Here is a 63,550-nt window from a genome sequence, read left to right on the forward strand (position 1 = left end):
ACAGTTCTGCAGTAAAATACATAATTTGCTAAACAAACATGACAAACGACACATAGTCTTTCTAATTGCGTAATTTTGTGTGAAGCTTTTACCACTGTAAAATATTACCATTATTACTTTCCCGTAAACTTTACGGTTATACCGTAAATTGAAATACTATTTCACTGAAAATAGGCATGTAAGTATGAGGGGCGGTCAATAAGTTCGTAGAACAAGGTACTTGAAAGAGTACTAGCCAATTTCTTTCAATCTCTCATTTGAGCATGGTCAATACATACCTTAATGTACCCGTCGCAATTTTTCTTGAAACCTTCTATGTCAACAAAATGGAAGTCTTCCGAAGTTGAGCCACTCTTAAGTGAAGGCTCACCAGCATTGATCACCAGCACACCTGGTATTATGAAGGTAGGACTTAAGATTCTAAAATAGGTTTCACTAACTGAAGGCCATACCTGAACCACAATATGGTTAGTTTAATTAACTGACCCCTCTGTCGTGAATGGCAGCTTGACAAACTAAGAATAGCGTACTGGACACAATCCGAGAACAGCCACATTCCTACCATCAACCTTCTTCACACGATGGCTTGCCTCAATTTTGCTATAAAAATTGTATGATATATGCCTATAATTGTACTTTCATTTGGCAAATGATCTGTCATCAAGACTATCCCTGGATCTCAGAAACAGCGATGAACACATTGCACTACGGTGACCGAGTGATGATCTTCTTAAGGGTGTGAGATCCAGGTGCTTCCACTAAATTCACCTATATTTCCAGTGATAATGTATGCCTTATCGCCTTTAGCCACATATAGATTAAACTTGCCATGGTCCTCATTCTAAGTGTATAGAAGGTGTGGACCTGAATATGTCAACTGGTATCAATTTTGTACATGAAGATTCTGGGACCCCATCTAGAATACACCCTGGGATACCCAAATGTTAATGGATTAATATTGAAAACACATTCATCAGAGTTGTCATATTTTGTGGCTATCTCATCTTTCTTATTTGGCTCTTTATTCATTATCAATGCCACTGTACCAGCGCGTATATCATTAGTGGTGACGTCAGCAAGTCTTTTGGACCTTGGATGATCTTCAAGGACGCTTATTCCATTCTTGAACTCTAAGAACCATTTCGTTGCTGTTGAATACCAAGGACTTCATTACCATTTACAACAACTGTACATTGTTAAAGTTTATTTGAGATTTCACCACCGTCGGGAGAAATTTCCATGATGACCCTGTAATGTATTCACTTCTGGTAGTAGGCTACCTGTGAATTCATGGAGGTAGGCTTCCTATGAAGAGTGTCCTACCCATATACAGTGATGCAAAAATATAATATCTTTGTAGTCATGTTTTGAAGGAACAAGCTTTCAAATGAGACCAAATTCAATACCGTGCGACAAAGTAACTTACCGAGTTCTACGAACTTTTTGACCGGCCCTCGTACCGTTAGACTGCATTTGTTTATGTATAAAGTGTTGCATCTTCCAATTTTTTTAAATAGTAAATAGTCTATTGTCCTGACAGATCGTGTTAAGGTTGGTCTTAATTCTGGAATTACGGAAACTTTAAGTCCTCATAGCCTAACTGCCAAATTGTTGGTCTAAAGTATATAAAAGTATACATTATTAAGAAGGCAAAGACTTGATAAATTCATCTGTGAGGTCAAATTTGGGCAAAAATGCCCAAATTCTGGAGAAAATCGAAGAATAAAACAGGTTTTTGGCCCAATTTTTTTTTCGCACCACGTAACAATACAATTCTTGAGTCAAAACTAGATGAAAATATCTAGGACCTGTTTTTTTTTATGATTTCTTTGAATTTTGACCAACTTTAAGAAATTTGCACCAAAAATGGTTAAAAAACGCCCAACTTTGCCCAAAAATCATAACAAAATCCTGATATTCGCCCAAATTTCAAATATTTTCGGTGAAGTTGATCACAAAAAAACAAACCGCTTTTTTAAAATTTGTAATCAAACAATGCAGACGATACACTTATAAAATGCGATAATGTCTGGTGTTTATATTTTGAGTTAGGCCTACTTATAAACTTCATAATTTTTCAAATGCATCATTTTTTTCCCAACATTTTTAATACAGCAGGCCTACATAGCAGCTGCTGTGTTTTCGTTTGGCTGCTTTTACCAGTCAAGAATTTACAAATGTATGCATATTAGGATGTTTTTCCCAGGTATTTTTCTAACAATGAACATCATATCATTTCTTCAGAAAAAAAACCGTATCTTTTCAGAAAATATAGCCTTATACTACAATATGAGACCAAAATCACATCCTTGACATGTTGACATGAGATTTAAATTTTGACAATTTGGGTGAGCTTGCTTGGAATTGCCAGTAGGGCATATCTGTTTTTATTGGAGCTTTATTGGGACACACTATACTAGATTTCATATCAAAACTAGGTGTTTGTGCTAGGTATTTATTTTGGGATACACTATAGCTTGTCAAAGTTCATGAGCTGTCATGAGTAAACATCGGCAAAAGTGGCACGATATCGCATTCATTGATCTGGAGGCGTGCTCCTGTTGTGCAATATCGGGTGCAATGTACTAAAACCTGAATGCAGACCAAAACCCCGGGGTTCAAACATACGGTTCTTCAGCCTTTCTGAGCTTTTTCTGCCCGCTGTAGGGCCTATTTCAGCAACTCTCACATCCGTGCTCTGATTGATTTCATCGTTTTGGAGGTCTCAATTTGCAGGCTCTAAAAATGGTAAGCATGAATTCATACACTTACAGCATAACGCGATCGAGCATCAGGCATTATAAATCCTTCGTATGTTTTCTTGAGATGTACATAGTTACATTGCAGAACTCGTGTTGCTCCCGTCCCATATTATATAGCATTACCGAGTCATCCGGATGCAGGTAAGACGGCACTAGTAGTACCGTATAATTATAATAATAGCTCAGCACATGTCTTAAGGAGGCCGGGATTGGAGCATGGTTAAGATTCTTGTTATACTAGACTGCACGGTGCTTGAGCAATGATATGTGGCATTTTAAAAAATGAAGGCTTTTGAACAGCGCGCAGGCAAATGATCAGAAATAATAGCATTGCATCATTGGCCTAGATACAAGAAAAAGAAGAAAAACAAAAAGACGTGAAGAATTTAACATTTGTTATGACATCAGGGGGCCTTTCTTTTTTTTTTTTTTTTTGAGTGGGTCTTTACATGTTCAGTGGCGTATCATGGTAATCTTGCTAATAAAGATCTGATAAGAAGGCAAACACTATATACACTGTAAAAGTCATAGAACACTTGACACTATACCGGTAGTGTTCTGTCTCTGTTTCCAAGATTAGTTATGAAAATATGTCTGCATATCCACACTAAAATTTGCCCTTAATACCTAGCACTATCACAAAAAGGAAACATTGTTACATTAATATTTGATTTTGAAAAATAAGACAACATTTTCAAAACTTAGAACACATATATGTAACACCTTTTGAACACTTGACACGTTATGTCTTTCTTTGTTTCATTTGAACACCGGTGTTCTTGTAGTTTGAACACCGATGTTCTGAAATATTTTAGAACACTTATTACACATGTGCCATGTGTTCAACTATATCTTATGAACAGGTGTTCACACTAATGTTCTCTAAATAAGTTGAACACGTGTCATGTGTTAAAAACCCGTTACATTAATGAACGCGTTCCATGTGTTCTGGCCAATTTACAGTGTATCATTTGGCCCCTGCCACCTTGATAATTGCGCGCGAAGCGAGAAAAAAATTCTCTGGGGGTTGGGGTTATTTTTAGGGGGTCACAGTGAAAATTTCTTGGGGGAGAGTTGGCAAACCAACTCATTTTGGGGTTCCACACTGTTTGTTATACGTTCATTGCATTAATAATTTTCTCTCATTTTTTGTTCAGGCGAGCAAGAAAAATCTACTTGAACGGTTAGAAAGCGGCTTAGTTATTGGAGATGGAAGCTTTGTATTCACTATGGAGAAACGAGGATATGTTGCAGCTGGCCCATTCACACCAGAAGCAGCAGTTTTATATCCAGACGCAGGTTATTTATTTATTTATTTATTTATTGTTAGTTGGTTGGTTGGTTGGTTGGTTGGTTGGTTGGTTGGTTGGTTGGTTGGTTGGTTGGTTGGTTGGTTAGTTAGTTTAATAGTTAGTGTTTCGTTCTTTCGTTCTTTCTTTCTTTCGTTCGTTCGTTCGTTCGTTCATTCTTTCTTTCTTTCTTCATTTCTTTCTTTCTTTCTTCATTTCTTTCTTTCTTTCTTCAATTCTTTCTTTCTTTCTTCATTTCCTTCTTTCGTTCGGTCGTTCGTTCGTTCGTTCGTTCGTTCTTCCTTCCTCTCTAACACGTTTTGCAAGAATATGATACATTTCAATCTTTAAATGTATGGATGTTGCAATATCTAATATGTGTTCCCCTGGGGAGAATTATATGGGGGCCGAAGAATGTCTTGCTCGTGCGTTGCGACATGATTAGGCCCTATAGAAAATTTCATGATTATTATAGACAATTTCTGGGGGTGAAATTTATTTCGGCACGTCGAAAGGTAGGGGGGAAAGCGATTTTTGGCAGACCATTTCCAAAATGCATCCCCCGTTTACACATAGGCCTATATATTGTACGTTACCATAGGCCTATTTATCAAGATTATCATGTTATCATTTTAGTTCGTCAGCTTCATCGTGAATATTTGCGAGCCGGATCAGACGTGATGCAAACATTTACATTCTATAGTTCTGATGATAAACTACAGTTCCAGGGTGTATCAGAAGATAAGCACAGGAGTCATGCCCTAACGGTAGGAAATATAAAAATACACCAACAACTTAATACTAAACCACTATATTATTAACGATTACATAATTGGCAATTTGGAGCTGGAAGTTGGCTCTTCCATTTAAAATACACACTCACCCTGTGGATAATTTAGACAAAGTATTCCATAATGTTAAAGGGTGAAAAACCAATCCCCAAAAGAGTGATGCACTTATAAAACCACTCAAAAAAGAGTGAAATGGTTTTTTAAAACTTTAACCACTCATGAAGAGTGCAAACCACTCGAAAAAGTGTGAATTTCAACTCGTTCAAGGACTTAAATGAAGGGCAACACGTTTTTAGAGTTGTCCTTCATTTAACTCCTTGAAAGAGTTAAAATTCAGTCGTTTAAAAACACATTTCACTCTTTTTTGAGTGGTTTTATAAGTGAATCACTCTGTTGGAGAGTGAGTTTTTCACTCTTTTACATTTAGATGGTAGAGGGAGTATGGATTTCAAATAGAAAAGGCAATTGCATAACTTCCATTGTAGAATTAAGATAAAGGCAAAGCCAAATACAGGTAGGCTATGTGTGTTTTAAAATTGATGAACCATATTGTTAATTCTATTTAAAAAGCATGCTCCCTCTGTGGAATATTTTATATATCTATAGATTTCAAATGAAACAGCCAAAGGGCAACAAGACTGTTAGTTTTGCCCATAATTATTAAAATTTGAACATTTTCAAATTGCTTTAATTAAAAACGGAGGTATCAGTTTTCGAAATAACATAAGAATTCCGGGCGTTCCGTTTTGTTACGGCATTAAAATACTAGCAGAAAAATGCTCCTATGGCAGGCATGACACAGCAACAAAATTTTACTTTAAACACAGCTATTGTTTAAACATGTTAAATGTCACGTTTAACAACATACAGTTCTTTCAGAAAACTGTGTTACGAGGGATCATCGGGGATCCATGTGCGCTGAATCTGATGTACAGTGTGTCCCAGAAAAGGTTACCAGGTGAATTTGGACATAAGTTGAGAAAATATATAGGCATTTGAATCAAAACAAATGTAAAAAGCAACGTGTAACCCATATTCTGGATCTTATACGCTAATCATGCTAATTTTACAAGCGAAGAAATTCACTTAATTCCAAGTAGCTCCAAGTTTGAAAGAAATAGCACTCAACGCAATGCACACTAGTGGGTAAACATGCCAAAAGGCTAATATTTTGTGTGGTGAAATTCTTTTTTCTCTTTTTTTTTTTCGTTCTTCTTAAACATCTTTTTATCGCAAAATATTTTATTATGTTTTTTTCAAGTGTGAAAATATTGCACGATATAAAAAACGAAAGCTTACATGATAATGCTCGGTCAGAGCATGATTTAAGCACTTCCCACCACGCCACTGTGTTGACTTGCGTTAAATGGCATGGTTAAATTTGAATTTGGACTGATATATTTACAATAAAAACGCATTCAAAATGCTAGTCGATTTCACATTTTATGTTACCTACAGAAGGTGTGAATTATCCTTTATGCATAGGCCTACATCACTTTTGTTCTGAAATCGACCAAGTAATAATGACACACGCACAATTCTTAAACAACAGAATTCAATGGGATTTGAAAAGTAAAGTGGCAGTTGAAACTCTAGTGATAACACGTTTGCAGTGCATGATGGGGCTTCTTTAAATCATCCTCTGATGCTCGGTATTTGAACTATCTTTTTTCTATAGGCCTATTGCACGCTATCAAAAATCATGCACATGATGAAAGCTGTAGCACTATGATCTGACATTGTCATTCTTGGCTAAAATAATTTTTGGCATGTTTGGAAAGATAAAATATAACATATGGCACAACATAAAGAATCAAAGTTTTCTCTGACAAAATGTTGCTTAAATATTGTCATTTGTCACGAATAATGAATGCAAACATTTTACCTTTAAACCAATTATTATTATTGCACAGTATCAAAAATTAGAAGCGAGCGATAAGCTAATAGGCCTAAGCCTATTATATCGAGCAAGTATTATTTTTCAATAGTATATTGATTTAGATAATGAAAATCGATTTTTGTTTGGCTGCTCGACCAACAACACCTCGTCTACCCTTAACAAAGAAAACGCCGTCAGATTATGAAATAGATAACAAGATGAGGAAGTGGTGCGCGATAAATGATGATAATGTAAAAGGACCTGTTGATCACACTTGGAAGAAACTGCATTGGCATGCGCATTGTGAAATCGCTCATTTCTTCGCAACCAGTCAATCGATTTTCTTTATCTAAATCAATATATTATTGTATAATGTTTTGCAAAAGTTCATTTTACAAATCATATACTTTGAAACCTGCTTGATTTATTCAAGTTGTTAATGAGTTATATGTATACGTTTTACAAAAGTGTTGTTGTTTCAGCCCACTTTATACAACATAACTCAAGAACCACAGGACCTACAAAAGAATATCTGTGATGTTTGAATTCTTCTACACGCTTGCTATGAAATGATCAATGCAATTTTTGCCAAAGCTCACTACCATTCGCAAGATGCCGTGAACTACCAAATCGCAACAGTGTAAAATAGCTGCTAACCTTAAAATTTACATATGATGCAAACTAAAATGATCTACGTGCTGCTTTTTACTTTTATGATTCCGATGCATATTTCTCTACTTATCTCCAAATTAATTCACACGGACATTTTTTTCTGGGACACACTGTACAGGCTTTCCAGGCTTTTTACGACGAGAATTCATAATAGGCCTACAGATTGAAGGTTTGAAGGGTTCGCCGTTTAAGCCAAGCTTTTGTTAGGATAAGGTTCAACTTCTTCAGTGTTCAACACACACACACAGGAAGGGATCTGGAATGAGCGTTTTGATCGTTTCGACAGTATTTTTGTGGGACATGAGAGCACATCAGACATATCGAATTGCATTTTATAAATCTAATGATATATTCTTAAAGTGTATGTAGCTGGGAGGAAAAGCCGACGACCAATTGAAAATTTTGACCTTCCATATTGAAGATATGGATTTTTTACCAAAAAGACCTAATTTGTTTTGGTGTTTTGGGAAAAAAATCCATATCTTCAATACGAAAGGTCAAAATGTTCAATTGATCGTCGGATTTTCATCCCACCTACATACACTTTTAGTATAAATTATCAGATTTATAAAGTTTACTTCGAGATCAAGTACTGTTAAATATCAAAAATATCAATTTTTAATCATTTGCCATAAAATGTGTATTACATTGCGAATTTCAAAAAATCAAAATTATTTGATATCAGAAGGACATTCTTCGTATTCAGAATGCAATTCGATATATGTCTGATGTGCTCTAATGTCCCACAATAAATACTGTCCAAACGTTCATACCCCACCCCTTAAACATCTTTTTATCGCAAAATATTTTATTATGTTTTTTTCAAGTGTGAAAATATTGCACGATATAAAAAAACGAAAGCTTACATGATGATGCTCGGTATTATTTTGAACTATCTTTTTTCTATATTGCGCGCTATCAAAAATCATGCACATGATGAATGCTGTAGCACTATGATTAACTATCATTGTCATTCTTGGCTAAAATAATTTTTGGCATGTTCATGATGTTTGGAAAGATAAAATATAACATATGGCACAACATAAAGAATCAAAGTTTTCTCTGACAAAATGTTGCTTAAATATTGTCACGAATAATGAATGCAAACATTTTAACTTTAAACCAAAAGTTAAAGCATTAAACATAAGCATTATTGCACAGTATCAAAAATTAGAAGCGAGCGATAAGCTAGTAGGCCTAAGCCTATTATATCGAGCAAGTATTATTTTTCAATAGTATATTGATTTAGATAATGAAGATTTTTTTGGCTGCTCGACCAACAACACCTCGTCTACCCTTAACAAAGAAAACGCCGTCAGATTATGAAATAGATAATAAGATGAGGAAGTGGTGCGCGATAAGGATGATAATGAAAAAGGACCTGTTGATCACACTTGGAAGGAACTGCATTTGATATTTTTCACATTTTAGATATATAACAGTCCACGAAGTAAATTTTATAAATCTAATGATATATTCTTAAAGTGTATGTAGCTGGGAGGAAAAGCCGACGACCAATTGAAAATTTTGACCTTCCATATTGAAGATATGGATTTTTTACCAAAAGACCTAATTTTTTTTGGTGTTTTGGGTAAAAATATATCTTCAATACGAAAGGTCAAAATGTTCAATTGATCGTCGGATTTTCATCCCACCTACATACACTTTTAGTATAAATTATCAGATTTATAAAGTTTACTTCGAGATCAAGTACTGTTAAATATCAAAAATATAAATTTTTAATCATTTGCCATAAAATGTGTATACATTGCGAATTTCATAAAACCAAAATCATTTGATATCGGAAGGACATTCTTCGTACATATATTCAGAATGCAATTCGATATGTCTGATGTGCTCTAATGTCCCACAATAAATACTGTTCAAACGTTCATACCCCATCCCTTAACGGAATCCATGGAATGGAATACCGTAAAACCTCGCCTACAAACATATAGAGTGCTTCTGATGAAAGCTCAATTAATCCAGGCGCCATTATGGAGTTTGGGCAAATAAATTACAGACCCAAGCATATACAAACAAGTATTATTGTAAGACCAATCTATTGCATTGGCATATTTACGCATGTATTGGTATTAATTAAAAAAAATTTAGCGTTCATCAAAAACTATATGCTTGCAGACGAGGTATGTGCTCTGCTACACAAAATAACCTAGAAATTCATTTACACAAAAAATTAATTATCTGTATGTTATTGTTTTTAAAACAATATTGCCAATAAAATTTTCTCATATAATTTCATTCTAATTGAAGAGTATAGAGATCAACGATGCTGCCTGCGATCTAGCGAGAGAAGTAGCCAATGAAGGAGATGCATTAGTAGCCGGTGGTCTATCACCTGTTCCTAGCTACCGAGAAGGAAAAGGAAAAGAATTCGTACAAGAGGAATTCCGCAAACAGTGTAAAGTCTTTCGTGAAAAAGATGTAGATTTTTTAATTGGAGAGGTAATTTTTAATTCTTTGTCTTACTTCTTCATCTATACTTCACCTCTTCTAATTCTCTCTCTTTTACGTCTCCTCACCAACTTCCTTCTTGTTTTCTACTTCTCCTCCTCCTTTTTCTCCTTCCCCTTGTTCTTACATGCTTATTTTATTTTTTCTTCTTCTCCGTTTTTTATCTATTTCTTCACCCTTTTCCTCTCCCTCCTCCTCGTCATTCTCCTCCTTCCGTATCAGTGATCATATACTAGCATGACTAGGGTTACTAATGTTGTCTTTCCATTATCCGGCTGCACACGAAAAGTAACTCACCCTCTTTTCTTTTTGATAAAACACTGCTACCAGAATCTATAGAATATCTTCTGAGCGTGTATACTGCAAAAAATTGATTGAAGATGTCTTTTATTAATTTGTTGTTCAAATAATATTCAACACATGTGGAATTATTTTTATGACCTCGATCAAAGCCCAGCGTTGGGAAAGGCATGATTGATGAAAAGTTGGGTGGAACGAAGGTAAATTCTACAACGTTGGGCGGTTTGGATTTGTCCAACATGCACGAAAAACTGCCCAACCATGTATCGCATGTGTTAGTCACAGTATTGCATAATACTCTTTTTCTTAGTGTAAGGTGTCAACACACCTGTGGGGCAGGACGAATCGGGTTTGAATTTTAAAATGATATTGGCTATGGTTTACAAGCACATATTTTTTCAGGTGGTGGCCGCATTGCATTCTCTAAATTCAGTAAATTTTCATCGTCAACCGTGTAATTGAATGGGATTATTTTGAAATTTTAAAACGCTTGAAATATCACAAACAAATAGGGCTATGTTGATAAATAACATGAAATAATATAAATACATGCTAAAACCGTTGGGGTTCGATAATGAACCCCACAAAACTAACCGACTAAATTGGAAAATGCCATACGGCCGGGCGGTTTCACAAGTTGCCGGCTCGATCATGTCATCCGCCGCCTGTATTTTTTTATGTCTCTGTAGTTCTTTGCAAGTGTTGAGGAAGCTGAGTGGGCAATTGAAGTAATGAAAGAATTGAAGAAACCTGTGGCATGTACGATGAGAATATGCACTCGTGGAGACTGGAAGGATGTCAAACCTGGAGATTGTGCAGTAAGGATGGCCAAAGCAGGTAAGCTTATAGATTATACCTGGCACCTGACGATGGCTACTACGTTTGCACATATCTCAGTTAGTCTGCTGTTCTGAACAATTGTTTCTTTTCACGATCCCTCTTTTTTCCCCTTCCACCTTTTCTTCGAGGATTGGAGCTGGAGTAGACTTCATATTGCAAGTGTTCGCCAAATTTTGTTCATTTTTGCCCAGAAGGTTATTTTCAACTGCTTGTCAATGACACCCATTTTTAGCGGTCCCCACACCATAGACCTATGACCCTTGGGAGCCCACACTGAATGACCCCCTTTTTTCGATATAGACCCCGACTCCAGAAAGGATAGGTATACCTCATTTTCATATTCGAATTCCCCCTCCCCGGGCCTTCGACACAGCGAACGTACCTTCTATATGTTTAGCGAGCTGTATTATTTGTATAACAGGTGCAGACGTTGTTGGTGTCAACTGTTGCTATGAACCAAACATGTGCCTTGAAACCATGGCATTAATGAAGGCAGGTTTGGATGGGGCTGGACTGAAGGCACACCTTATCGCACAACCTGTAGGTTTCCATACAGAAGAAATCGGAACGAACTTGAGTGGGTATGCAGCATTGCCTGACTACCCATTTGGTAAGTTTGACGTGTTTAAATATGATGAAATAACATGGTTAGAGCATCGTTCTAGAAGGTCGCCGGTTCGAATCCGGCCGGATGTACTGGTTTTTTCAACTTATGTGCATGGTACTGGCTACTCTGGGGAAGGATTAGAATTTGTTCATCCAATTAAACCCAGAGAACTAAGTAGGCCCTATAACAACTTTCATACTTATGTATATAGATTTATATATTCTGCTCTTCTCCAACGTGCCTCTTTAGCGCAGTTGGTTAGAGCATCGTTCTAGAATTACGAAGGTCGCCGGTTCGAATCCGGCCGGATGCACTGGCGGGTTTTTTTCAACGTTTATGTGCACTGGCTACTCTGGGGAAAGATTAAAATTTGTTCATCCTATTAATCAAGAGAACTAAGTATAATAACTTTCATAACATGGGCAACAGATGATGTAAAAAAAAGATTATGTTAACGGCAGTATGCTGAACAACAAGGTTTATAGATACCATATCGTAGCTAAACATGTTCAAGGCATAAAACAGGGCCCACTTTTGGCAACTTTTGCTCAATATTTTAACTCAATTGCGTCGGCACTTGTTGTAGACAAAATAATTTAGTTAAACCAATCGCCTTATCGTCTAAAACAAAATGAACAAAATTTTGACCGTTTAAAAAAAATCTCAATTATATCAGTATTTTGAAGTCATTTCAGGAATCATTCTCAACAATATTTATCCATATATAACCATAGTAAATATATTAAGGGATGAAATCAAAACTCGACCGGCGGTGGACCGGGGGTTACGTCCAGTTTATATTATTCTAAACAAAGGAAACCGGACGGAACCGAACCGGCGATCAACCTCCGGTCGAGTTTTGATTTCATCCTTAAGGGTGTACTACACCCCTGTGGTAAATTTGTGACTATTTTTGAATTTTTCTCAAAAAATAATATCACAATGGTAACAAAAGTTTATGTATATTATTGGGGCAAGGAATCCAATTACTACACTGGAATTTCAGTGACTCAAGACAAGCGGTTCAGTATTATGATAGGAAATGAGGTACATCCTAGCGGTACCTTATTTCTTATCATAAATAACGAACCGCTTGTCTTGGGTCACTGAGATTCCAGTGTAGTAATTGGATTCCTTGCCCATATAATATACCGGTACTAACTTTTGTTACTACTGTGTTATTAGTTTTTGAGAAAAATGCAAAAATAGACACAAATTTGTCGAGGGGTGTAGTACCCCCTTAATCGTGTTAATTGGCAATTGGTCATCGACCTTAGCCAAGAAAGTGTTGCCAGCGGTCGTTGATTTTGAGTCAAACTTTTAGGAATGTTTTTTTTTATGACAGAATCCAAATTATGAATAATCATAAATGGATGAATGACAACCTTCACAAACGTAACCATTGTAACACGTTCACACCTAACATGTCTATGAAATAAATAGCCCACGTTGACACTTTGTTTTTCCCCATTTGAATCCAGCAATGGAGACGAGGATGATCAATCGATTCGATGCGCAGAAATTTGCCAGGAAGGCCTACGAGCTTGGAGTCAGATACATCGGTGGTTGCTGCGGATTTGAGCCATATCATATACGTGCAATGGCAGAGGAGGTGTGTTAAACCTATTTCGAACGTAGGCTACTAATGAGGGGGCTGGCATTTTCTTCGGAAGGGGGTGGGTCCCAAATATACTGGGGGTCATACATTTTTGGAAAGAAAAATAGAGGGGGTCATAACATTTTTGATGACCAAATTGTAGGGAGTCACAAGATGACAACAGATAGTGGGTTTATTTTATTTAAAAAAAAAGACTAATTTCAATACAATTTCAGCCTGTTTAGGGGGTAAGGTGTATCGGTAGTGTGGTCATAATTTTTTGTTGCCGAAATAGGGGGGTCGCAATTTTATTGACGCCGACTTTTTGTAAATTTGGGACCCCCCTTCTGAAGAAAATGCCAGTTGATTGTTTTGTAGTTTTGCTTGTTGTATTACAGACATGAGTAGGCCTATGCCATTATATCCGCACTTACTAAGAAATTCTTGTATTATCCCAATATTAACCATAAGGTAACAAACCAAAGATTCGATGACATCCTAGGAAAGTCCATTTCGTTAGGAGGCTGACCCCTCCCTCCTGAAACATAAGTGTGGAATGTTGACAATTCCAACCCGAAAGATCAGCATTTGTGGCTGATATTTTATAGCTATTTCAAACGTACTCGAACTTTTTGATCCCTTCCCCCAACGAAATGTGATATGACGTCATCGAACTTTTGGTTTGTTACCTAATTTATATTATACTTTAAAAATAATAAAAAAACAAAGCTTTAATACTATAACCACTGGCTACGATCTTACTAAGATATTTTTCTGCTTGTTCTTTTCTCGCAATAAATTCAGACTATGACTTTTTTACAGTTTGTGCAACATCTTCCTGTGAGCCGAATATAATTTTGCTGTTGTCGGATGACGACCCAATTAAAAAAACCAAAAAAAACCCAACAACAACAACAACAACAAAACAAACAAACAAAAATTGTATCGTCATCCTAGTTCGTCACAAAAGCTACAAATGTTTTAATTATTATCAGGGTGCCATTAGACCTTATTGTATAAATGGTTCGAATTCTTGAATCGTATCTCGTTTTTCTTTCTTTCATTATTTCTCTACCTTTCACTCTTCCTCACTCGGGTTTCTTTCTTGCTATTTGCTTGCTTGCTTGCTTGCTTGCTTGCTTGCTTGCTTTGTATTTGTATCATATCATGATTTTGTATACAGTTAGCCAAAGAGAGAGGACAGAGACCTCCCGGTGCAGATATGAGTCTGGGTGTCGAAGGTCTAAATTTTGGTGTTACGGGTGTTGTACGACAAAGGTAATGACAAAAATATTGTTTCGTTATTTTATGCCTACAGTTGGCCCAAGAGAGAGGCAAGAATCCACCAGGGGCAGACATGAGCCCCGGTGTTGACGGTTTGAAAGTGTCTGTTATGGAATATGTTGCAGCAAGGTAATGTTTTCTATTAAATAGATCATTTCGGTTTTTCCCGAAAGCCTTTGCGGATTTAACCCATGTTATCGCTGGTGCGCAGTTCAATGCACACAGTATCAATGTGCGCATAGACTCGCGGGTTTTTTGCAAAAGATTTCTGAAATTACCGACAGTGTGCATGCGGTGAATTGTAGTTGGTACCGATATATGCCTGCACTGCAAAACTTGTATCTTAGCAATTCTGTCTTGCATAGGGGGCCAAAGCGGAGGTGACAGGACCGTGACACGCCTCTCTCAATTTTTGCCTAAAAATCATAATAGATGAAAAAATGAAGCAATAATTGCAATGTACATCGTTCTTTTTAGCACGAAAAGCACCGTGTTTTAGGCCCAAATAGGGTAAAATTGCACAATTGTGCGTGCTTCGTGCGCACTGGCCCACCAAATAGCAAAACACACCTTTATTTGGAGCTAAAAAGTCTCTATTTGGAAATCTAAGATTCATGCTCCTGCTACAACTTTTAATGTCCAACCACAGAAGATACAAAATAGAAAAAGTGTCTCAAAACGGGCTCCAATCGTGTGACTTCCATTTTGGAAGTGTGAGACACGATTCGAGGAATAGCACATGCTCTCGTGTCCGCTGACTTCAAAAGACCTGTCTTTGATGGGTGTAAGACACGTGTTTGTTTAAAACACAATTCTTTAATCACAAGGCACTATGGCTATTTACGATACAATTTTTGCACTGCGCGCCTAGAAGTCTTCATTAGAATCGTAGAATTCGATAGTGCATGCTTTGTCTTTTGGTGTGGACGCCACCTATCCTGTTTTGTTTAAGCGACAGAAAACCTCGACTGCCTATCCCGCACACTTTCTGTAGCAAAGAGGTTTATTAACATTGAAGAACTGTATTGTTATTAACATTGAAAAACTGTGTTGTTATTAACATCTAAAAACTGTATTGTAATTAACATTGGAGAACTATATTGTTATTGACATTTCATTGTACACTAGCTTTGAGATTCAGATGCTGAAAAAGGGGCATCGTTAATAATAGTATCGTTTTTCCATCACATCGATTTCAATTTATCAACAATGTTAATAACAACGCCGGGTTTCGATCACTATAAAATTACATTAATTTGCTGAAAATGGGAGGGGGCAGTATATTTACAAGAATTTAAAAACAGCTCATATAATTTGAAGTCATGCAATTTAAATATCAATGCCATGCCTTTTATTCATCAATTTCAGGGCCAACAAAGAATACTGGGCAAACCTCATACCTGCCGCTGGGAGAAAAGATGCCAAAAATCTGTCAGAGTTGCCCAGGGATTGAAAGAGATTGTGACGTCATTCAGCCGTGTAAGACCTAGGAGGCGATGATATTTTCTTCACGTTTGTGGCCAGAATTCGTCGAAGTGTCGCAAAACGTTTTTATACAGTTTCCAATAATACCAGCTAATCAATAGAAGTTGTGGACATTGTGCAAATCCGGCGTCAGTCGCCAAAACAAGAACCTCGACTTTGAATTTTGAACTTCAAGTGGTGCAAAAATATAATAGACACTTGCTGCAGCTGAATCCTGTTTTTGTTTGTTTGTTTATTTGTTTGTGCTTACAAAATATTGTTTAAAAATTATTTGCTAAATCAAAACAAATGTAATCTCATAGATTAGTTATTTAAAATATTTTTGATAACAATAATAAGTGGAGTAATTAATAATTGAAACAATCTTGATAGATCAGAGTTCACCGTACCAAAACTGTCCCACAGTGCATTGCGAATTGTAATGCTGATATCGCTTAATACTTTTTAACATACATGTTTTTAAGTATAACCCATCGAGCACCATTAATATTTGTTACGAGTCTTAGTGACTCAAGGCCAAAATCACCTTTTACCCAAATTCACACGAAGTGCAACAATACACTGTTTGATTAAGTTAACAAAATCTAAGTCTTTAATTGAATGTAAGATACGATTGGTAAGATTGGTACATGACAACAAATGCACATATAATAAATCACACAATCACAGTTTTAACTAATCAGTACTTAACAAGCAGTCTTCTTCTTGGTGATCATAGAGTTCTATTGCAATGTTCTGGACGGCTGATGTATATCTCCTTATTTACTTATCGTGCGAAAATCACTGTTTAGCGAAGTCCATTGTACACTTGCATTTATATATCCTCTTGCGTATAAATTCTTTGCGAATAGAAATGGTGTTGCTTCTCCTAATACTAAACTCCTTGCGTAGTTCTCCTAATACTAAACTCCTTGCGCAGTTCTCCAAACACTTAACTCCTTGCGCCGTGCTCCAAACACTTAACTCCTTGCGCAGTTCTCCAAACGCTTAAGGGGGCGCAACACTAAATCACTACGCATTTTATGTAAGAACGAAATTCGGCTAATATAGTCCATAGCATTGCATAGTGAGTATGAGATTGTAGCGACCATATCTACCGACATGTTCACTTTAAATCACTCAATATCAGCTCATATGAATTCGACAAGTGTCTTCAATGATAACATGCAGAAAAAACCGGACATTTTATCTCAAAAGCGATTCTCTGTGGCGGATGAAGACAACTTCCGATTTTGAAATGTGAGTGGTGAATTTAGTACATTTTTAGGCCATATTTTTGCACCCCGAAATAGCGAAAAAAGTCAACGGTCATCGATATATGCCGACAAACGTTTTGGAATCTACAGAAACAGAGCTTTAATTTGATACCAAATTAATTTTTCCAAGTATTGCAGGGACGCCAGGAATGGCGCTCGAAGTAGGCCAAAATCACACGTTATCCTATGGGACGCTTATTTAGTGTTGCGCCCCCTTGTAACGGCCGTCGTTTATGAACGCGTTCTTTTTACATTCTTCGCGTAAAATAAGAAATGCGCGTCATGAAATGTGTTCTATTTCAATCATGATGATAAACAAGGATTACGAAAAGTCACCCTGATGAATTATTATTGGGAAAAATGCTTTATTGACCGCTCTCTAAATTCCTAAGATTTAAAAATAAGTCTAAGTGACTTGTTATAATGACAAAACCTTTCAGAGACTTAAAATTCAAATCTTTATTAGAGTAAAATTTAAATCCATTAGATTTGAATTTTAAGTCTTTTCAAGGTTTTGTCCTTCTAATAAGTCCCTGGAATTTAGAGAGCGAGCAGGCGCCTGAAAAGTCTAGAAATTGTATCCAAAAATCTTCAAAAAGGCTCAAAAATGGGTTTTAAAGTTAATAGGCATTGTTAATCTGCATGAAGCCGTTTTGCTGCATATTCAGTAGGCCTATGCAAAAAGACCATAATTGTTACTGCTGAAACAGGGGGGGGTGTTTATACTTCACACTCATTAACAAGTGCTTTCCAAAACAAAATGGCAAGACAGATAATCTATAAATGAAATTAAACTTGGTTCAAAGACGTGCTTAAATTGTTGTCTGTCACTAGTTTAGTGAGTTTTGTGCAAACTCTCGCATATTGGAGGAAAAGTCGAAATATGCGATTTTCCGTGTTTCGGCACTGATCTTTAAAACAACATTTCTCTTGAACGAAATGTCGCAGAGACATGAAATTTTCGGTGTTGAGCTACAAATTTTCTCTAATTTAATTAATAAGTGACAAATGTGGATTTTGAAAACTTTTAAATCCTTATAAGGGGGCGCAACACTAAATCACTACGCATTTTATGTAAGAACGAAATTCGGCTAATATAGTCCATAGTGAGTATAAGATTGTAGCGACCATATCTACCGACATGTTCACTTTAAATCACTCAATATCAGCTCATATGAATTCGACAAGTGTCTTCAATGATAACATGCAGAAAAAACCGGACATTTTATCTCAAAAGCGATTCTCTGTGGCGGATGAAGACAACTTCCGATTTTGAAATGTGAGTGGTGAATTTAGTATATTTTTAGGCCATATTTTTTGCACCGCGAAATAGCGAAAAAAGTCAACGGTCATCGATATATGCCGACAAACGTTTTGGAATCTACAGAAACAGAGCTTTAATTTGATACCAAATTTATTTTTCCAAGTATTGCAGGGACGCCAGGAATGGCGCTCGAAGTAGGCCAAAATCACACGTTATCCTATGGGACGCTTATTTAGTGTTGCGCCCCTTGTAACGGCCGTCGTTTATGAACGCGTTCTTTTTACATTTTCGCGTAAAATAAGAAATGCGCGTCATGAAATGTGTTCTATTTCAATCATGATGATAAACAAGGATTACGAAAAGTCACCCTGATGAATTATTATTGGGAAAATGCTTTATTGACCGAGCAGGCGCCTGAAAAGTCTAGAAATTGTATCCAAAAATCTTCAAAAAGGCTCAAAAATGGGTTTTAAAGTTAATAGGCATTGTTAATCTGCATGAAGCCGTTTTGCTGTATATTCAGTAGGCCTATGCAAAAAGACCATAATTGTTACTGCTGAAACAGGGGGGGGTGTTTATACTTCACACTCATTAACAAGTGCTTTCCAAAACAAAATGGCAAGACAGATAATCTATAAATGAAATTAAACTTGGTTCAAAGACGTGCTTAAATTGTTGTCTGTCACTAGTTTAGTGAGTTTTGTGCAAACTCTCGCATATTGGAGGAAAAGTCGAAATATGCGATTTTCCGTGTTTCGGCACTGATCTTTAAAACAACATTTCTCTTGAACGAAATGTCGCAGAGACATGAAATTTTCGGTGTTGAGCTACAAATTTTCTCTAATTTAATTAATAAGTGACAAATGTGGATTTTGAAAACTTTTAAATCCTTATAAGGGGCGCAACACTAAATCACTACGCATTTTATGTAAGAACGAAATTCGGCTAATATAGTCCATAGTGAGTATGAGATTGTAGCGACCATATCTACCGACATGTTCACTTTAAATCACTCAATATCAGCTCATATGAATTCGACAAGTGTCTTCAATGATAACATGCAGAAAAAACCGGACATTTTATCTCAAAAGCGATTCTCTGTGGCGGATGAAGACAACTTCCGATTTTGAAATGTGAGTGGTGAATTTAGTATATTTTTAGGCCATATTTTTTGCACCGCGAAATAGCGAAAAAAGTCAACGGTCATCGATATATGCCGACAAACGTTTTGGAATCTACAGAAACAGAGCTTTAATTTGATACCAAATTTATTTTTCCAAGTATTGCAGGGACGCCAGGAATGGCGCTCGAAGTAGGCCAAAATCACACGTTATCCTATGGGACGCTTATTTAGTGTTGCGCCCCTTAACTCCTTGTGCCGTTGCGCAGTTCTCCAAACACTTAACTCCTTGCGCCGTTCTCCAAATTAACACTTAACTCCTTGGCCGTTCTCCAAACACTTAACTCCTTGCGCAGATGACAATCTACAAAAATGGTGTTTCTTTCACCAATCACTCTCTTTCTCCAGGAAACAGCAGTGGCGTAGATTTCTTTTTGACATTGGGGGGATGGGGTTGGAAAATTTTTGGAAATATAATGAATGCAGTACTTTTTGGCGACAGAATAAGTTCATGGTGCAAATGCGCGCGAAGCGAAAAATTGTGCTATTTTGAAGCTAAACTGATGAAATATGGTGCAAAAGCGGAATAAATGCTCGCGAAGCGCGCGAAAATTTGCACTTTTGGGGCTAAAATGGGCAAATATGAGGTTAATTTGATCAGAAACCCATATTCAGGCGTCAACATTGGGGGGGGGGGATTGTATGGAGCATCCCCCCCTGGGAAAATATTGGGGGGATAAATCCCCCCATCCCCCCGGGATCTACGCCTATGGGAAACAGGCTTCTTTCTGCACTGCTCCACTTTATTGACAGATGTGTTGTTTGTTTTATAAACCAGACTCCAGCAAGTCTTTCATACACTCAAAATCTCCTTCGTTGCTGTAAATAGCACATTATTGGCTATGCACACTGGTTTAAAAAATGTACCTCATTTTGAAGCACAATGACGACCAACACACATATGTAGAGAGTCCACAATCTCTCTTCATATTCTGCCAAACTCACTTGCTTCTCATTTTTGCACTCATCAAAAAACCCATGATCTGTTAATAGACCATTCTGTCACATTATGACACTTTTTCGCAACATGATGTCATTTTCACTTTACAATATCGGGGATTCCCCTAACAATCCAAAATTAGACATGATTCAATTTGTTTTGATCAAATTGATGAATGAGAAGGGATTTCCCAAATGTCTCATGGAATATCTCTTAATTTTGTAAACAGAGATAAATAATCAAATTAAATTACTCATGGCACATCACATAATACTTTAAACTTGTTTAGAGTTTTTGATGGCTATCGTTTATCAATTCAACTTGTGATGTCCAGAAATGTGACAGGTATGTGTATCCAGCAAACACAGACGTTTTACAGAAAACGTTTAAATGTTATATTAAGGGTATAAAACGTTTTAATAAAATTCAAAAAACATGTTTTGATAACTTAATGCGAAACATTCTAACATAATGCTATTAAAAGGGCATTTCGTGATCCACAGCCTCATCCCCCCACTTTTCTCAAAAAAAGTTGAGATTTTTATATCATTGGAAACCTTTGGATACATAATGTTTATGTACCAAATATTTCTTGCAGATTAATTCGTTTAGCAAAGACATCGTGAAATTTGAATTTCGTTCTGGTGCACCAGAACGAAATTACAACGCATTGTCTATGGAGCAGTGTAATACACATAATCATGCGTAACTCGCGAACGCAAAATCGGAATCAACTAAAATTTTGGGAATAGGTTTTTTCGTGGATATCTAATGAAAAATGACATAAATAGAGGATGCTAGTGAAGCGGGATTGAGTAAAATAGTATTTTCTGAAAATCACTAACTTGCTTGATTGTATAAATTTCGCGTTTTTAAAATTAGCGCTAATTGTGATTCATATATAGGCTGAGCGCATGTGCCGACCAATTAAAATTATGAAAATGATGACCAATCATCATTACGCGTTCAACTCAGAACCGGTTCTGGCTGGTTGACTTGTGGCGTGGTTTTCGCGCAAGCGATGCTTGGGCCATTCTGATTCAGGTGAGAGGTTTGACTGTATATCTTTGTGTTGACGGCAAGTATATTTAGTGATTTTCGCTGTTTTATTATGAATTATGTCATAAAAATGTTATAGATCAGAAAGTCGAATGTTAGGGAATCATTTTGGAACATTTTCGAAATGTCAGTATCGAAATTTAGGCTTTAAAATTGCATCTTTTGAAGTCATGTATCAGTGATCATTTTGATTGCTTATTGTGCGTAGGCGCTTGCATGTACTCATTTTCCAAATGTCATGTCAGGATTTTACATCAAATTTCATATTTTTGGCGATACAAAATTCTATTTATTATTTAATAATCATGTTCTATGTATTTTACCGATCATTTTGATAATATTACCGAAGGTATAGGAAGTAGGATTGGCAGAAGGAGGTCGTGGAAATATTTTTTGATCATTTTTGATTTTTATTTAGCTAAATTTTGAAGAATGAAAAGTCGCCATTTTTCGGAGGATTGAAATGTTGCGCATGCGCATAATTATGAAGTCGCACATCATAATTATTGTTGAAGTGAGGAGGAGCAAAACTAATTTTGAGCATGACAAACATGATTGAGAGGGACGGATGTATTGCTCTGTCGTGTTAATTAATTATTTTATGGCAATTTTGGGAGGACTTTAAAATAAATCATCTTCCTTCTGCTAATGTGATATTTTATTATTATAAAATACTCGCACGCCGTGCCGTCAACTTTAAACATGTTAAATAAAAACATATTGATATTTTTATGCATGTAGGCCCATATTTTTCATATTATATTAAGGATGTCAAATTCATCCCGGGGGAGGGGAGAATAATGTTGTGTATCATGAACTATGTAAATTATTTGTGTTATGAATATTTATGTGCAAACAAACATTCCGTACACACACCCCCAGAGATATCCATACCCTGGGGACAGGCCTAGATGTGTGTCACACATATGGGATATTGGCACTCGTGGGTGGTGCTTGCAGGCTTCATAGGAGAGGAGTGGTGACAGAAGGAGGGAGATGAAGCATTGGGTGTGATCGCATAAAGAGAGGCCAGGGGTTAGTGATATTCTGTGAGGTAAGTTGATCATGCATATACACACCCATACATATACAAACTGGTTACGGACGCCCCTACCCAGGAGTGTGGTGGATCCGACCCAGGGGGTCGTGTGTCGTCGTTACCTGAGTGAGAACTTGAAGGCGTGCATGAGGGTGCACGTGAAGATCATCATGACAGTTGGAGCGTGACCTTGTGTTGCTTGATGTGAGGGTACGGGGTGTAGGCGTACCAGAGGAAAGCACACATGGTTGACCCACGGGAGATATGACTGCAGGAGAAGGAGGCCGAGGATGATGACCTAGGGGTGTACTGTAAGCTCTGTAACCAGTTTTACACAAATACATTATATACACACATACTTTAAAGTGTAGGCCTATTATTAGGGCTTACGTTATTAAAACATTAATATAACCTGGGGTGGGGATATTTTGTTAAGTAAACAGTTAATGCAGTATTCTTTATTCTTCTTTTTCATTCTGATTCAGGGGGTGGTACATTTTGGTGCAGATTCAGGATCCGATTCAGACATTAATTTTTATTGTCTGAGGGAGGGAGCCAAATTGTGGTGAGGGTAGTAGGGAGTAGGTGCAGGTAGATTGTTGTTGATGTTGTTGTCGTGATCTCAAAGTTAATAAAACTAGTTGATTGAGACATAAATTTTATTGTGCTTCAGTGTGTCCTTACAAGGCAGTAGGTGGGGTTCTGTCCCCCACAACTTACCCACGGTTCACTCAAAAACTTACAGTGTCCCCCCAGGGGACTGGTGTCAACCCGGTTATCCTGACCTTCATAATCCATATATATTAGACAAACGGCCGTCCCGCTACACTAGGATCACGAAATACTCACTTTAAATGTTAACAAAATAATTTGCAAAACTTGTTGCCAAAAATATTTTGCAATAACATTTTGTAAACGTTTGTTAAATGCTGTTGTATAGTTTTTGTTTATAAAACGTTTTAAAAATGTTTTCATGACCTTTAAATAACACGACAATTTATATGGCTCAGAGATTTTACAAAATTATTCTCATTAAACTTTTTATGTGATCTTGATTTTGTAATGCTAGTCGGAAACTTAATAAAATGAGAGAAATGTTACAACTTACAAGACTGTGAACACCAGAGCTAATAGTATCTGACCAAGAGACAATAGGTTTAGCTTATTAACTGTAATACGAGCGAAAGCATTAATACGCTGGCTATAAAGCTGAAGACTGTTTTACAATAAAAGGTTTTGAAATAAGGTTAGGAGCACAATTTTGAAGCATAGAATTAATTTGATCAAGGAATACGATACACTGTACCTAGAATAATTGGGTTTGTGTCAGGGAGATTAATTTCAACCCAAAATGTTTCAGAATTATTAATAAGAGTCAGGCATAAGGCAAGGGTATAAAGTATTCCTCTCATTATAGGATTCAGAAAAAGTATAGTTTTACCCACTTGTGACGTTCTCAAAGTATAAGCAAAATTAGCAAACAGGTCACAAACTGAAAAGTGCTCCAATATTTAAAAAAAACTGATCTCAAATTATTTTTTTATTTTTCATTATTCTCAATAATGACGTTGCTGTGACGCCTTCGAAAAATTAGGAAATCCCGTGCAGGTATACACAAAGTAGGCATATGGACTAATCAAAGGAACATGAATGTTTAAAAACCAGCTACACGCATTACATTTACAGAATATTCACATAAACCAATATTATCATAGTATAGTAAAGTTTGTATTACTAAAAAACGAGCGCAAAGGAAGGTTGTACTTTTATGCCACAAGTGGTAAATGTTTGCAATTTAGTGCTCTGGATAGACAACCCGATGGAGGGGCGTGGTTGCACCAACCCCACCACTACCCTTCCCCTTCATAGGATGAGCGTTAAGGAATCACTTCGATGTAGCCATCCTCGTCGGATGTTTCTGTGATATCATCGTCCACATTCTCATTCCCCATATTCTCTAATGGAATTTCATCGTCGGATGCGTCGACATGTGGATAAGCCGATGAGTTGATCGGAGGAACATATGTGGAGTATGCTACAGGAAGATGTCCTGGAAGTTCTGGGCCAGATATGTCGATGGGTGGATGCTGCGATGAGTCGTCCGTTGGTGGAACATATGTGGAGTATGATACAGGGAGATGCCCTGGAAGTTCTGGACCAGATATGTTGATGGGTGGATGCTGCGATGAGTCGTCCGTTGGAGGAACATATGTGGCGTATGATACAGGGAGATGTCCTGGATATTCTGGACCAGATGTGTCGATGGGTGGATGCTGCGATGAGTCGTCCGTTGGAGGAACATATGTGGCGTGTGGTACAGGGAGATGTCCTGGATGTTCTGGACCAGATATGTCGATGGGTGGATGCTGCGATGAGATGTCCGTTGGGGGAACATATGTGGCGTATGGTACATGAAGATCTTCTGGACCAGATAGGACTATGTCGATGGGTGGACGCTGTGATGAGTTGTCCGGAGAAGGAACATTTGTGGATACAGGAAGATGTCCTGGTAGTTCTGGCCCAGATATGTCGGTAGGTGGACGCTGTGATGAATCGTCCGTCGGAGACCTATACATGGCGTATGGTTCACATTTAGGAGTTTCTCGTTCTGGGGTCTTCCGCCTGGAAATGGATGATAATTAAAACAAAGTATTTATATCGTTCGTAATGCGTACATCTACCCTGAATCAAGTTTGTAACGGGGAAGTGCGTATGGGATACTGACAACCGAATCGGTGTGTGGGGTGGGAGGTGGGGGTGTGTACGCGTTGGACATCTTGACACCTTCGGTTGCCCGTCAATGTCTTAAAAGCCAAGAAAGCGCCGCCACGCCACGTCCAAATTGCAATACCGATATCTCACCTCTTGCAATATATCACAACGCCAATCACGATTATGATTACAAATATTCCAACTTCTACAGTAGCTGCTCCGATAATAATTGTTGATGTTAGAGCAGCATCTGGTAATTAAGAGAACAAATGGAATAGAACATTATTACTTTCAATATTCTAGCTTATTCTGTCATAGATCATCTAAATGATTCTGTCAATCACGGTAATATATATATACCAGCAAATTCGGCGTAACGTGTTCATCAAAATGTCACCCAGTCTTTGAATTGTAATTCCTGATCTTTGCAAAAATTCCAGATAGGCCTGTCTGGATTTTTTTATTACCACTAGTGAGAATGGATATCAATCAGCCAGGCCGTCGTAAGGTGCTGCACGTTTTCTTGTCGCCCTAGAGAGGATCTTTTGGTCAAAATGTGCTTTTCACCAACATAACCAAAGTTTACTTTCTAAGGCATATTGCACCGAAACTACGAGTAATTCATGTTTACACCAATCATGTTTACACCCTTGTATTTTTGAAGACAATTCATGCCTGGATAGTTGTTTACGCAAATCTATATTATGACGTAATACTCGTGTTATAGTATTATGGTCAATTAAAACCTATTCATCGATTTGCTCATTTGGAAAATTGTAATTTTTTGCACATTTTTCATAGATATGCTAACATAGCCTGCTAGTCTAGCTTAGTCTGTGTTTAAGCATCAAGCCAGGTATTCAAGAAAAATGGGACATTTTACATCAAACTGTAATGAAATTAGATACATGTGTATTTGAATGAAGCTTCAACTTTTATTTGGTAATACCGATGTTTCATTTCAGAAATAGGGCCTACCTAACGACAATTTAATGACTTATCCGGCACTTTCCCTGGGATCACTGAAGGGGCCTTTGAGATAGGCCTACAACAACAAAAAAAGCTTGTTCTCATTATTTATCATCAGGTTTACACATTTTAATTAGGCCTATGTGAAATAACCGAACACATAAAAATGTAGCCTATTTTGTCGCAAAATTCATATGAACGAATCAAGTAATCATACCTGCAGCATTTGTGTGTGCTGTTCCAGGTTCACCTGTTGCAGCCGAAGTACTCACTGTTGAAATAATCATTGAATTAAATGAAAAGGTGCATAACCATGATAACTATATGCTATAAGATTCTTATTGAGGCTGTCTGCACATGGTACCAGACTGGTACACACAGAGTTCCTACACACAATGATGCTACTCCACAGGACCTCGCACACAGCAGCTGTACTGCACTGGTACTACACTGGTACCGTATGTACTCCCCTGGTACTGCACATTACCAGCCAAGTACCTTGGCGACGATGTACCTGTGAGGCGGCTCCAATAGGAATGTCGTAGTGTACTGCACGGTAAAAAAGCACTTAAAGCCATATTATAACATTTCTTTAAAAATAGATTGGTATTTATTTTCCATAAAATGTTAGCTTTTACTGTCAGATATGTCCCTTTTAATTTTGAGCCGAACAAGTGAGGTAAAGCATAGAAAATTGGAATTTACTACCCATGTATGTTGCCGTGATAGTACGGCGAATCCTCTCGTTTTTCAATAGCTACGCATAGCGATTTTGTTCGAGATAGGCCGAGCGACTCAGGCTAAGCATAGTACGACTATCATATGAGATACCATCAAGTTCTATTCTACACATTATTACGATTTGCGCATGCTCTAGTATCCCATATGGTGTTACTATTATTATTGTTTTGAGGTAAAACCAAGGTTTTGTTTTAAATACACTAACTTGAAATTAAATACACTAATTAGCGGCCATCACTGTTTGCTCTGGATACATTTTTACTGCATTTTTGGCGTAACGATTTTTAAATCGAAAGTTAAAATTGTGATATATTTAATTTTGAGAATTACAATTATATAAAGGAACACATTTATGATCCAGGTGCTTGTATAATAGAAAATTCGATCACACGTGTATATCACAATGCATATGTAAACTTTCTTGATCTGTGTCAACAATAGAATATTGATCACCAACGGAGTAGGCCTACGGAGCTTTATGAAAAAAAATATTTATAATATAGCGTGTTGACACTGTGCGGGGTGTGTGTGCATGTTAATCCCGCAAGCCGTGTACATACTGTGCATACGTGTTCGACTAATATTTGCATCGTAATAATAAAATACCGGTTCCATCGTTTTATTCAAAATTTTGGATTTTGACAAAACTACAGCACCTAAAGTCTTGATTTTTGTAGAGTATCTTTATTGACTAAAGTAGATTACAATCGTGTAAAAAACAGAATTTAAAATTTCTTTGAGGGCGTTCTCCTCAGCAAATGTTATAATATGGCTTTAAACAAGGTGTTCAAAAAATTAATAACTGCTGATTACCGGGTTTACTGAACAGCGCCGATTTAAAACGTTAAACATCTATTATACTAGGGTTGTTAGGTTGATTAACCTTTTTAAGCGTACAATGTACTTGCTATTTTTGCGCACAATTTATTATAATAGCCTAATTGCGGACGTATATAGTGTAGTTAGTGTCACTTTTTTACATACGATATCAGCAGTTTACCGTTGCTCTAACTATGCAAACGCGTAAGAAATTCTTACTTTTTATAACACACATGGGGATTTCATCACTCCAGCTGCAGTTCCCATGTGCGTCTTGTAAAACACATTCTAACCTCTGTGCACCTTGTAGGCGATAATCGCCATCACAATCATATTCAACTGTCGCTCCAAAAGGAAAAACATCAGAGTTATCGCGGCGAAAACCAAACTCCGGAATCCCCGGATTCCTGCAGGCCTGGTGTTCTGGCACTGATGAGAAAGAACGTATAAAAACAACAATTTATCAAAGTTGACGTTTCATGATGCAGTCATGTCTACAGTAGAATTTACCACGACCTTTGCAGGACTTAAACCCCATTAAAAGCTATTAAACCAAGATAACACTCATTGAAAACAGCTCAACTATGTTACATCAGATCTTCTCTGGTTAAATCCACACTACATATGTTTCTGTTTTACCTGTGCAATGAGCTGGTATTATAGTTTCAGTTGGGTGAACGATTATAAAGCAAATGCAAGGTAACAATACTGTGTGGACCTTTGTTCACGAAATGAGACAATAGTGTGCATATTGTTAACCACATTCTTGAAAATGAGAAACACAATGGCTGTGGACCGTAACACGGTTTGGAAATAATTTCTTCATATTTTTTGGTGTTATCCATATCCTTCCTAAAACACCAAAGTGCGAATATTTCCAAACACCTAAATTAGCTAAAAATTTAGGACATGTTACAAAACTATATTTTCTAGAATTTCAGAAGAGTACTTTAAATATTGGCCGGTTATTTTTCACACAGTGACGTTAACTAGGCAATGTCCTATTACCTATAACATACACTAAAACACCAAAGTGCGAATATTTCCAAACATCTAAATTAGCTAAAAATTTAGGACATGTTACAAAACTATATTGTCTAGAATTTCAGAAGAGTACTTTAAATATTGGCCGGTTATTTTTCATACAGTGACGTTAACTAGGCAATTGCCTATACTTCTAACATACATTGTAGAGGTTACGCGTCAATGGTGAGAGCACTGTGTATTGTGTATAGGAAAACGGACAGTAACTGCAGTATGTTTTGTGTTGTTGTTGACGCTGTTGCTTTTCGTGAACACTTCCGCTATCAGCGAACAAGTCACTTTAAAGTTAAGGCCACATGATATACCAATTGCATGACTGCACACCCCACACATCCCATACACATTCGCGAGCTCACCCCACGCTAAGATGAAATCATGTGAATCAAAATGACCCTTTCACCAAAACACCAAGCTACACCAAACACCGTTCCTTTTTGGACCAATATCTATTTATTTATTTATTTATTTATTAAGGTATAAAACAATCCAGAAAGCAGGTCACAGACCTGATACGCCTGGGTAACAATTAAAAACATGTATAAAAACAACATCTACTACGTGATTCTATTAAAGATCTTTGAGGGACCAAAATTTCATAAATTTGATTTCAAGAGTCATGGGCTTGGTCCAAAACCATGGAAACTCTGAAAGTTGCAACCTTTAGACTTTCATAGTCGGATAGTATTCATGGTATATAGGCTATACATGCCCGGTAATCATGATATAAGCCTGTCGTGAAAAGCAAATGTAACCCAAGTGTGACTTTAATGTAAATCCTGGATCAGGTAAGATAACTTTATTTTTGGGAGGGCGAGTTAGCGCAGCGGTAGTTCCCTCGCTTTGCACCACTGAGGTCCCGGGTTCAAGCCCCGGCGCGGCCCAAGGACTCATGTGCACTTGGTTTATCCCGATCCATGCTCGCTCTCGCAGGTTTTCTCCGGGATCTCCGGTTTCCTCCTGCTTTCAAAATCGGTGATTAGTTGTTTCGTTATCAAAAACTTCCTTCACCCAATGGAATTTGGGGAGCTGCGGAAAATGGGTGGATGTTACAATCTAAGTGCGGATAGGTTTGCGCCAGGTTCGGCTGCAACTAGCCTAGTTGATGCGATCTGATTGTGATGATTCACCACGCAGCGAAATTACAGCGCTTTGAATCCTCTGGAAAAAGCGCTATATAAATTCCGAAATTTATTTATTTTTATTTTTGTCAAACCTTCAGTCACATGACATAGAGGGACAATCATCTAATAACATAGGATATAAGACACGCAGCTATAAGAGCCCATGAATTACGCACTCATTAAAGCCTTAATGTACGATCTTTTTAAATTTTTAGATTTTTCTTTTTTTCTTCCAAAATGATATTATGCAATCATTATGAAAGTTCCAAATACATTTGGACGCGAAAAACATTGGGAATGTGCAAAGAAACAACATCATAAACTTCACTCGAAATATCTCGCACTATTTGGATTAGGACGGCGAGTGCGGCCTCCATGTGGAGGGAGCGTAACCAAACTGGCTCTGTATAAGACTACGATTTGCGAGTCGTTCCGACATATTATCATAATCTAAAAATTATGATAATATGTCGTACCAACAGAAAATAATCCCGTTTTAGGCCTACTACAAATAGGACGAATTTGACAGTTTGCTCATAGATTTAAGTTGGAACATGTGCACGTATAAGTATTACAAATATGCCAAAAATCGGTTAAAAAAAAAAAAAAAAGGTATATTCTGAAAAAGATCGTACATTAAGGCTTTAGTCACATGCACAGAAGCATAAGGTAGTGGAGAATGTCGTTTTAATAACTGATTATGCATGTGGGTATAGTGAACGTGATCTGTCTAGCTTTCTAGGTGATCTTCAATAATTATTCAATGTGTCTGTCTTTCAAGAGGAGTCCGGGAGAGAAGTCGCATACCTGAACATTTCACGGTGCACTTATCGCAAGCGTCTACCGATGCACACCCATGGAACCGATTACCTATACACCAATCCGAGAAGCGTTTACTGTATTTGGCCCTCTATTGACGGCAACACAGATGTACCAGAGCGGGAGATTTAATTCGTAATTCAATACTCATGATTGTGTATTGAATATCACTGTTGTGTACAATTCCCGGGTACAATTCTGTATAGCACACAATAAATAATGGATGGAACCCCCGACCTCGGGACACCGCAGTTTTACATCGGGGACACCGCAGTAATGGCGAAGTCGGATAGGTGTATATCAAACGTAATTATAAAACATACCAAACGATGATAATGAGTATGTTCACCGGACAAATTTGTTTTTTTAATAGATGCACTATCTAATCCTGCACATTATGACACCACATTGAATCCAATGTGACCTCAAGAAGTAAAGTTACAAGCAATTGAATAGTCGAAGGTCCAGTTTTAAAAGTGACAAACCGGCCTATACACGGCGCAAAAAGATTCCAACAAGCGCAACAAAGAGACAACACAGTTTCTTCAATGAAGCGTTATTTAAAGCAGTTTTTATTTCAGTTTTTACTTCTCTATACTTTTCATTTTATTTGTCAGTTCTTTTGTTTCAGTTTTCTTTTGTCCTTTTGTTTTAAATTAAAGTCAAACGCATAAATTAGCCATTCACCACTCTCAAACCAGATGTCTAGTCTGTGGATTTTTGAATAGGCCAGTTTGTCACTTTTAAAACCGGACCTTCGTCTAATCAAATGCTTGTAACTTTGCTTCTTGAAGTCACATTTGATTCAATGTGGTGTCATAATGTGCAGGATGAGATAGTGCATCTATTAAAACAACTAAATTACACCAATATTGTTTAGTTTGGAAATTGTGATTATTTTTCCAAGTGTAAGGATACTTTATTGGCGCAGTATACATGGAATATAGTGTTAGTGCTAGGATTAGGGTTAGGGTTAGGATCAGCTTAGGCTTTCTTATGCTGGTTTCATACTTTCTGCCGCTTGTCGCTGAGCGGCATGATGCTTCATCATGCCGCTTGCACTTGTCTGCAAGCTGAGCGGCACACCGCTGAGCGGCACACCGCTGAGCGGCAGCGGCATGACTCTGAAAGCCATTCTTGCCGCTCAGCACCGCTCCAAAATCGTATTTTGTTCTCATAAGTTCCCAGCGGTGCTTCCGCCGCGGCAAAGCGGTGGAGTGATCGATATATCGGCTTGCCGCTGGTCACCGCTAGCGTTTCTTGGGCGACTGCGCAGTGAAGTGAAATCATCTTCAAAGCGGCAAGCGGCAGGAAAGTATGAAACCAGCATTACACGAAATATTACATGAAGGATATGCCCAATTTAGCATGTATAAAGATTTAAAGCAACAATACCAACATTTCCAATTCAGAAAGGATTTATGACAATTAATTATGCCATTTCATGAACCCTAAACCTAACCTTAATGCTAAACCTATCTACATCTAACCTTACCGTTAACGTTAACTCAAACCCTAACCCAAAATATTCTTCTATAGCCATTCGCAATCAGTGATTACCAATTACCAATCACTGGGAATATATACTTTTGGAAAAAAAAAGTATTGGCTATATTATATCTTCAACGAAAATAACACATATCTGCATCTGGGGACCTCGGCGCAACACTGCCTTTTTGCCAAAAACGGAGTGAAACACCATTATTAAATTGCGCAACACAGACTCAAGTGAGATACGAGGCCGAAATTGAGATGTGGCAGTGTTGTACTGAGCTATAGCCCTTGATTAATTAATATAATACCTGTTAGATCGGTGATACAATTTTCTGCTATTGGCTGTGCTTCCAAACCCAAAGTGCGACAAAGTGATGCGGTATTTTGATTATTATTAGACCGACAAACTTGAACCCACTCATCACCAGAGTCAACCTCTATACGACACCGGTATTGCTGAATTGCATGTTGTGCGTCTAGCTCTGGTGGAATCTAGTAAAAAACAACAATTGATATCCGGATTGATATACACATACCGTAATGCAATAAGTATATGGACTAATCGTATTCTGGGTGTCCAACAAGTTTGTAAGTTCGCGACTCTCATCCTACCAAACAACAGCGAAAGTGTAAACCTGATAAGTCAAAGATAGCACAATTGGGAAGATATCAGAGTACAGTTTGATAATCAGTCAGATAACAACAAAAAGACTCGTCTCGAGAAAAAAAAGAGCGAACCAGCATTGGTATAGACCCTGTCTATGGCACTGCGAACCAGTCTTCCAATAAAGCCCGGGTAAAGTTTTAAAATACTAAAATTGCATTTGGTCTTTATGTCATTTGTTGTCCGTTTTGTTATAAGAATATCATCTGCAATCAGACAACTTTATCTTTACCATTGCCGAGGAAGTACAACTTGCGCAATGTCTCATTGACATACGCACACAAAAGCGGTACATTGTAAAGCGTGCGTCACATGTGCGACAAAGAATTCACATCACGAGTCACTGCCACGTGGAAGTAATCATCACAGAAAAGATATGTTGTTTATGACGTCAGATCGGTGTCTTATAAAATATAGAGTAAACTCCGAATCAAAGTAGTTACTTACTGAAACATCGTACTCCTCCTATGTATTCGACATCACACCTAGGCCTTTTACCGACGCATCTTGTTTCCTTTGAATCATCACCTATAAAAAAAACACGATATTTGATGTCATTGTCGATGGAACTGTTTATACATTGTTATTCATTCTTTTTGATCTTTTAAATGACTTTTAAAAGCTGTGTCAAATTGACTTTATAATAAGTAGAGAGCGAAAACAATCAGGACTGGGCAGGGATTGAACCCCGGTCACTCGATTAAAGGTTAATTCAATACCTCTACACCGCCTTATTCTTAATTTTCTATTTTTTTGTAACAATTATGTAAAAGTCAAAAGTAATTTTAATTTTGTTTAAAAACATACACATCCCTTTGGTTTTCATGCTAATGAATATATAAATTAGTTTTCAGACCGGACGCGAAGCCATCACGGTAACGGAAATATGGGATATTAGGAGGCAGTGATGTCGCCTCAAACACTGCGGCCATCGATCAACATGATCAACACTGCAAAAAGTGTGTTTAGGAATTAAACACTTTTCTAAACACTATCTTGCACCATGTTTTTAAACATGTTTAAATGCTACACATGTTTAGGAATTTGATGGGCTGTGTTTAGGAAATTTGACATTGGTGTTTAGGAATCAAACATGTTTAGAAATGTGTTTAGACATTGGTGTTTAGGAATCAAACATGTTGCAAGATAGTGTTTAGAAAAGTGTTTAATTCCTAAACACACTTTTTGCAGTGCGCTGTCTGCACACCCCCATCACGTCAAGTGCCCCCGAGATGGAGCGGTTAGTAGCTATGGCTGCCACTATAGGGTTTAGGAATCAAGCATGTTTAGAATGTGGTGCAAGAAAAGTGTTTAATTCCTAAACACACTTTTTGCCGTGAAGACACTATACAATTACTGTTCTCCTAACACTAAGCAAAAACAAACAAAAACAAACTTGTAATTTTAAAGTCATATCTTAAAATCCTGTGCATCAAAATGAACCAAAATTACACACATAATTACATCAATACTCTAGGCCTACTCTAAACATATGCCAGTGACCTGCAGTTGTCAAACTGACACAACAGCAAAATGCACTGACATGGAACAGCTTCATGGACCACATTCACAGCCCAATAAATGACACCCAGCACAAGAAATCTGTGAGTAAAGTGGAATAGTGTAGAACAAGACCTGTTTCTTGAAGAAAGTACGTGAAAAGCAGAAGCCCCTTAACCATGTTAACACTATTCCATACTCTTTGGAAATTGTCATCTGTGTAAGGATCTTAAATTCGGGGGGGGGGCAAGAAATTTTTTTCGAGCCGAAAAGGGGGCAAGCAATTTTTGCCAAGCGATTTTGGCACTAATTCGGCTTACGGAAACGCTTCAATATGCAAATTTTCCTGCTCGCTGGCATGCGCCCGCAACAGACCATTAAAGGTTTGCAAGTTGGGATTCAAAACATTTGGCATGTGCAAGGGGGGGAGATTTGTTGGCAGACCGAGACGGGGAAGCGATAATTGGCAGGTCAGGGGGCAACAATTTTTGGCACGCAATTTGGAAATTTACCCACCTCCCCCCCCCGTCATAATTATTGCACAGCTCCTAACCTGAGAAGTGATTATCACTGAGAAGAGCGCAGCGATTGTGAAAAATCCCCGGGAAAAATCAACCTCTAAAATGACATTTCGTTCCGTGCAATGATAGACCGATGAATGAGAAGCCATTTTGATGCATGTAGGACATTTAACTTGCCACAAAGCAGCAAAGGTGCTGTGTTCAAATCGCTTATATTGTCAAAAGTAACGGTTATCCAAGTTCAATCAAAAGAGGCAACTGTCGAAATCGCTTATCTTAACCACAGCTAACCACGCACATTAAATTTCACTTTTGAACAACAATTTTTCAGATGAGAGGGGAGAGCAGATTTGATAATTTCCTACAGAGTTATAGAACCGGGACCTCGCGCACCAAAGGCAAACACCTTAACCAGTGTGTCATGCTGCTTGAACATGTTGAATGTGAATTTGATTGATGTAATCCTATACAGCTGATCGTGTAATGTCGACAGTTTCGACAGCCAGCTCATTCAAACAAATTGCTGCAATTTATCTGAATTTTGCTCGATTGCATGTACTTACTTATATCGCAATTTACCCGTGTTGTTTTATTAGTATGGTAAATGTCGTCCAGATCCGTCACAGCAATCATCTCTTCCCACCCACCAAGGTAGCCATTTTCTTTACATGCCTTCCCAGCGTACAAGGTGCTACACTCTTATTTCGCCAATTAAAAAAGTCTTAAACAATCTTAATCAATCTTAAACTCGTGTTAGTTACGTGGTCCTCTCGTCGAAATATTGGTTAAGGGCCCTTAATTTTCTTGTTGTTTAAGGCTCAAATCAATAGTTGGTTAAAACTTTTAACCGATAAATGCATATAGCACTTTAACCAGCTTCAAGTTTAAGTGCTTAACCAACTAGGTTGTTTAAGGTCTTTTAATCAATATTTGCTTAATAACTCTAAACAGATAATGATTTATATGTTCTATTTTATCTAAGGATTGTTTAAGAAATACAACTGCTTAATCAATGGTTGTATTGGATTTAATTATGATTGGGACTTTCTTTCTTTCTTTTTTAAAATTTTATACTGAAACATAATTCATGATAGATTTGAAGTCATCAGATCTTGGTCAACTGTGAGATTCGTTCAAAATACAATTTCATGCATAAAGTGTTTTTTATCAGTTCAACCCGCTATGTATCCGGGCAATGTATCCGAGTAAAAAATAAAATCTAGTAAGCCTTTCTCTCTCGCATGCATTACGATACAATGCTAAAATACAATACATCAACGCTAATAAATTCACACACTCGATACGGTATCCAGCATACCGATACTTCAATGCATCTCGTCTACATTGTAAGCTATTGTGCGTATGCCCAAAACTGAACATCGCGGTACACACATTGGTGATATACATGTACCGTGCACGTAGAACAGTACAGTACAGTACAGTATCGCTAGAATGTCAATCCCAATGACGTTGTTAAATCTAGCAAATGAACGCATCAATATCCATCCTTTATGTCTCAATGATGTCTATGCATAACTTATCAAACGAATCTCGAGTTTGGTGCAACCTGATTGACTCAAACCTACCTATTTGAACGAAGTTTCAGGATACCATAAGCAGCACGACCAGCATTCACTCGTGGCCGCCATTTGCTTTTGTCATTTTAAACAATAATTGGTTAAAATTCCGTGGCGCGAGATGTGTCGTTAAACAGGTAAAGTACAATTCCACTAAACATTACACAGTTTAACGCCTTTTAACGTAACAAAAAATAACCATCTTTATACGCTCGAGTTTAACAGTCTTTTAACATACGTTAAACTTTGCAGATTAAGCGCAAAATCACGCCTTTGAACATTAATTGTTTAAAAATCTTAAACTTTTCTTCTTATACTTGGCGACTGTTAACTGCCGGAACAAGAGTGTAGGTTTCTCCGCACTGTCGAAGCATCTGCCCAATATAGGAGTCCATGTCTTGTCATCATCTTGTAACCAGAAAGCTACTCTGGCACCATTTAGAATTGGTTCTGTTAGCTGAAAATTAACTTGATAATTGAAAATAAAAGTAAGAAAGACGCTCGGGAAGTTGGGTTAGCGCCGAAGGCGCGGAACGAGAGCGAAGCACGAGCAGAGAGGTGAGTTTTGTCAAAGACGCTCGGGAATCGGTGGTCCATGCCCAAGACGCGCTCGTGAAGGGGAGGCCAGGAAGTACTGTAGTTTCCTGGCCAGGCAGGTGTACCCGACTGCTGACCCCCCCTTCATCGTGACGCGTCGTTTCGCGGCTTGATCCCCTTAGTGCGGGTAGTCTTTAACAAAGACTAAAGTCTCATACGGGAATAAATATGTGGCAACAAGTTATACGAATTTATTCAGCAGAAATCAAAATGAAAAAATTAATAACACAAAAAGATACCATGGTTGCCGGGAGTCATAAAAGCCTCATGAGTAGCATAAGTCAAGCCTTGGGGTCTCCTTTTAGAACACATACTATTCCTTTTGTGTGTAAGGTTGGGACCCAGAATGGATCCTTGGGCTGAAGTTATTGACGGTTATATAGTGAAGTAGTTAGTGAAGAATTTGAGTGCAGGAACTTTGATACCATACTAGTGCTCAAGTGTGGGGATTTTAAATGTCGTGGTATTCTGTCGAATGCTTTGGAGAAATCAAAGAAGATCCCAATCGTGTGACTTTTCTTAATTTTAGGGCTTGGTTCATTTTGTGATAGATTAAATAGTGTCTTGCTATTGGTGTGGTTGGTGCGGAAGCCATGTTAAGCTTTCGCTATAATGAAGTAAAATTCAGTAGCGTAGCCATCAGGCCCCACGACAAAAAATGAAAGAGAAAAGTGCCCCTTTGACCAAACATGAAAGAGAAAATCGGAAAGGCAAAGGAAAAGAAAAGGAGGAGCCCGTTCCTACCAAAATTTACCCCGATCATTGGCCAAAAAAATTTGCGCGCTACTCGCGCACACTGTCCCAATAAAGTCCTCTTTTGGAAGCTCAAAGACTTTTAAATGTACAGTGTCTCCTCTATAAAAAAAAACAACAACACCGCTTTCATCTTTGCCCGCGACATTTTTATTTTGCCCCCCACCTCCAACTACGAAAGCTGGCTACGACCCTGGTTTTGTGCCGTTATCCCGACCAAACGCTTAAGAAACTCTTACTTTTTATAACACACATGGGCATGGCATCACTCCAGTTGCAGTTCCCATGTGCGTCTTGTAAAACACATTCTAACCTCTGTGCACCTTGCAGGCGATAATCGGGATCACAATCATATTCAACTGTCGCTCCAAAAGGAAAAACATCAGAGTTATCGCGGCGAAAACCAAACTCCGGAATCCCCGGATTCCTGCAGGCCTTGTGTTCTGGCACTGATGAGAAAGAACGTACAAAAAATCATATATAAAAGTCGATGTTGCGACTGTATATTTGAGTTGTTGTTGTTGCTTTTCGGGAAAACTTCCGTTATCAGCAAAGCCACATGATATACAATTGCATGACTTTGGCGCGGGTCACGCATCTCACCAAACCTTGTTCCCTTTTGGACTCATATCCAGTACGTGCTATAAAAAGATATTCGAGGGACGAAAATGTCATAAATTTGATTTCAAGAGTCATGCATGAACTCCAAAATTGCCACATTAAGACTTTCACAGTAATCATGATAAGCTTGTCTTGAAAAACAAATGTAACCTAAGTGTAACCTTATGTAGATCCTGGATCAGGTAAGAATACTTTATTTTGTCAAACCTTCAGTCACATCACATGCAGGGACAATCTTCCAACATAATACGACACACATGCACGCATTAATCACAAGCACGGACGCATCTTCGCTGCATGGGCCAGCGGAGAATGTATTGTTAATAACTGGGATACCTTCGATTATTTTCTGTAGTGTATATTAGCTGAAAGCATGTTGTAAATAATATAAATTAGGTGTTTTAACATTTAGGGTAGTGAATCTGATATCTAGCTTTCTAGCTGATCTTCACATACCTGAACATTTGACGGTGCACTCATCGCAAGCGTCTACCGATGAACACCCATGGATCCGATTACCTGCAGATATACGAAACATAACAAACGATGATGATGAATTATGTTCGCTGAACAACATGAAACAAACATAGACGTAGATCTGGGGGATGGGGGATAAATTCCAATATTTTTGCTAGGGGGTGGTCAATACAATCATCCCCAATGTTGACGCCTGTATGTGAGTTTCTGACCAAAACAGCCGCACATTTGGCCATTTAGCCCCCAAAGTGTCAATTTTTTTCACGCTTCGCGCGAATTTATTACACTTTTGCACCATATTTCATCATTTTAACTCCAATATGGCAAATATTTTCGCTCGCTTCGCGCGCATTTTGAAAGATAAACTTATACTGTCGCCAAAAGGTGCTGGACTGGATTCACTATACTTCAAGACTTTTTACCAACCACATCCCCCCATGTCAAAAAGAAATCTACGCCACTGAAAACAAACCTTTCCACGTAAATAAATTCAATAACAATATTAACGATAAATATCTGGGGGTTGTTGTACTTTTGGTGAAGAGTATTGTATCTTCAACGAAAAAAAAACATATATTATGGAGGGTTCGACGCAACACTGCCTTTTGGCAAAAATGAGATTGTGGTACAAAGATTGGCAGGAACAATGTGCTATATCCAGTGAAAACAAAGACTTGTCCATTTCTAACCTGAATAAAGCCACAGACCAGTGACATTGAGTGCAACATAACCTTTAGTTGCTAGTGCAACACTCAAGCGAGATAGGACGCCTGAATGCAACATGACTTTTGTAAATTGCTAGTGCAACACAGGCTCATGTGAGACACGAGGCCTGAGTGCAACATAACCTTTACAGACTCATATCACGCGAGACACGAAGCCTGAGTGCAACAAAACCTTTGTATGTTGCTAGTGCAACACAGGCTCAAGTAAGACACGAGGCCTGAGTGCAACATAACCCCGACATAACCTTTACAGACTTAAGTGAGACACGAGGCCTGAGTGCAACATAACCTTTGTATGTTGCTAGTACAACACAGACTCGTGCGAGACACGAGACCTGAGCAGGGCTGTCAACTCTCACGCATTGGCCGTGAGTCTCACGCATTGGGTCACTTTCTCACGGTCTCACGACAAGGAAGTATAATCTCACGCCAAGATAGTAAAGCTCACGCAAAGAGCTGGAAAATGAGTAAAATCTCAAGCATCGTCATGAATAATTTGTTGCTCCTACCCCCCCCCCCCGCTTTTCACAGTCTCGAGCGCCGTGGCTCAAATAATCATAGTACAAAATGAACATTGGAGTCGGCAAATCCCGGTACGTCTCTGTCTCACGCCAAGCAATTCCAAAAAGTTGACAGCCCTGGGCCTGAGTGCAGCATAACCTTAATAAGTTGCTAGTGTAACACAGACTCAAGGGGAGACACGAAGCCTGATGAGTGAAACATAACCTTTGTAAGTTGCTAGTGCAACACAGACTCAAGGAGACACGAGGCCTGATGAGTGAAACATAACCTTTGTAAGTAACTATTGCAATACAGACTCAAGCGAGACACGAGGCCTGAGTGCAACATAACCTTTGTAAGTTGCTAGTGCAACACAGATTCAAGTGATACACGAAGCCTGAGTACAACATAACCTTAATAAGTTGCTAGTTCAACACAGACTTAAGCGAGACACGAAGCCTGAGTGCAACATAACCTTTGTAAGTTGCTAGTGTAGCACAGATTCAAGTGATACACGAGGCCAAAATGGGGATGTGGCAGTGTTGCTCTGAGCCCTTGATTATACCTTATAATACCTGTTAGTTAATAATACCTGTTAGATTGGTGTGACAATTTTCTGCGATTGGCTGTGCTTCCAAACCAAAAGTGCGACAAAGTGATGTGCTATTTTGGTTCTTTATATCAGCCCGACAAACTTGGACCCATTCATCACTAGAGTGAACCTCTAGATAGGACACCGGTATTGATGAATTACACGTTGCTCGTCTAGCTCTGCTGGAATCTAGTTTTAAAAAAACATTTCGCATAAATATAATGCAATAAGTATGTCGCAGATAGCATAAGATATTAGAGTATACTGTTTGATAATAAACACCTCAAATAAAGAAAGTCCGCAGTTATGTAGCCCGTCCTACACCAAAACCTTATATCGTTATGACAATTTGATTGATACGGTCGTGTGCAAAATCTTGTTATCTCCAATTTGCTACCAAACACTCTAAATTGACAAAGACTGATACAAGTATATGAAAGTTGTGCATTTTCAAAAGTTGCAAATCAAAACGATGCACGTGGTCGAAACTGCTAAGCGTGGTCAAGCTTGCTTGCCCGCGACGGGTCCCTGCCAACTATCCCAAATTGCCAGTACAATGCGCGGTTTATTTAGTTGTTAGGACCCAAGCTTGTTCCCGCCAGGACCGACTGGTTAAACAAGCAAGCAAACAAACGTTTTGTTATGAATATCACCAATTAGATACAGTGCTAAGAGAGAACCTTTTATGTTTACCTTTGCCGAGGAAATGTACCTGCATGCATCTTGCAGTGTCATTACACTTGCGCAAAGACTCATGAACATCAAACACGCATAAAAGCGGCACTGTAACAAGTGCGCCACGTGCGACAAATAAGCATTATATTTATAGTTCACGTCACTGCCTCAGAAAGCAAGCAGGTCATGAGAACTGTGGTTATGACGTCTCTCTATCAAATTTCTGTGTCACAAGTGTGTTACTTACTAAAACATAGGACTCCTCCTATGTACTCGACGATACACTTAGGATCAACACCGACGCAATTCGATTTCTCTGAGTCGTCACCTTATAACAAAGAGGATAGTAAATTTCATTGTCTATTGAGCTGCTTATATAGGCTATACATCGTCATTCTTTCTTTATCATGGCCAGACTTAGTTTCCCAAGATATTGAATTATTTCCTCAATAAGCCCAATCGGCATTAGAAGTTTGCAATGCATTGTGTGACATTTTGAGACACTTTGAGAGTCCAGAAAGGGGTATTGGATAGTGAATCTTCAGACCAATTACCTGTGTCATCGGGATTGCCCCAAGGAACAGTTCTGGGCCCTATTCTATTCTTGGTGTATATATATCAACGACCTCCCAGACTGTATCTCTGTTGACTCCCATGTGAGACTGTTTGCTGATGACAGCGTTATCTACCGTGTAATCAACAACACCGATGACGCAACCCAGCTCCAAACCGATATTAACGCCTTACAAGAATGGGAAAGGAAATGGCTTATGGCGTTCCATCCGGAGAAATGTTTACTTCTTCGCATTACCAAACGCCGTAAGCCAGTGCATGCCTCATATTCTATCCATGACCAACCTCTGGAGGCAGTACCTTCCGCCAAATACCTGGGTGTTGAATTCACTGACAATTTATCCTGGAACATACAAGCAGACTGCACCAGCAAGAAAGGCATGAAATCCCTTGGTTTCCTACGGCGCAACTTGAGCTGCTGTCCCCGTTGACCCGTTGCTACAACACATTTGTCAGACCAGTTGTCATGTTGAGTATGCCAGCTGCGTTTGGAATCCTGCACCAAGAGAAACATCACCAAGGTTGAGTCCATGCTGAATAACCTCGGATGGGAATCTCTACAACAACAAAGAACAATCTCCAAAACCACCATGATGTATCGAATTGTCAACCGTCTCATTGATATTCCTGACAGCCAGCTGATCACCTCAAACACCACCACCAGGAGCAACTCTCGGAGGTTCCATGTTCCATTCTCCCGCACAGCTTTACTGCAAGGCTCTTTCGTCCCAGACACTATCCGTCTGTGGAACTTATTGCCCCAGGAAGTTGTTGAGTCACCAACCCTAGACGTCTTCACGTCCAGAGTGTGTGGCGTATTCTTCACTTAACCAGTCCACTTTCCAGTCATCTTTTAAGCTGCACATTCACCTTGTATAGTTTTGGATCAGCACCAGTCCTTGTCTGTACAACTAATGTGCGAGTATACTCCAGTGGAGGTTTCTGCACAGTATTGGAAGTAGCTCTTGATCAGAGCCCTCGCAGTACCTTAGAAGATCCAGAGATCCCCAAGTAAAATAAACCCAAGCAAGTGACTAGTATTAGTAAAAGAACATGTATATAGGCCAATCCATTCTGTAAAAAATTAATACCACTCCCATGCATCACCCAGCAGTACATGTATTTGTACAGAGCTTGCCGAAGGCAAGCTTCACTAGTATAGGCAAGTCACCAACCCGGGTCACCAACAAGTAAAGTAGGACCACTTATAGATCACTGTCTACCTGAGATATTGGTCTACTCCACACACCAACCGCGAAAGTCCAGTGACCGACGCGCGACCTACAGCCGGTCTTTACTATAGTGTCAGAGGGCATATGGCATGGTTTTTTCATTTTTTCTTTCAATTAGATGGAAAATAGGTTGGCTTTGGAGCAAAGCTATATTGGAAGATGATGATGATGATGAATTTCCCCGATATGTCAGAGGTCAAAGTGTCCCAAAATAACCTGAAGTTACAATGGCGATTGGGCTTACTACGGATGTAAGAAACTGAGTCTCTACCACAGTCAGTCTGTCATGAACAAAACGCTTGTGTATATTTGATGATGGCAGCCATTGATCTGGATTTTATTTAATATCTATGATTTACTTATTGCAAAAGAAAAGAGTGTTTATTACCTACCTATGTCGCAATTTACCCGTGTTGTTATATTAATATGGTAAATATCGTCCAGATCCGTCACAGCAATAATTTCTTCCCACCCACCAAGGTAGCCATGTTCTTTGCATGCCTTCATGGCGTACAGTGTGCTAGGTTTCTCCGCATTGTCGAGGCATCTGCCCAATATAGGAGTCCATGTCTTGTCATCATCTCGTAACCAGAAGGCGACCCGTGTGCCACCTGTGTTTGAAACTGATGAACTTAGTTGAAAGCGTTGCTGCAAATTACCTTGATGATATATAAATGAGAAAATACGTTACATGAAATGGATTGCATGCAACGAGTGTGTATATAATATGACCGAAACATTACCATGATTACCCAACATCGACGTCAACCCAATTAGTACCGCCGTAAAGGTTTGAGATGGGCAGGGGGAGGAATTTGATACACCTTTGGCGGAGTTTTCCAAATGAACACCCATAGCATATATATGCAGAAGTTCGAGAATTCGCCTCTTTTGGTACCACACAGTCACCCCCCACCCCACCCCCCACCCCCCCACACACACACACACACTCTATTTGGTTTTGCTACTGCATGTGATCTTGTCACTGCGAATAAAAGAGTTTCAAAAGCGTTTTTCACAATTGTCCTTTCAGGAGAACTCTTAATTGATGATTCTGAAATAAACCATGAAAGGATTGTAGGGCATTCTAATGAGAAATACTTATTTGACATTCTCTAAAAAGCTTGTCATGGTTCTCTACCGGGTTCTTGAACCTTTTGTGGGTTCAAGAGCGACACATTCACCCTGGAGGATACTTTAAGGGACCGTTTGGATCAGTTTTCTTAAAGTGTAATTGTAATGGTACTTCCCTTCCATTCCCGTTTGGACTTTTTAGTTACACTATATATTACTTTATAAGCTGGAACATTATGGCTTCAGAGGAATTGTACTTGATTGGTTTAGAAGCTATTTGTCAAATAGGAAACAATTTGTTAATTACAACGCTCATAGCTCCGAACTCAAAGAAATAAGGTGTGGTGTTCCTCAAGGGTCAATATTGGGGCCGTTGTTATTTATCTTGTACATCAATGATATTATTTATACTTTATCAATTTTGGATTTCGTACTTTTTGCGGACGACACTACTATCCTTTTTTCACATAAAAATATAAACTCCAAAGTAAATCTGATCAATTCTGAATTAAGGGAAGTTACAAATTGATTTCGAGCTAATAAGCTCTCGCTGAATGCGAGCAAAACAAACTATATGGTACTTGGAACTCAACACCAAACAAATAGACAATTTGAAGCACTAAATATTGAACTGGATGGAACAAGCTTAACAAGAGTAAATAAAACCAAATTTCTTGGAGTTCAAATTGATGAAAACTTAACATGGAAGGACCAAATAGGGGGAGTTTCAATGACAATATCCAGAAATATTGGAATTATTAATAAACTGAAACATTTTGTACCAAGACATGTATTGTATACCCTTTATTGTACACTTGTTCTACCATATGTAAACTATGGCATTATAGCGTGGGGAAACGCATGTAAAACATATTTGGATCGAATTTTTAAACTTCAAAAACGTGCTGTTAGGAATATTATGTAAAACTAGTTTTAGGCACCATAGCAGACCATTATTCATTGATCTAAATATATTGAATGTATATGAATCCTATAAATTGGAACTTGGTGTACTTATGTACAAACATATTAATGATGACTTGCCAAACATATTTAAGGAATACTTTTGTAAAAGACATAAAATTCATAGCCACAAAACTAGGAAAAACGATGATTATGATATTCAGAAAAGAAAAACAAACTTTGCGAGTAAAGGTGTTAGGACATCAGGGCCTTCCCTTTGGAATGACCTTCCTCTCGAATTAAAAAATGCTATGAATGTTAAAACTTTCAGAAGTCAATTTAAGAAATATTTGTTGAATCAAACTTGGTTGTAATTTCATGTACATGCTTCTTTAGAGCGATTAATGTCTTTTATCTACAAACTTTGTATGCTAATTCTATATTTATACATTAATGCTTATGTCATTTCAATGATGTTATATTCATTGTGGTGACATAAAGATTATTTAAATCATGTTTGTTTATATTATGTCTTAGGGAATGATCACTTCTGGCCTTCATGGCCTTTTGATCATCTCCTCCATGTCATTTTACTCGTCTTTTTTTTTGTCTATTCGTGTTTTTTATATATTCTTACTTGTTGTTTAATGTTGTTGTTAATGTAGATGATGTGGAAAATAAAGACGTATTATTATTATTATAATCTATTTCCTCTCCTTCCTATATAAGCTCCTTGGGCAACATCCTGTAGAGCTACAGTTATAATATTTTGATACTGAAATTGACATTCCTTTAAAATATAATACATACCCGCTTCCGCGGTTCGCAATACTGTTAAGACCATAGAGCCGACTAAAACGTGTAAAACTTCCATGGTTGCGGGTACAAACCAAGATACATTCCTATTTCTGATGATGTGTAATGGTTGTTTAAAAAATCTAGGAACACTCTAATAGTAGGCCTAATCATTGCTAATTGTCGCGACAATAATTTTTGTATCTATGTTATTGTATTCTGTATTGTATCTTCTTCCCAGAACAGTTCTTTTGAAATTGGTGCTGCATAAATGTTTTGATTAAAATGTTTCACTTTCCCTTCCCTTGCCTTTTGATTATGTTATAGAAAGTTGCTTTGTTTTGATAATTTAATTTGCCTTTTTGGTCTTCCAACCTTTCCTCCATCGTGTTTGTATTTTTTCTTGTTGATGTCTTTTGTTGTAATGTAATGATTGTTTATGGGGAAATAAAATATGAATGAATGAACGAACGAATGAATGAATGAATGAATGAATGAATGAATGAATAAAATAAAAATGAATGAATTGGTGAATATATGAACGAATGAATGAATGAATGAATGAATAATTACTTGCTAAAAAAACCTTCATATTAACATTGAACAGTAAAGCAATACATACACCCTTTTTTACACAGACCATTGTCACCACGGTTTTACATTTTACATTTTCATTATTGTCATAAGAGCAAGCTTCCTGTATAATAAGGAAATTGGTGTCAATCCCAACTTTGGTATACTAGTACATAATGGGCAAAATGAAAAATGAAACAAAATTGAAACAAAAATCACATGATTTTACAAGTTTCCTTCTCTGATCTCTAATCATGCTGATCATCTCTCTTCCTTCTTGTAAATATCAAAAATTTCGGAAAATCATTATTTGGATATGAAGTTTTATGGGTAATAAGCAGGTACCAAATACTAAAGCCTAATATTGTTGGTTTTGCCAACAATATGCTTTGTTAGCAGCTGATCTTACTTTAATGATATATCGAGGGCTTAAAACCAGAACTACCTATGTCCACAATTATATTACGGTTGATTCTGCCCTTTATGTAAGTGACTTCATGGGGTATAATGCATGATCACTCAAACTAACCGTTTAAGTGATTATGCATTTTCCCAAAGTCACTTGCATTTATTTATTACTAGCGGGATACCCGCGCTTCGCGCGGGTCCCCGCTAGATGAGTAAATGGGAGCGATCACTAAAACAGGAGGAATTACTGAAAAGGTAGACTCATTGAAAGGTAAATTTTATTTTTCTAAACCTGTCCCTTCTTGTATTTCCATTTTCTTTTCAGTTTATTCTGCACGGGCCTAGTTTGTTTCCATTAAAACAAAATGCTATTTAGCTTGTGATTTTCCGTTTCCATGTTATTAATCTATCTAGGCCTAACTCCATTCCCATTATTTTCTAAATCTATCCTTTCTTATACGTTTCTCTTTATAGCTTCATTTTTATCAGCTGCTTAGCTTGTGATTTCCCGTTTCCTTCAGTTGTTATTTATTTTTCTTATTTTTCGTGATTAGTTTCTAATTTTAACTTCTTTTTTCCCTTAATTTTCCTGATTAGTTTTTTTCTTTCCCTCTTTAGTTTGCTCCCGTTTCATTTAGTTACTGTAATCATAACCTGTATAATAGGCCTACCCGTAGGCCTACCTTTTTTGTCTTCTTTTTTTTTTCTATTCATTTAGCTCCTTTCTTTCTCTTCAGTTTCTTTTGCATAGGTCTATTTTGTTCCCATGCTGCTTAGCTCGTGATTTCCGTTTCCATGTTATTCATTTATTGAGCCCCGTTCCCATGCATTATTTTATAAATCTACCATTTCTTACATTTCTCCTTTTAGTTTTGGCTTTTTTTCTACATTTTGTTCCCATTTTTCATATTTCTTGCTTACCTTGTGATTTCCCGTTTGAATTTTATCTATTTAATTATGTTCTCATTATTTTAGTTTTTTTACGTTATTTATTTATTTATTGATTGATTGATTGATTGATTGATTGATTGATTGATTGATTTATTTATTTATTTATTTATTTATTTATTTATTTATTTATTTATTTATTTATTTATTCATTCATTCATTCATTCATTCATTCATTCATTCTTTTTCATTTTTAGCTTCCTTCTTTCCTCTCGTATCCTCACGATTTTTATCATCTTGGCGGGTAATCTCTTAACCGAATCCAGTAGGCCTACCATGCATATAATCCACAACCCGACCCATCCATAGGCCTACCTTTTCAGTTTTGTCTTCCTTTCTTTTCTTTTCTATTTCTCTGGCACGGAAAGTTGGTCTGTGCATATTATGCACCCCGTAGGCCTACGTGCGCGTCACATTGCTCAGTACGCCGGCGTACTAACGCCAACCCCCTGCTGCCAGTTAGTTACGGTACGCGCTACCACCAGATGATGGTGGATGCGATATCGCTATTTTGACGTCGCCATTGGATTAACACATAATCATGAAATCTTCACAAACAATTCTAAATTTGTTATGTGGTGTCAAAGCAAAATTATCTTACTCTAAAACCGTTGGGGTTCTGCAAAGTACCCCACTGCAAGTATGTTAATTGTCCATTTATAATCGCTAACCGTGTATTGTGAATGGGGCTGTCAGCCCTGTATCTTCGCCAGCCTCGTACGTCCGCGTTGCGTGTCCTATGCCGCCTGCGCTACCACTGAGTTTTGACAACAAAAAATCCCGGGAAAAACCCCGGTTTTAACCATATTTTCACTGATTTTGAGGCCAATTCTTGGTCTTGACCGTTTTCAACCAAATAAAGTGCAATGCGTTCCCCGTATATTCCTCAATCTCCCGTATGAATGTGGCTGTAAAACTAAACGACGATTCATTATAGGCCTAGAATAAATAATAAAATTCACGCGACGTAGCCTTAATCTCTTGGCTGCCAACTTCGGTGCAGTGGCGGAAAATGGGGTGCGTAGCTCTGCGTAGGGGCGAAAAGCTCGTAAGATCATTATTAAAGTACGCGATGTTGTGCATCTAGATAGCCTGAATCATTTCTTGGCCACCTCGCAGTTGGCAGAAAACAGGGCAATGTTGCTCTGCGTATGGTTTTTAATGGAAATATTATTACGCGGTTCACACTGTCCTTATTACCCACAATGCCACTGCATGCGATGTTGCATAGCAACACGACAGTTTTTTATGTTATTCTCTTAGTTACCATCAATTTGTGCACAAATGAACCTCAGATGGTTTAATGGCAATATGTACCCGATCAATGTACGAATAAATCAGAGCTGAAAGTGAAATCATCTCTGAGTCTATTCGCGCACAAGATTTAGCGACTTCCTTTTATTTATATAGATAAAGGATCGGGCAGAATTAAAAATTTGATATTTGTTTTGGTTATCCTGCCTAAGCTCTTGACTGACGTTATTACCGATACCTTTGTTGGTACCCTTTGGTAGAAACTTAAAACTTGTAGAAAGTAGTTTCGGTTTTCATTTCAGTTTGAAACATAATCGTGTGACAGCAGAATCTCTTAGTTTAAGTTACCTGATCAAGGTAAAAGAAGTCTTCAAATTTCGCAGCGAAATATTCATGAGCAGACAATAAAAAGGCATGTAAATGTCAAAGTGTATACACTTAATACGTATATTTTTTGTCACATTTTTAGTGACAGCAGAGTAACCTTTTGGAATATATAAATATCATTTCAGAATATCATCAGCATTATTAGCATTAAGGGGTCGCATAGCGATATTTTACAGGTTAACCCCTGTTGAAAAATAAACATGACATACACAAAGTATCAGTGGGAAGAAATGCCGAGTGCGTACTACTTTTAAGAGCCATATTTTTAAAGCTCCTCCCACTTTCAAAACTGGTAGATTACCTGCAGGCCCTTACGCAGGGGGGTGCACCCCCCCCAAATTTGCCAAAGTGTACAAAAGTCCCAAAAGTTAAGAATTTGCGAGCGTAGCGAGCAAAAAAAATCAGGTTTTTTACGGGGTTTTCGTCAAAAAATGTCCAAATTTTAGTTAGAAAGTCCACTTTTTACAAAATCGCCCCTCCCCTTGGGAAAAAGGTCCACTTTTTCAAAAGCAGCACCCCCCAAACAAAATCCTGCGTACGGGCCTGATTGCCTGGATTCCCATTCACGTACTGTACAAAGGATGGCAATGTTAATAACAGAGAAGATGAGAATATTCTCATCTTCTCTGGTTAATAACAATGTCGTTTTTCCACTCCCATTCAAGCACTGTACAATGGGCGACAATTTTAATAACAATGATGTTTTACATTCAACTGCACAATGGGCAACAATTTCTATAACAATTGTAATTAAAGTGATTTACGGGTTACGTGAATGGAAATTCAGGTGTTGGATAAACGGTATTGTTATTAACATTGACATAATGAAAAAAAAACCGACATCGTTAATAACAATGTCGTTTTTCCGTCACCTGGAATTCTTTCTGCCTACAAAATGATGTACTGAATTTTTATAAAATGCAATTTCATAAATTAATCATTTAAAATATTTTTGATAACAATAATAAATGGAGTAAATAATGGAATAATTAATAATTCACGCAATCCTAATAGGTCAGAGTTCACCGTACCAAACCTGTCCCACAGTGCATTGCGAATTGTAATGCCGTTATCGTTTAATTAATAAACACTTTCTAAACACATTTTAGTCTATTTCTATAAATAATGTTTGAAACCTAAACTTGGCTAGTTCTTAGCAATTAGCCAAGAAATATGATAGGTATAAGTGTTAAATACGTTCAGAAATCGAATACAAAAGTATGTTTAGAAATGTTTAATTCATACATTGTGTTTACACTGTAACCATGGTAACCATATAGTTCCCAAATTATTGTGACTCTTGCAAATTCAACTTATTTCTTGTTAATCTTGTACATTTCATATTACAGATGCAAGGCCTTTACATTTAGCCTTGATTTTTAAGATAAATTAACACAATAGAAACAACTACTACAAAAGTCAGGCATGCAATAAAAAATATCCCCATGAACCAATCCAAAAATGTTGTTGTAAAAATACCGTCGTCATTGGAAGCGGATATGGTGCTTGGTAAACGAGATGTCCATGTTGTTATGCTGGTTGCTGATGTTGGGAATTCTCTAGGGATTTCATCCGTGGATTCATGAGGGCGTATGAACACCATCTTGCGTTTTAGAACTATTTTCGGCGCATCAATTTTGCCTATTAACGGAAGTATAACTAGGACGCAGACGGCGTTTAATTAAAAGCCTCCTCATAGATTATGAAGATTTTCAGCAATATGCCGCCGTCGCACGTGTCCACATTCCGATATTTATGACTTCATTCATCCAATTTGAACTCCTGTTTGTCAGCCAATCAGTAAAATATCCACGGTCATTGCACATGGGTGTGAAAAGGTCAAATTTGTTTCATGAAGTTAAACTCTTTAATCATTGTTTCATGTAGGAGGCTATAAAAATCTAAATGCAAAACATTACTATTATTATGCTCCCAAATCACTTAGTTATTGTCAAATCAGTGCAGAATGTGTTAGATATGAAAAATGAAAGTAAATTACTATACACCCAATCCGTGAACTTATCCTTTTTTAAAGACTCTTCTTGTTTGTAACTGCACACTCTCGTAATCGATCAACAAAACAAAACAATGCGTAGAAATTGACGGCGAGGGCCAATTATGTACCCATCGTTAACGTATATGGCACACCCTCCTGTTATTGAACTGCTGCCGCAGCCTGATGAATGATGGCACTAAAAAGTTGCCAACATACGATGAAAAGACCTTTCCTATATCCTAGCTGATATAGTGTTGTTCATAAGTAAAACGTCTTACTTCGAAGTATCCACATGATCCACATCAGCTCACATCATTTTCACATGTCACCAATCCAGAACTCATCATAGTGTGACAAATTAAGATAGAGAAGTTTGAGAGGTACGGGTGACAAACGATCTCCTTCATCAAGTCCTTGAACTCACTCCTTCGACGCTTTTATTTTCATCGAAGAACTGAGTGACACTAAAAACGTATCTAGAGTTACCAGTTAATATGAGAACACCTCTGGGCAAGTGACGAATTAACAATGCGAGTCCGTTTACCAACCTCGGCGTATATTTGTCACATTTTTAGTGACAGCAGAGTATTAACCTTTTGGAATATATAAATATCATTTCAGAATATCATCAGCATTATTAGCATTAAGGGGTCGCATAGCGATATTTTACAGGTTAGCCCCTGTTGAAAAATAAACATGACACACAAAGTATCAGCGGAAGAAATGCCGAGTGCGTACTACTTTTAAGAGCCATATTTTTAAAGCTCCTCCCACTTTCAAAACTGGTAGATTACTAGGCCTAGTGCATTTTAGTTCTGACGCAGGGCCGTTCCGACCATTAGGCCAGGTAAGGCGGTCGCCTAGGGCGGCAAACGCAGAGGGGCGCAACAAAAAGGGCGTAAAAAACTGGAATGTAGAAAGAACGAAGAAAAATTGAGGGCGGATAAAAAGAAAAAATACAGAAAAGAAGAACAACGGTCGTGGGCAGTATACAAATAGGTGAAAACTGATGAGTTTTCAAGGGGGTAACCCTCCCTTAACACTTTTTGGTATGCTTTGATGGGGCGGCAGGCCAGAGCTAGGCTTTGCCTAGGGCGGCAAAATCCCTAGGAACGGGCCTGTCTGACGTACACTTATTGGTGTTTAGGTTCAGCGAATATCATCTCAAACCTCAATAAATTTAATAATATCAGAATAATGTTGTTCAAATTCAGAAAATTTTACCCCCATTCAGTTTCCTTAAAGGTGAACCATTATATATCAATGGAAAGCTTATGATATCAGAAAGCAGAAAAGAATATTTTTTATTTGCCTTACGTACCAGGATAGACATAATCTCCATGCAAAGATTGGATATTGGCACCCCCTAAATTACAAAACGAAATCGTTCAAATTGGGCGCTTTCGTTGATGACGTCAGCACGGGGACACACAGTTACTTCCGGGTTTGATTGTAAACAGACAATGTCCATGCATTACTGTGGCATGCATCGGGCCAATGCACGAACTCAGTCATTGTCAACTTACTTTACATGAAAAATATCTTCAATAAAATAAGAATAACATGAAGGAAACATCATGATCAAATCAAGAACGAAGTTCCTGAATAAAGTGTGTGGATTAAAAAATGGGAAAAGTGCTGGCCGGGTGATTTGGGATAGGCCAAGCCATCCACGATATGCAGGGAATATTACAGTAAAGCACGAAGAGCGCAGATTCGCCGAAGAACCGGAATGAAAACAGATTGCAAAAAATAACTGCTAGTCAGAGTTGTAACGAGTCACATCATTGCATGGTCGAGTCGAGTCATTTCGTGCAATATCTCGAGTCGTGTCGAGTCAAATGACTCGAGTCACTGTACAATCTCTATGGGGAAAATTTGCAAATCCGAGTCGAGTCATTTCATTTTTGAAAAGTCGAGTCTCGAGTCATGACTCGTTACAAGTCTGCTGCTAGTGCTACCAGTTCAGATCGTCACACCAAGTTGAGATGAACTTATCACAATGAGAAAATGAAGGAATAGAATAAGGTACATGTACAGGATTTTTTAATTATTTCTTAACTTTACAACCGGTCATGTATAGGCGAACTCGTAGATACATACGGGATGAACTCAGTGACTGACTATGACTGAGTCTCAGTCGCCGAGTGTTCGGTATCCGCGACTGTACTGTACTTGCACACAAAATGACCGATTTGATATTCACATTCTGATATTTCCAACTTATGGCTACTTCATCAGCAAAATTTATTCCTGTAAATGTTCCAAATATAAGGGAACGATTGATCAAATCTGCTGAAACACACAGCGCAAGTGCTACCGGAGGACGAAGCGAGTCGCTGTGTTTGTGCATATCCACCTTGATCGGCTCCCTGCAATTTCTTCAGCAGCAATTTACGCATCGTGTTCGGTAATCCATAAAACATGAATGTTTCACTTTTTCAGTACACTGATTGTACTATCATTAAAAGAATCGTGACACAAGTGACAATATTTTAATTTTTTTCAGATTTCAGAATTCCACCAAATAACGGTCTACCAAGCCTAAATTGGATTTATTTTATAATAAAGTATCTGTTTCTTTCAATCGTGATTGTGTGGAAAGAATGTAATTTATTACCGCAATGCGCTAAATATGAAAACCTTTATATGGGCTGGATTTGATGAAATCGGTGTTTTTTTTATTAATGTTTTGATTACTACAAGACGATATTTTTAAAAATCAGATATTTTAAAATGAATCAAGAATAGGGAATGTCACAAAAAAGTTATTTAATTTGTTATTCGATCATGTTTATTCAGTCCATTACATAAACGGTAGCAGCAAGCATTTGCGCATGGAATTTATCCCAGCGCGAAATTCAAACTCAATTACCCAGTTATACCCAGCCAGTGACTGATTTTGTCAACAATTTACGGAAAATTTTCGTGTTGACAATAATTATATTATTTCTAATATATATAGAAGGAATTAGCAACTTGAAGATTCCTCTCATTGCAAGCTTTATTTGCCGGGCAGCTTGCAAAGTACAGGAAGCAAGTCTTGTTTACATGTTTCCGAGTAAGATCACGTGACTGCGAACCCTGAGCTTACGTCACGAGCATTCCCAAGGTCATAGACAATTGATTTGGGTGCTTTTTGGGCGCCTTAAAAAAGACCAAAAATTCATTAATTTTTTTTAATTTTTCAGCTTTATTGGCCATCAAAAAAATCTGAAAAAATTATTTTTAGTATCCTGACATCATAAGCTTTCCATTGATATATAGCTTTATTTTAAATGAGGTTCACTTTTAAATCCGCCATTTAAGGCTAATTCACTACATTATGACCGCCGTAATGTAAAGCCCCGGTGTAAAGCACATTTTCTATCAAACAATTATTTTACACCATCTCCCGACACACCCCAATAAATATTTAGTCCGTGTGGTTTATGCAGACCCCTTCCAGACCAGTCGTGGAATTTTGCGAAAAAATATTCCATACTAAATATCAAGTCTGTATGTCCAACAACGATTATTTCTGACATTCTCTTTAGTGAAAAAGTACACAATGCCGAATTTTTTATTTGCCCCAAAAATCTTATCAGATATAGTTTGCAAACAAATAACATCATGACATGTTTTATACTGCATACCATTTCTCACACAGCCACACATTATAATTGTTGGTGCAGACCATGCTTATACTATTCAACGGAGGTTAACATGAAATATCACTATGAGAACCCTTAAGCAATTGGAATTCATTTGAAATACCGATGCATTCTTATCAGATTGTCTTATTCTATCATTTACAATTTAAATTTCCGAGCGTACGAAATATCAAAATATGTATTTGTTATGTAAAAGTGATCAAATGATATAGACGAACGTGTCCATGCACGAGATAAAAATGTATCTTTAAACGCTGCTCACTGGTTTAACAACCGAAAGGGTATATTGAGCAAGTACAGCTCAACTGATCATACTTTTCCTACATTCGACCTTGCATGATTTTTGAGTTGACACAGTCATGAAAATAACTATAGATACTTGAAAGACCATTAGTAGCCCAGTTCTGAACCTTTTCATTGATCATTCATAACAATAGGTATCTGATGGATCAGTGAAGATAAAAAGGGATTATAATATATCCGTAACCTTGATATTATGGTACATCTCGAGGAAAAAGTGCAATGGACATGTTTTCATTTTATGTTTCAAATATCCCGCGCATGAAAATTGAGTATTTAACCCAAAATGGAAAATTTATTGGAAATCTGTTTAACAGATTTTTTTTGACATTTTTTTCTGCACTGTATTATACCTAAATTAAGAAATTTGATAAATATTCAAAGAAAATATAGGTCATCCAAAATTTTTTGATTTTTACACATTTTGGGGCAAAAAAGGAAAAATAAGCAAAAATATCAAAATCTGTTTTAACAGCTTCATTCATCAAGTCATAACAAACGGCCTACATGCTTAATTTCTAATAAAATATTGAAATTGTGAAAAATATAGGTATTTATTGATTTTCATATTTTTTCTTGCAAATATGCTAATAATATGCAAATTATGAAATTGCAAAATAAAGTTTCTACATAGCATACATCTTTCAAGTGTGATGTTCAAAATGACAGACATCAAAAAGAGATTCGATGAAATGTAAAGGTGTAGTAACAATTTTGGCATGGACTGTCTGGTTAGGCAAAGTACGGTAAGTTGAGCTGTACAGTCAGCAGTAACTGAATTCGAAAGTAAACTTAACAGTAGTGCCTGAGAAAAACTTACATGTACACTTACATGTACAAGTAGCTACATGCAAGTTACTTTCGACGATTTTTCAGTAGCTACAGCTACATGCAAGTTTCTTTCGACGATTTTTCATGTAAGATATCTTACATGTTACTTTCGACGATTTTTCATGTAAGATATCTTACATGTAAAATCGTCGAAAGTAACTTGCATGTAGCTACTTGTACATGTAAGTGCGTTTTTCTCAGGCACTACTGTTAAGTTTACTTTCGAATTCAGTTACTGCTGACTGTACTTGCGACCGTCTGAACAAGCCCATTTTCTTCACTCAGATATTAACTTTTATTGATCCTGTTTATTTTAATCTCATGCTAATCTCGTTTTCATGAACTCATTATTTACTCTGTCATGTCAAATGCAGTTTACTTAAGTTTTTCCTTCAATACTTAGTGTGTCCTCCATCACTGTTCTTTTCTGCTGTAAAGTGACGTCGCATGCTTCTGATGTCCTCTATCACTGTTCTCATCTGCTGTAAAGTGACGTCGCATGCTTCTGACGAGATGTCTTATTTCTTCTTGGTCAATCTGGTCAATGCTGTCCCACTTTATAGGGTGAGGCGCAAACCCTCTAGGGTTGTATCTGGCTTGTTGAACTTGTTAGCCATCTTCTTCAGAGTGACCCATAGGTTCTCTATTGGGTTCAAGCCTGGACTGCTTTTCATCGATTAATCATTTTAATCAACCATGTACCATCAATGTGATGTACCCTGCATAAAATTGTATTTCATGAAATAGGGGAGGTTACCTGTATAATCATGCAATAATTTGTTTATTATGACATCATGGGGGAAAACCCAGATGAATACAATAACAACATCATTTGTGAAGACTATTTATGTCAAGGGAAAATCCCTGAGACAGATTGTGAAATGGACATATAAATAGTGGGAAAAACCCACAGGAAGTGATGTAATGTAAAGGGTTAATGTCTATTAGTAGAACATTGGGAAAATCCCAGATGGGGGATAAAACACAATGTTTGTAATAATTCTAGGCAGACCTGTATCGATGTGATTGTAATATGTGGTTGGTGTAGTTACCTCTCAAAAATGAGAGCAATAATAATTAAGCTGGGTACTCAGAGAGTATTACAAAGTGTGGCCATGGAGGATTCCTACAGTGCTACAAGTTCAGCCTTGACTGAAATAATGATTATTATTTCGGAGCTACGAAAATGGACCAAAGTAAGACATAGGGTCTACTGCGGATTGTGTCGGACTTTATGGAAAAGGTTACAATTATTATCATCTGGATACAGATCTGACAGGCTGCAATAGCCTTTAATATTGACACAGTTTATAGTGTTGATCTGGGCTAGCTAGCTAATATGCTTACAGTCCAATTCCTTCAAAGAAAGGAAATTGTTAACCAGAATTAATTTAAGTAGTCAATGCACTACTACCTGCCGGTGTTGTCGGAGAAGATCTAGAATACGTCAAAGAACGTACTTCTTCCAAGAAAGGAATATATATTCTTCTGCCAATTTGCTGAAGTCTGGTTAAAGGACCAACACAACTGTCAAAATAAGTGGGGACAACTGCATCGCAGTCCTGCTTCCTGAAGATATTGTGTGAAAGGTGGAAATAGCACCAAGTTTGGAGAAAGCAGCGCAAGGAGTTAAGTTTAGAGAAAGCAGCGCAAGGAGATAACGATAAGGAGAAAGCAACACCATTTTTGTGTGAGGATTTCATACACAAGGATATTTATAAACTCAAGTGTACACTGGACTTCGCTGATTTTCGCAGGACAAGTGAATAAGTCCAGAACATTGCAAGAACTTTAGGATCACCAAGAAGAAGAATGCTGGCTAAGTACTAAATAGATAAAGAGTGATTATATTTGATTATTGTGTATGTGCATTTGCTGTCATATATTATACCAATCATAACGTGCTTTCAATTAAAGACTTAGATTATGTTATCTTAATCAAACAGTGTATTTGTGTTGTGCATTCGTGTGAGTTCGGGTAAAAGGTGATTTTGGCCTTGAGTCAAGTACGACTCGTAACACATGTGACAAACATAATGGTTTGAATTTGAATGATAATGGCGCGCATTGGATACTCATCCAGTAATCTATATGCAAAATCCTTTGTATGGACTTCTGCAACTTTTGAAATCCAATTACCCGTTTAAGGACTCGGCCATTGCACAGTATTTTTTGAGGGACCGGAGAGCATATCAGACACACCAAATTGCATTCTGAATACGAGGAATGTCCTTCTGATATCAAATAAAATGTTGTTTTTGAAATTCCCTATATAATACAAATGTTATGGCAAATTATTAAGGGATGTATAGAGAGCGGGAACCTGGTTTGGATTCCAGAGGGAGTGTGCCTGTAAATAAATAAATAAATAAATAAGGCATTAAATAAACAAATAAACAAATATGCATAAATAAATAAATACATAATTCAGAATGTAGTTAGTATTTTAATTACAAAATTCAAACATTTTATTATTTATAATTTTCTGCTATATGTGCTTTTAATATCCGCGCCTAATCAATAAGTGTTTCACTCCATTGTCAAACTACGTGTTCCCTGTAGGATTATGTACTGACCAGGTCCTAAACAACTCAGTCGTAAACTGTAGGCCTATGCTTTATAACATATCACAGTACCCAATCAACCACACAACAAACAAGGTCATTCATTGGCTGGCTGGCTGGCTGAATAGCAGGGTATTATACAAATTGATACCTCATTTAAGTGCCAATCACAACACAAGTTTGATAAAAGTTTGGTATATCCTTGGTATAAATAAAAAATGTCAATAAACTTATCCAAAGCAGTATGATATAGACGAAGGCGCAAGCTTTCATGCGGGAAATATAAACACACTAGCTATTATAATCGTACTCTTTTTTTATGAGATATTGATACGGCACCGTTAAGACTACAACTCAGCCAGGAACCCTGTGTTCAGACGAAAATGTTGATGTTGTCACAATGAATTCAAAGTAATTATATCGTCAAGAGAACCACATAGAGGAATACGACACCTATCCCGAGCCAATCTGTATTCTGTTGCCTGCAAAAGCCGACGATCAGACATAAAGTTTAAAAGGAGCATGTCCAGATATCAGCGTTAATTTCATATGGTAAGCTTAAAACGCATTGAAAATGCCAAATTGCAGTCACAAAATATACAATATTAGTAAATCACCAAAGCGACTGGTAACGTAGGTATATGGAAAAGAACTGTATTAACAATAACAAAGTATGTGGCCAAAGAGTTGTCTTTGGCATATCGCTTTTTTGAAATTTCAGCAAAAATATCACATTTAGGAAAAAACGTCCCAAAATTTAAAACAAACATGAACCTTCCAAAACAAACATATACATAATTCCCAGTCACTACCTGCCACTGTGATTTGGGGGTAACTCGTCGCTTCCCCTCTCCAGTTACCTGTATTATAAGTTTGCCCATACCCAATTCCTTAAAAATTGAATTTGTGACATTTAACAGTCCTCGAAGTAAACTTTGTGTGTTTGCTGGATATCTGTAATTTATTTAACTAAGTCGATACGTAGTCTTTACTCTGTCATTACAATTCTTGTACTCTGACCCCATAGGCAGATGATAGGCAAGATATAGAGTTGTGGTGATTGTAATTAATTAAAGCGCCTAATATCTCTGATAATTATTTTACGATACTGATAGACAAAGTATACGTGTCAGTCTATTTTGCATAAATTTGCTCACAAGTATCAGTCATCATTAGCAAGAATCACAAAGGCTGTTATAAGCCCTAAATACATAGAAGTTAACATAACAAAGAGCTGCAAAGTTAAAATGTGGGGAAACGTTGCTATTAAAATGACGTGCCTTTGTACGTGCTTTGCGTACCGTGGCCACCGAGGGGGGGGGGGTATTTAAATAATTTCGTTTACGCGCGAAAACTTACGTTTTAAAGCTAAAATGTATCAAAATGAGAACAATATAGTATCCTATAACCAGGATAAAGGAAGATGCACATCTGTTGGTCACTTTTGTCACGGTATTTCAAACCACGGGACAACTTGAAATGTCCCCAGTCGGTCGGTACGTCTCTGGTGTCGAATGATGAGGAATACAGTCGAGATATGCCGGAGGGATGGAGGAGGGTGGGTGGGGGGGGGTGTTGGGGTGTTGGGGCGTGTTTGTGAGTGTGATGTAATTCTTACGGAATTCGTACAGCATGTGACCATATCAGGTGGTGTAACAAATGACCAAAGTTCACAGCAGATAAATCCCCGTCATACTGTTGAAGGAACTGATAATATTGTATACCATATGGAAGAGGAAACTGTGTTTATTATTAGCAACGATGTACTACTATTAGTGCGTGTATAATAACAAAGGTAAGATTCATCATTTTTCAATATTAATTTGTATTCCTGTAATTAAACATACGGAAGAACTACTTTAATTCCTCAAAGTTACTGTGAAATTAGCAGTGCATCAAATAAAAGTTGTAATAGTTCAATATGTGCCAAAGTTGGGAACAAGCTGATGTCCATGATCATGATCGTGTTCTGTAATAAGTGGGATTTATTGCCGCAAATTTGCTGCATCATATTATGGACATGCTTGTGAATAAAACGCGAAACATAAGAATGTTTAAGATTTAACGTTTTGTAATAATGATTCTAACAATATGGAATATATTAAATATATATCAGGGAAATTCGGGCGTTGTTGTTGTTATTATTATCGTTGTTGTTGTTGTTGTTGTTGTTTTTGTTGTGTTTTTTGTTGTTGTTGTTGTTGTTGTTGGTGGTGGTGGTGGTGGTAGTGGTAGTGGTAGTAGCAGTAGTACACAGAACTTATTAAGTGCATTTCCCAAAGACTACCCGCTGATGAACATCAACATGATCAAAAACAACCTATTTTGGGGAAATTTATCATAAACATACATTAATTTTACATTGCAATTTTCAAACACATTTAAACACAACAGCAGAGAAAACAAAAAATGGCTTGTTTCAATTTGGGTCTCAACATTATTGATATAACCTAACCTATATCATTTTTCTAACGTTATTATTTATAGCATACAGTTTACAATCTCTGACGCTAAGTTGAATTTTTTTGGTGTCAAATACATCAACTAATTTACATTATTCATTTTGTAACATTTTGAGACACAAAAATGTTGCTATTTTGATATTGATTGGTAAAGGTCATTATGCTTTTATATATACAGAAACTGAACATTGATATTAAACAGATATCAAATATTCTGATCTCTGATTCTACACATGATTCAAGGGAGTCTTGTATTTCATCAACAAAACTATATGTGATTCAAAATGACATGTATAACTTAACTATATTTTTTCTGTACATGCAGCTACTCATTTTCATGTAAATGCACGGAGCATGACTGTTGTGCAAATGCTATAGTTTATCCAGTTATCCTAAAGCTCGTTCAACATATCTATTAGGCTCTAAAGTCTATAAAACACCAAATCTGGTACCAGACCAACTTTATTTGCATCACTCAGATGACAATATGATTGTATACATGAACAATAAAAGCACATATAATTACTACTTAACCGACAATCTTCTTAATTGATTACAAAATTCTGTTGCGTTCAATGTTCCTTTATATTCACTTGTCCTGCGAAAATCACTGTTCATCGAAGTGCACTGTACACTTGAGGTTATATACCCTTTGCGTATACAATCTTCGCACAGATGACAATTCCCAAAATGGTGCTGCTTTCACCAATCACTCAAATCATCCAGGAAACAGGCTTTTTCTTGCACTGATCCACTTTATTGACAGATGTGTTGCTTTATTAACCATACTCCAGCTAGACGACAGAAGAATTATTAATCCCTTGGGGGAGGAGGATCACTTTCGTGTGCTCAAAATCTCATTTGTTGCTATATTAATAGCACATTATTGCAAACTGGGTCACATGTACCTGTTTTGAAGCACATTTACTACCAACACATTATAGACAGAGCCTACAAACTCTCTTCATACAAATTACCATAAGCAAACTATTGCTTTTACCTTCCATATCAAAAACATTACTGGAAATTCTCTATCTATAATCATTTCATGCTGCAACCTTCACCTATTACATCCATGGGGACTTTATACATCATGCGTTACGTTGAGCTATATGCATGATATGGTGATTTCCAAGATCCAAAAATATATATGATTGGATTTGTTATTCTGATCAAAACGGAATTCCCCTAAAATGTATTCATACACAATCTCTTACATGATTACTTCAACAGGGGATTCCTATTTCTCACATCTCTCACGAAATAGCTTTAAATTGTAAACAAAGTTAAATGATCAAATTAAATTACTCAGGGCACATCACAATTTTGTACGATTGGTTCAAGCTATCAATATCTTGGAAGATATGTATCAGTGGACTTCGGGTATATATATAAATGCGCTTTTATAAATGCGCACGTGACATCTACAAGTCGCCATACCGTGTTCAACGATGTAAGGTACCCGGATGTGCACAAATTCCACACGCAAAAGTATAGGCGAAAATGACATTTTACAAGGAAAATTGTTTTTGCAAAATAGTGGCATTGATTGCAAAGGGAAAATAATTTGACCCGAAACATAAACTCTTTATTTGGATTTTCCATCACGGAAAAAAAAAAATTAATGACGGAAAAGCTAGATATAGCTGATTTAAAAACTTATATTTCATTATTTCCGTGCTAAATGGGCGTGGCAATTGGCCATATTGATGACGAAATGTGATTCTTACTGGCATTAAGGTCAGAACTGAGTAGCTGCCGATGATGTTATTTGATAATTTTTGCACGTGATGATAGGGAACTTAGGGGGCTGTCATTTTTTCGGAAGGAATGGGTCATGGATTTATTTATTTGGGAGCCACGATAAATATCCCCCCCCCCCGTAGTGCCGCCACTGAACAATAACCCTGACCCTAATTTTAACTCTAATTTTAACGTCAATTGATGAAACTATAA

General features: G+C 37.5%; 2 protein-coding genes across 3 annotated transcripts; one reads left to right on the forward strand and one right to left on the reverse strand.

The window, feature by feature from the left end:
- Positions 1–2,481: 2,481 nt before the first annotated feature.
- On the forward strand, positions 2,482–16,966 carry LOC140166390 (betaine--homocysteine S-methyltransferase 1-like). 2 transcript variants are annotated; one of them, XM_072189843.1, is made up of 9 exons: positions 2,482–2,748; positions 3,920–4,061; positions 4,688–4,818; positions 9,668–9,859; positions 10,858–11,005; positions 11,430–11,618; positions 13,097–13,227; positions 14,531–14,625; positions 15,865–16,966. In XM_072189843.1, exons 1-9 carry the CDS (start codon positions 2,746–2,748, stop codon positions 15,947–15,949), a joined length of 1,116 nt encoding a protein of 371 aa, XP_072045944.1. In that variant the 5' UTR covers positions 2,482–2,745; the 3' UTR covers positions 15,950–16,966. The 2 variants fall into 2 exon arrangements, with proteins under 2 accessions (XP_072045944.1, XP_072045943.1); XM_072189842.1 differs by lacking the exon at positions 2,482–2,748 and adding an exon at positions 2,797–2,903.
- A 7,477-nt stretch (positions 16,967–24,443) lies between these two features.
- LOC140166902 (uncharacterized) lies at positions 24,444–35,756 on the reverse strand. Its single transcript, XM_072190387.1, has 6 exons — positions 35,703–35,756; positions 32,747–32,930; positions 28,180–28,389; positions 26,618–26,671; positions 25,582–25,681; positions 24,444–25,341 (listed from the first exon to the last, which is right to left on the reverse strand). The coding sequence occupies exons 1-6, from the start codon at positions 35,754–35,756 to the stop codon at positions 24,597–24,599; spliced, it is 1,347 nt and encodes a 448-aa protein (XP_072046488.1). The 3' UTR covers positions 24,444–24,596.
- Between the last annotated feature and the right edge of the window lie 27,794 nt (positions 35,757–63,550).

Source organism: Amphiura filiformis, chromosome 12 (assembly GCF_039555335.1).
Source record: "Amphiura filiformis chromosome 12, Afil_fr2py, whole genome shotgun sequence".
In the NCBI taxonomy this organism is placed as follows: Eukaryota; Metazoa; Echinodermata; class Ophiuroidea; order Amphilepidida; family Amphiuridae; genus Amphiura; species Amphiura filiformis.

What these genes read in the sequence shown, in the direction of transcription:
- LOC140166902 (XM_072190387.1), bottom strand. Translation starts at nt 35,756, where the DNA reads ATGATTGCTGTGACGGATCTGGACGACATTTACCATACTAATAAAACA. An exon ending in ATACTAATAAAACAACACGG is followed by an intron (nt 32,931 to 35,702) that starts GTAAATTGCGAT and finishes GTTTTTTACTAG; the next exon opens with ATTCCACCAGAGCTAGACGC. An exon ending in GTTGTGATATATTGCAAGAG is followed by an intron (nt 25,342 to 25,581) that starts GTGAGATATCGG and finishes ATCCATTTCCAG; the next exon opens with GCGGAAGACCCCAGAACGAG.
- LOC140166390 (XM_072189842.1), top strand. An exon ending in AGTAAGGATGGCCAAAGCAG is followed by an intron (nt 11,006 to 11,429) that starts GTAAGCTTATAG and finishes TTTGTATAACAG; the next exon opens with GTGCAGACGTTGTTGGTGTC. An exon ending in ATTGCCTGACTACCCATTTG is followed by an intron (nt 11,619 to 13,096) that starts GTAAGTTTGACG and finishes ATTTGAATCCAG; the next exon opens with CAATGGAGACGAGGATGATC.